We start from the raw sequence: 68,187 nt of genomic DNA on the forward strand, positions 1-68,187 counted from the left end.
GGCGCCGTACCGGATCCGTTACGGTCCGGTGGGAAAGGTGCGCGCGTGTGTGCTTATGTTTATCAGGGGTTTTCTTTTTTTCCCTGGCCCGATTAAGCCGCAGTTCGTCGGAATCGGAACCCCCGGGACACCCCTGCGAGACCGTGTTCCGAGTATCCCACGAGGTACGCGAATTTCGCTAAATGGCTTTTGATGATGCTCTTAATTGTTGCACAAACAATCGAACTTGTTTCCGTCGTCCGTGGATTATGGGAAGGGCACGTGCCACATCGCGCCGGTTGTTATGCTGCCCGCGCCGGTTTCCCCAGCGCCAACGGGTTTTAGATAAAAAAAGGTGCAATCGGTTTTTTTTCCCTGTCCCTGTGTACGTTTATTCGTTACTATCGGAGGCGAATCTGGCGGAAGCGGACGGTTATGCGCTTATGATAGCCACAAAATGATAGGATAGATTACGGTCCATCACACATCGCCGGTATTGAGGAAACCAAAGGTTAATCTGCATAGTTCGCAACCAACCGTTCCCACCAGGGGAAAAAGGGGCCAGTGCCAGCCAATTGCGGTTCCGTTGACGGACACCTTTCTGAGGCTGTTTGAGGCTGAGAAAAATAATGCCATTGACTGCTTTATTACATGGTATCGATTCACCCTAAAAACTCACCTAAATATAGGCTATAAATATAATGGGCTAAATATATAGTACAAAAAAGCTAGAGGACAATTTTGTGGGTACCGCAAACGAAATTATCGGAATATTAGTCGTCGGATTTACATTTGCTTCTAGATGAAGCAGAAGTTATATTAGTTATTATTAATTAATTTATTTATTTCAGTTTTTTTATTCGTTTTTAGTGGTTTGTTTATTTATTTATTAAAATGAATAATTAATAAAACAGCCCCGGCTACAAAAACTGTATTAAGTGGTCTAGACTAAATACGGAGTCTTTTCAACAAAGTAGACAATGTCCAAATTTAGATTGATTGAACTTACAATAAATACCAGACCATTCTTTTTCTCACATTGTTTTTTTCAAAACACAGGATTCGTGCACAAGTTAAACGAGAAAGTTTAGAAAAATTAAGTTAATCAATCAAAAATTAACAAACGTTTTACGTTGAAATGGTGTCATGTGGTGTATGCTTCCTATGAAGAAGATCATCCAAACATGTTTAGAGTTCGGACAAGGCAAGCCCCCCCTGACCTTCTTTGCGGTACGAATTCGTATCTCTCTCTATCTCTCCATCCTAGGCTATGTATCACCTGAGAATGCGTGACATTTGCGTTAACCAGCCCGCCGCTTGGTTAATTTGCATCGTTAAAAAAGTCTAGAAATTAAAACAATGCGATTCACAAATAAACCATCGGGCACTGTGGTGACATAAAAGTTCATTAAAACCCTCAAGAGCCGTCTGCAGAGCCACCGGTGTGCCGATCGGCCCCTCGTGGCTTTTCTACTAGAAAGCGGAGTTTGATTTACGACGCCTTAAATTCCCTTAATCGCTTGTTGTACAAGCCGTCGTAATAAAACACTTTTGATAACCCATCGCGGTCTGTGCCGGACCCTCAATCGGTCTCATTTCCATACCGTCGGCCACCGGTCCACGTCCTCCACTCTGGTCCGTTGGTCTGGTTGGTCATCGAAAATACATTAAACTCCCAACTCCAGCTCCTGTGGCTGCCGGGCAGGCACACGGAGCAAACAACAGAAACACGATGACAACATGGAGCAGAGATCAACGAAACAACGGTCGACTGTAAATAAAGAAACGAACAAATATCAAGACATTACACGATTAATTCCCCAGCCAGCCGGTGAGCTATCATCCCGTTCTTGGCGCTCCCAGAGCGAGAGACTCCGACTACACGGCCCCATCTTTTTGGCAAACCCGGTTTCCATTTTCCGATTTTTCTCACGCATCAGAAGCGTTTCATTTTTTTTTTTTTGTTATTTTTTGGAGGGATTTTTGGTATGATTTTTTTCTCCCAACATTCCCACCGATCATTTCAACCGGGCCAGCTCTGGGGCGATGCGCCAACAAACCGTTGGCCGGCGACCGGCGCGGCACCCAAAGCACCGAAAGCATCGAAAAATGTCAACCACTTGAAGAGGCGCACAGGGGACGTCTTGCGTCTTGCGAGCGAGCCCCCAACGAAACGGACAGAAAAAAAACAAATCGTACAACAAACCTGTAAAATTCAACCTCAACCGAGAAACCTCACCTGGATCCGGGAACCAGGCGCGGAGTGGAGACGAGCCACCGCCAACAGAACCAGTCTATGGAAGGCCTTCGCACCGACCGCGCGGACACTCGTCCGCGAGGCTCGTAAAAGTCGGCAGTTTGAAAAACTATCCACCTGTTTTACGATCGGTAATAAATATTAAAGCATTTACTCACGAGGACACGGACGCTGACGGAACGCCGGAGCTTCACGCTGAAGGTCCCCGCAGTCCGCAGTAATGGTAGTCGGAGTTTGCGGCGTAAGAAGGCTGGCCGTGGTGGGTAAAACGGTGCTCCAAGCATCGTCGGGCAATCATCTTCCGAAAACAGATTGCCTCCTCGTCTCGTCGGCAGGGATTTGGTTTTTGGAGACGCACTGCTCGACAAATGTTGGACAGTTGGGCTGGCCGTTTATTTTTTTTTTTCGAGTACAGAGGAATCGACGGGAAAACATAAGGATGGTCATCCTGCGTGTGTGGCGGTGGCTCTCCAGGAACCGCGGGGCAGAAGATGGCAGGGATGGCGAACATTCGTCCGTAGAAACATTAAACATTCTTATTGGCTACGCCATTTCTGGTTTTCATATTTAAAGTTTATCGATAGACTAATGGATACTTTTTAAAACCAAAGTGCTACTTCATACAAACCGGCAAAGGGTACCATAATAACCTGCACCATATTCGTAGTGTTCCTGTCAGTGTTCGTGTAAGCATAAATTGTGATGTAAGCTAAAATATATTGATGTAAGCAAAGCCAAAATATTGATTGATATAGAATTGTTCGATTTGATCATTTTCATACCTGCGATGGTTTTATAGAATACTTCGATTTGATAAATACCTAATTTTTTCATTCCAAAAAATGCATTGTCATTCTCCAAAAAACAAAATAGCTTGGGTCTTCTGAGTGTTAAAAATGCCGAGCTTCGTTTCGAATAGAGCCGTTGCGGTATTCACTACTTTTGCTTTTTAATTTGAAGAAAAATCATTCAAAGCTCTTCCTTTGCTTTTGATGGACAGCAGTTTTGAGCAGCATAACATGTGAGTTTTGGTTTCGACAATTCAAATTTGGTGATTTCGACCTACAGGATAATGGCTATCCTTATACAGCGAAAAGTTTTGAAGACGAGGAATTGCAGGAGTTGTAGGATGTGGACATCCAACCCAAGCGCGACAATATTATTTGGCAAAAAATTTGAATGTGTCCAGAAGGTCATCGTTCCATTGTTTAATAACCGTAACAAAGATTCAGAGGCCACAAACTTCTGGGCACTGGCCAGGAAGCCATACAAAGTGAAATAAAGCATCGCGAAACTGTTTGTGAAATACTTCTTAGACGGCATAGAGGAAGTCGGTTTTGCATCGGCGATTGTCAATGGCGATGAAAAATTATTTTATTTCGACAACCTTAAGCCCAATTAATTATGCCTCGTATCTGCTGAACGGTAACACTCTGCGTGTGGTGGGAACAGAAGGCTATGGTGTACCATGAGCTACTAATCCAGGTGAAACACAGATCGATGCTGGCAACAAATGATTGCATTGTTCAAACAATAATTACTATGAATAAAAATATGTTAAGATTCTCCTGAAAATTATGTCACTTCTTCATAGAAAACACCAACTGACCAACTGATCTGGTAAGTAACATTTAATGTTGATCCACTGGCTGGCAGTATCGGTTTCCCAAACGTTCGCCTTCCCTGACGTACGTTCGCCGAGTGGTCAAGTGCCGCAAATCATAAAATAACGACAACGAGAGGAAGTGGAAGCGTCTTCGGCCAGAGCGGAGCAATATAAACTGCATTATACAACCAAAATCATGTTCTTTGGCAACTTCCCGGAGCCGGCTGGCCTCGCGTTTGGCCTGCACCTTCCGCGCTCCATTTGAAGGTGGACAGTTGGAAGCTGTTCATCATCGCGGCAGGAAGTGTATGTGTGTATGTTGTTGGCCGGGTTATGCTTCCCTTCGAAAACCACCTTCGAAGGACTGGCCCGATGTGCCGGTAAATGTTGCGGCTCAGTGTCTGGGCAATTTACCCCGGCGGGTGCAGCGTGGAGCGTCTCAAAACGGTCGGTCGGTCGGTCAGAGCATATAGTCACCTAAAGATCGCGCTGGCAGCACGTGTTGGCAGATCGGGCAATTCATCTTCATCAGTCGGCCGTGTAGTTGTCAAAGCATCAAAACACTAGACAATTTATGCATCCTCTCGTCCGTTACCGTGCTGGTTGGCTTACTTGGCGCGCGCGCGCGCAACGCTTTAATTGCGAATTAAATATCTTCGCGATGAAATTGTCCCGCAACTCGCTTCAGTGGCGTCTCTCGCTCTCTCTCTCTCTCTCTCTCTAACGCACAGCTACCCTTCATCATCACCCCCAGAGGGTGCTAGAAAAGAAAGGACCTCCGATCGGTCCCGTTTAGTTGAAAGGAATGAACAGCGCGCCCTGCGATCGTATCCGAAATGAAACATTAAAATGAAAAATGACCAACGCCGGTCGACCAAACGGTGGCTCCCTCTGTTGGCTGGGCTATTACATTGCTACACGGCGAATAATAGACTCGTCTGCGGTCGGCCGGAAGCTGGCGATCGAGCACCAAGATCATGTGCGTGGTGTCATTCTATGTGTGCGTGCAGCACCATGGAGGTCTTGTGCTAGAGATTGGACTGCTTGTCGTCGCGGGTTCGGGTGACGATGACGACGAGTTGAACCTGCCCCGATGCTGGCCCCGTGCCAACTACTCATTAGTGCATATTCGCCCGAAATTCCATGAAAATGTCAAAATCCTCCCCGGGCCCGGGGAGTTGAAAGGGCGCATTACGTGAGAAGGCTTAAAGAGCCCTCCCTACCCTTCTGCCCCCGGGTCGGACCCGGAGGCACGACGTGACGTGAGATGTGATGTGACGTGTGCTTCTGTGCCTCGTTCGGGGCGAGTCAGTCGCCGTCACTCAAACTTCACGCACGTGCATTCGTGATGACGTACCGTCGCGCATCGTGAAGATGAGCGCAGCCGAGCGACCGGGGAAGGCAGGTGTCCGGGATTTCGGAGGGGTCGGATTTATTTAGGGCTTTTCCGCCCACAAACTGGCCCGCGGGATGGAACGAATGATAGACACAAGTCAAGGACCCAAACTAATCAACTCTCATGGCTCGCGGCACGCGATTGAAACCACGTTGAGAGGATTTGTTTCGAAAAGTCGCAAGTTACGAGCATCAGTTTGAGATGCACATTGCCCGAATAATAGCTACAATATTTCGACAAACAATGTCTTGGCACAGTGCATGAAAAATATGTGGGTAAAACGGAATCAACTACATGATTCAGGACTTACACAATTGCCGTTCCGTTCCGTATCGGTTCGTAATACTCCTAAGCACAGTAAAAAAAAATAAGATCAATTGTACCTGATAGTCCTGAAATCAGAAACAAGAAAAGTACCTTTGTGCCGCGTTTATCTCTTTGCTTATTGCAACTTAAGAAAAATAAATATAATAATTTTACTTACAGTGTGTATCCAGCGAAACGAAGTATATTTAAAAAACGAAAGATTTTATGAAAGACGAGGATAAAAAGATTCCTTTTTTCAATCTTAAAACACTGAAAAACACTATACAAGTTGTGCTATTCCAGGTCTAAAACTATGCGAGGAGCCTTTTAAACAGATGGCTCTAACTATATATGAGGTCCGCCTCTTGAAGCTCTTTTTGGCAACATTACCATGATGTCAAACATGCAAATGATTTCAGGACGAAAAAAAAATAATTTGATTTGCAACTTTGAAGAGATTGGATCTGTCGACTTTTGTGCCTGAAAATGACGTTTTGCGGGGATCATCGCTTTTCTACTAGCTGCTGAAGAAAACTGCTTCAGAGTCGCATCAAATGCTTGTCGAGTTTGGTTTTAGAAGATCGCAGTGCTTAAAGCAGTGCTCGCAGCAGTTTAAAAAATTTAACTAAATCCATTTTGACTTTGAGAAATGTCACTAACTTGCATGTTTCATGGAAACAATGTTTCCCTGCACCATAATGCCGTTAATTTGTTTTCTAATGATGATTTAGACCCATCGATTTGATTGTAGTGGAAAAGTTCGAATCCTCAAAACTATTGTTGATCTTTACCAACAATTCATCAGTCCGGAGCACTTTGAACCCGAAAAAAGGGGGTTTTTAAAGGATGCCGATTGTAAATCAACTTTTGTCCCGTTTTTGTCGAATATCATTGGTTTTTTCCCATTCAAACTCATATTTCTAACAATTTAACGTTCGTGTCCGGTTAGTTTACAATACTTCAAGGCTTCCAGGATGTATCCATTGAAATCCACATAAAAATGCCTGAAAGTAAATAACATCCTCAAAAACAGTCACACGCCGAGGTTCACTTCTGTCGTTGCCACTGTTCATTGAGTTTAATGATCAAAAAGGAACCATGCTTTCATCTAAGGGTCTTCGGATAGGATAAAGGATGGACAGATGTAGCTGAGGCTTCTTCATTATTACGACTACTGTGCTATTCGTGAAACTATGAACATAATTTTTATTACAACTCCAACCAGCATCTATTTTTTAATCATCCGCACGTTTTTGCTAGTTTTTAATTAGAAACAAATCTTAAAATCACAAAGAACAATACGCATAAGCAAGATGGGCATACTTTAACGTGTGGCCCCCAAGACCACCTTCCGCTTCATTCATGTTAAAATGCGTAACGAGCACGAAGGCTTCGCCGCCGAGATTGTGGGCCATAACTCAAAACCCCTGACGTTGAGCGTTTGTCGTTGGTGGATAATGCGGCCTTTCGACAACAGGAAACGTTTGACATCTTCATCTCCGTGTCTGCTTCAAACGCGAACGCTCTGCATCCCACGAAACGCACGCACGAACTAGCCCGCCACCACCCGAGGCTCCACTGGGGTCCGCCTTGGCCACCGGTTTGCACTAAATCCTGCCGTCCACATTTATTCGGTCGCCTTCGGTGGGTCCTTTGGTGGGCCTGCGACTGCAATTTAATGCATCGCCATGGCCGGGACTCCGAGCGCGGGGCGCTTCGAGCGCTTCATCAGCCCAGCGGCCCATCGCTGCATTCACGGTTGGTTTAGTTTTATGACGCTCGTTGCCCGTTTCATGTGCAATGTTTTTTCGGTTTAACGATCCGCCTCCCCCCGCATTAAGGAGCATAAAACGCTAGCCGTAACCGTCGTCCGATTGTTATGGTGGTTGTTGTCCACGAGTCGGGAGTTGCCACCGAATTGACTGTACGGACGGTGACCATTTGGTCGGAATGGACGCAGGAGAGCAAGAGATTTTTGCCCGTCCGCCGCCCCCCCTGGGGGCAGAAGGAGAAAGGATGCCACAGCCGGGGAACGGAATCGAACAGAAGTCGGGCGAAACGTGAACGCGAAAACGCTCGTCCGATGACGACCGAAGAAATATTAGCTACCGTCGCGTCGGCGAATGGCTCCACATTGGGGCCATCAAACCCTATGATGGGTCGCAAGGTAGCCAGCGGCTAAGGAAGCTCGGCCGGCGACACTGGAGTGTCCGGACCGAAAGGACAGCTTGGACCACGGAGTCGGTCCGTCGGTTTCTCGGGGGCACAGTAAATATGTAACGACAGTAGTTTGGTCGTCAACTATTGATTCGACGGCTGTGCGTGCTCGAAACGGTGGCCACACTTACAAGCCACACAATGGCCAGACAAAACTATGCAAATTTATGCGCCAAACGGTGGGGTGGCCAACGCAGGAATTTCTAGTACTTCCGGAGATTGTGTGGAAGCGCGTACTGTTCAATGGATGGAGCAAAATCAGTACAAAGTTACAGAAAAAGTTACTAGATAAATCCAAACAAAAAATCTCGCATCCCCAAGGATTAATGTACTGCATATGCGTTTTCTGATCCAAATCTGAATTATCGACACATTCAAAGTGTTGCAACAATGCACAGTGTTTAAAATAATCACTTTAATCACTTCCATCTCGCTGCCAGCATGTTGATTGGCCAAAGCAGCAATTTATATTCGTATAAGGGGATGCAAATCATGGCCGCTGATGGCCCCGCTCGGTGTGACATTCTCGCCACGCACCAGATTCAAATTTCCTATTTTAAGAGCGACATGCAAACTGTAACTGCTATCGCAACCAGTCACGCAATATGTGGCATGAAACAAATTAAAGCGTCGTTGCCAATGCCACTTGCCTTTCGAACCCCGTAAACTATTTGCTACAGTTCCGGGTGGCCATTGCGTGCAGGCTAATAACTTAATCATGTCTATGTCAACCTGGTTTGATAACACCCCGTTTGTTTCATTACTAACCGTTCGTTTATTGACAAAGCCACTTGGTCCTCTGGGATACAAATTTAGTCTAATTTCTTCCAACTAAAATCATACTAGTTGGTAAACCTGGTCAACGGTTTTACAATATCTCAAATGGCGTTTAAGTACTTCATTATTAGTCGTTCGGTACGCTTTCCAGCAATAAGGACACGCAAAACAATACATTTGCCGGGGTCAAACAACAAAAATCATCATCCGTGCTCCGTAATGATCGATTAACGACGCTGCGTTATTTACGATGTGTCAATTTGCGTTCTACCACCCAAATCATCTCTCCGGTCCTCTATTAAAACTGATAGCTGTGCCACGATCCGATGCATCATTAAACAACCCAATGCCTCTCACAGCCAGAAGTGAAGCATGTAAATTACTGCCGGCTTAGTGGCCGGGTCTGGTGCGAGCGCTGAAAGGGATAAAGGGCAAATCAATCCAGTCTCCGGTTCAGGGCCTTAATGTAGGTTAAGGTTTCCCTTTCCAGCTTCCAGGAGGCCGGCCAGTAATGATTGCCAACGGAGACCGAAGTGTCCGGTTGCTGCTGCTGCAATTTGCTGCATCGGAAGGCGATGCCACAATCAACTTCGGCAAAGGCCACTGGGCTAGTTACGACGTAAACATCGTTTTAGAACAACGAGCAACACGCAGCTTCATTACCGAAGCTGAATGGGAAAGAGAAAACCCTTTGAAAAGAATAAAGAATATTATCTTTTGCGCAAACAGCTCTGCTGGTAACGATTATCATGCAGCAATCGTTCAGCAGTCCACGAAGCACGTTTGAAGGAAGAGGAAAATCAGCGATGGAAAATCAAAAAGAAAGAGAAAGAAAACAAGCACGATGAAAAATCAGCGAAACGAAAGAGTGTAATGCAACTTGCATACCTTCAGGCGGCATCTACACACAGCCAAGAAACAAACCCATGAAACGTTCCAAAAATAAGAAGCATAATAAGAAGATGATGAAAACACCGGAAATCTCGGCTGTATTTTCAGATATTCTATTTAATTCGAAATTTCAATTAATTTTAACGGTTTAACCTATTTTTTAATCCTTTACATTCAAAATTACTGAATCTTGGGCCTTTGTAAATTAAATATGTTCATTCGGCTTGCAGTATCGCCTTAGTTTTTAAGGCTATTGGGATGCGACAGAAACAAGGAGGAAACATTTACCATGAAGACATGAAAGCAAAAACATAATGGCTCATAAAATTAAGCTTAGAATCTAAAACAACAACTAGATGACGCGTCAATTCTAGGGATAGAACAACAATTCATTTTATACGAAAATAGTAGTGAGATTTTTTTCGATTTAGATAGCGAGAATGATATCACATTACATTTGTTTACATTGACCGACATTCCATTGCAAATACACAAACGTTCAAAAATAACTATAAGGTCCTGAAGGATTTTGCAATCAGAAATGTTATCAATATGCAAAAGCAGTTTACGACCCTCAGCATTCAGCATTCAAAAGATAACAGTCAGGGAGCTGGGCACAACTAACATCATTTAGAAATATAGTAAAGAGTAACGGACCAAGACTTCCCTGACGCACATCGGACACGTTCGAAAAGACATCGGACACACAGTTGTCCGGTTTCATCCGAATTTCACGGAGAGAGACAAAGGACTCAAACCACCTAACGAAAGTAGAGCAAACACCGCCGATCAGTAACAGATGACTTCCCAACTTACGGCGGTCATTCAACTCTACGAGAGTGTCCTCTAAAGCTTTCAGCACTGCTGGGACCAGCGTGGTAGAGATGTAGATATCCAGAGAGCATTAAATGTGAGTTGAACTCTCAACCACACTTGTTCGAGGCAGTTCGAGGTGATCATGCAAGCTTGATGACAACTATCACACCACTCGACTTAGGGCCACGATCGCACCGATACACAGTATAGCGTCGTCACAGAAGAGTGCAGAGCAGGGACATCCTCGTCAAGCCAAGTCTCCGTCAAAACAACAATATCGCAATCCGCCTCGTGAAGAGCCATTCTTAGGTCGAGTGTCTTTGTGCATTAGTCCTCTAACATTTTGATAGTAAATCGACATGTACTGTTGAGGCAGGAACAGGGATGGTTTCGATTCCCCTACCCGGCGTATCAGAAGTATTTGTGGCGCGACCGGGCGCAGGACGAACAGTCAGATTATGACAACAATATTAACAGAATTTTTCGGCAGTAATTTTGTTTACGCAATGTTCGTGGCCAATGCCGACAGAAGAACAACCAAAAGTGCTGCGTGATGACGTCTACTCAATGATGGTCATCCACAAAGTCATAGTACATTTTCACTGTTCCAGCAGTTCACATTAAAATTGTAGTCGCGCCTGAAGGGCAAGGTGCGCAATCCCGATGACGAAAACAGGCCGAAAACGACGCCTGTGTGTGGCGCCGACGTCCCAGATCCTGGAAGGAGGGGATGTAACAACAATTACGATACTCATTGGCCTACGCTATTTGCCAGTGATCTCTTATTTTCAGACTTACCGGAGTGCGCAGGTTAACTAACCTGTACACACTGTCCACACTGCATCGTGAATGCACACGGATACCTGTCGTTTTGGTTCCTGATTGCTTCACGTCACAGGAGCATCTTCTTAATCTTGGGATTTTGTGAGCAATATGAGCGAAACACGTGTTTTCTATCATTCTTCGGATAACGAATCTGTTTTTGCACCGGGTTTTATCGGTAAATGCATCAAACACAAAAGTAAACTCTCAATATCACACCAAAATAGTCACACACTATTTTTCTTCGGACGATAATCGGTAAACGATAATCACTAAAATATGCGCACAGGAGTACTGAATTTGCAGTAATGTGCTTGCAGTAATTGCCAATGCTTAAGTAATTTTGGTAGTAATTTGTCTATGTGTTGGTGTACATATCGACAAGGATAACACATGGGTCGAAAAGTGCCGGCCCTTACACATAGTTGACGTTAATTGCCTTAACCGCTTTTTCAGTTAGTACTAACCTTCTAAAGAAAGCTGGTAAAATTTCATGATTTTCTACGTGGGAATTATTGTGCTAAGAGTGACACTGCTTTTGTTTTCCCCCTGCTACTTGATGGGAAAAAACCCCGTTCAAGTGAGAAAAAAATGCGCACCGGTAATAAATTTTGCTCGAAAAAAGAGTTTATCGTTGAAACTGAGGCATAATTTAGGACAAAAGATAAATCATTCTACAAAAGCATTGTTGAAATGTTAGAGGGACGCTGTATGTGGCCCTTGGATGAAAATTACGTTGATGAAAACAGTCGATTTTGAAAAGAAATAAACGCGTTTTCTCTCCTAGACCCGAGACATTTCAGCCCATATGTTAAGCCACAGGCGGGTAATTTGACTTCCACATAGTGGCATTTTCAACAAACAAATATTGCCACATTCCCAGGCAATATCGTAACACTAATAGGGCAATAGTAATAGTAATAGTGCGTAGTGCAGAATTGTCCCGGCTTACGCAAGAATCATGTAGTTGTTTCTCGTAGTTCATCTGACGTGTGTTTTGGTTCGTCCAACTTGACTCTCGACGATCAACAAGTCTCCGTATAAATCGAACATGCAGAGCATTCATCCCAGGACGATTCTCGTGATCCGATGTTACCCCTTCTCTTTCCAAAGCACGATTAGCTCAAATTGCGAGGGTTTGTTGCGTTAATTTGATTTCTTGCGCGCTTATAGTACGATACAAAAGTTGAACACCATGTTTTCTAATCAATGTTGTGTAAATAAATCAAACGAGCCCGAAGTTGATGAACCGTCAGTTAATAGTAAATAATGTTCTGTGTTAATACTAAAGAACATGCTTTCGTTACATTCGCATTCCTCTACAAGATCGTGTACTTCGTGCACAACTTTCCATCTGTTTTGATAAATAATTTTAAAACAGTCTTCAAATAAAAATACATACTATGGCCCTGGGTGTCAATACCAGGTGCCATATTCTACCATACTAGAACAATCCAGTTACGGGTGGATTAACGTAAATGCCACACCGTTATCCTGCCCCGATCAGCGGTGAACGACGTTGCGTTGGTGCCGAACGGTTTGCAACGTTTGAACTGGAGCGCCAAACAACGGTGGCAAAATCCGATGCTCCGGCAGTGTGAGCGCCGGTCCCAGCAGATGACGAGATTGAAAAGACGGCTCGTGACGCGGGATTGCGGCCCACCGAATCGCAGCACTTATGTTGGTACAAAGTGTTATCACATTCCCCGGTCCATAACCCTTTCCTGATACGCGTAGGTCTCGGTCTTCGGCCGGCTTCCAAGGGGGTCGTGTGTCTGAAAACCGCGAACCGAGCCAACCACAACTACACACTCGCTCGCTCGCTGTGGCTGTTGAATATAAAAATTATATCAGAAATCAGCCCATCAGCCAGTGCCGTTTTGCCGTCCGCGAGGTGCACAGTGTGTGGCGCGTTTGCTCGTTGCACTTACTGATCGCAGTGCCAGTGCGCCGGGCAATGTGGAACCATTGTGGCTGTGCATGGGATAATCATAAACGTTTTTAGTCTGGCTCCACGCGAGAGAAGAACGGAAACTCCATCCAGCAAAACAATAGCACGTGTGAGATCCGTCCCGGTGTGTTGAGCATGAGCATGTTCGCGTGCCAACGGTTTTGAAGGTTGGCAAGCAACGAAAGAGTGTCGAAATCTGCCCCAAAACAAAGGCACGGCCAAGTGTTTGAGAGTTATTTGGAAAGGAGGCCACGGTACGGCAGCATGACGACATACGTGGAAGTAAATATACACTCCGACCCTGAAGAGGAAGAAGAGACCCAACTGGAGCTACAATGCAGTAGTCAGCAGAATCTTTTGCCGAGCATCACCAACGTAAGTTCCCAGACGGAGTAACCACCACCGAATCGCCCCATCAGACACCTAATCAAGCCCACAATAGCGAGGACACTATCTAATCGAACACTGCTTTTGATGGCGTTGGGTTAATCTCTGGCGCACCTTTCGTAGTCCATCTTTGTTACGTGCCATCGCTGCAGGCGATGATTGTGGCGATGATTAGAAAATTGTTTCACAGCCCCAATGTGCCCATGATAACGGGCGTCCCTCAACACATCCACAAGCCCTTCGGAGCAATTTGTTTACGTGTTCGGCTGTAAACCATCGGCTTGTCTACACACCGCTGTTTGGGTGTCACCGTTATGTTGGCGCAAATTTCTAGGTCCCTTCCGCGACTTGGGGAATTCCTCTGTTCCTCGTTGGTTCACTGGTTGGTTGCGTGGCTCCAAGTGTTAAATTCCAAATTCTTTTGTGCGAACAAACAAACGGCAATTACAAACTCGACGACCGACAAGTCTGCAACCACTTGGCACGACTCATAAAACTTGATCGGTGAGCGACGAAGTGTTTCGTGTTTAGCTAAATCACCGACCGATGCTCTCGGCCATGTGCGGGCTTTCGGAACGCTAATCCATGAAGATGTTTACAAGAGGCGTTCGAGTGGCTCTCGGAGGATAAGAATCAAACATAATCAATCAAGGTGATAATGTGAGATGCGGAGTGCATCTTGAAAGCTAGTTTAAAAAAATGCGATCCCTTTCTATTTCGTGTTTCGTAGTTTACCTGTGAAATATCGTATCTACTATTCTGGGACTCCGAACGTTTGCTTCGTTCTCCAATAAGAGTCTTTCAATCTGCAATCGGGCCAGTCGACCGGGAAAAGTGTCAAAATTATCACCGGTCGAAAAGAAATAGGAAGTGAAAAAATATTTTTTGGCCATCAAAAACTCACTTGGAAACATTACGAAGACTTGCTTCCAACGGGTGAAACTTATTCCCACTCACCCGCATGATGGCTATTTACAACTATGCTCCAGTTGTAAAAGAACCGATCGACGGCGATCGTCGCAGATGCTCGTTCCCCGACAGGCAGGAAATTTAGCTTGATGTTTACCGACAGCTTGGACCATCGAGGACATCGATTAAACATGAGCGTAGCCTGAGGGTTGTGCGACGTAGTTGTGTTATCATTGATCATATGATTTCCGCTCGCATCCGGTTATTGGATAAACTTTTAACTTGTCGCCCTCCAGAAGATCAACAAACGGGCGCTTTCGAAACGCTCGCCGTCATTGCTACCCGTGGTGTTAATTGGTGTCCACGTCAAATTCTAGCGAGCGGGTCAGCCAATCAGAAACGTGTTGACGAAATCCCGCTTACAGATTCAACGTCGGACGATCGGATCAGCGGTTTAAAGTAAAACTTCAGACCCGAAGGCGCAATAGTGCATCGTTCAGTTTGGATTAAAAAAAACCCAAGATACAGAACATATTTGATTTCCATTCTAGCTGTCCAATCCTACCTGCCTTTTTACATCCGGTGCAACATCGGCTACGGAATCGTATGGCAAAGCCGAAAAGCGGAAGCTTATGTGGGCCACATTGTTCACTGTGGCCTTTATGGTAAGCAAAATCGCGTCAATCTCTTCTGGATTCCGAAAAACATAAGCCATTTGCAATGCTCATCCTGTGTAATGTGTCCTATTACGTCAGATAGCGGAGTTCGTCGGGGGATATCTTTCCGGCAGCCTCGCTATCATGACCGATGCGGCGCACCTGCTTTCCGATTGCATTAGCTTCATAATTGCCATCCTAAGCATCTGGATCTCAAACCGTCCTCCGGATGGGCGGATGTCCTTCGGCTACCGGAGGGTAGAGGTGCTCAGCGCGTTGCTATCCATCTTCGGCATTTGGGCGCTGACGGCGGTTCTTGTCGTCATGTCCGCTAATCGGCTCATCGAAGGCCACTACGAGATTGATGCAGACACCATGATCATTGTGGCCGTACTGGGTGTTGTCATGAATGTAGCGTGAGTGTACTACATGTATGTAGCGGAACACAATCTTAACACTAATGCTATAAACTCCCATCGACAGGACCGCCTTCATTCTGCACGGTTCATGTAGCGTTGTACACCATGGCCACAGTCATGGAGGGCTCGGACATAGTTATGGTGGTGGCCATTCCCACCACAGTCACTCGTCACCCGCACGGCCACGAGCAAAAGCTCAACAGCTGACGGTAGCAGGCCTTCCCTTATCGCGATCCTGTTCGCCGATACCAAAGCGCATACCCCGGACATACTCATGTGACGAGAAGAAGTGCGATAAGATGGAGCAACTCATCATTCAGAACTATCCTCCGAGTCCCCAAACGACCAGCCCTCGATCCTCAAGGCATAACTCCTTCGCACTCACGTCGGACAGCAGTCAACCGAATCTCGACACGATACTAAGCAGTGCACGGTTAAAGCTGAACAAGGAACACCTTCGCCACCGGATGAGTTTCGACGCGAACATCAACTCACCGGATCTCATTTGCTCGAGTAAGGTAGGCTATTCACGCATCAGTCTCGATCCGGGCTCTTCCCGCGGTCACAGTGACGAAGAAGCTGGTCACAGCGACACGGAACGATCATCTTCCGCCGGGGAGCACCATCACCAGTGTTCCGACTCTTCGGCAGAGGAAGACAGTAGTAATCTTAACGTCCGGGCGGCGATCATTCACGTGATTGGCGATTTCATACAAAGCATCGGTGTGCTGATAGCGGCAGTGGTCATAAAGTTAGCGGTAAGTATCCCTACGGTCCATTATGCTAGAAAAACATTTACTAAACCATGCCAACATCGCGTTCGTAGCCCAACCTGAAGGTGTTCGATCCGATATGTACCTTCGTGTTCTCGGTGATCGTTCTCGTGACGACGGTACGCATTTTCCGAGACTCAATGCGCATCCTGGTCGATGCCGTTCCTAGCGATGTTACGCTGGAAAAACTGTCTGAAGAGTTGGCGTTTATTGAGGGCGTTAAAACGGTACACGATCTGAAGGTGTGGAGTGTATCGACCGGCTGGAACGTCATGACGGTACATCTAATGATTGGTAAGCAACAGAATAGCGCCGGCTGAATGCTTTTAGTGGCTGTGATTTATCGCGTGATTTTGCACAGATCCACTCGCCAATCCGTCCGATATACTGGCAGCAGCTAACCACATAGCGAGGAAGGACTTCCACATCAAGCACAGTACGGTGCAGATAGAGAAGATGCACTTTTAAACCCGACTCGCTACGCGCTGGTGCCCTTGACACTGCTAGTTGCAACCCCGAAGGAAGGAAGATACCGGCTTTCTTCATCCTGTACATAGCCAAAAGTATTTCTATATTTTAGTAGCCAATGATTTCATCGAGCTAGAAGGTTGTAATAAAACGTCATCATAAAGTGGATCCGCTCGGGACAAGATGGTTCATGTTCCAACATTGTTAATTTTTGTTTTATTTCGACCAACTCCGGAGGCCGTGGGGATGTTTCTGACATCTGCCCACAAGAACCTTATCTTTTCTGAGCTCCGATGAACATGCGCAAGCATCAGTTATGATTTCTTCGTTGCTTAAACGGAACTTCTCTCAACCTTTGCCTTCTCATTTTCCATCGTTCATACAAATGCCGAGTCTATCGTGTGTTTAAACATCGTAGGAAAGAATAAAAGTGTTTGTGGTTATCCTTTGAATATTTATTGATTTATTCGTGTTGTAATGTTGGTGGTATTGTTGCCTCTCGTTGATCAATCTACAAGCTGTTGCTGCTGTTCGCTCCTTAGCCATTTGTTATACCTTAATAATCTTCTTCCACCCGACACAGTGCTGATTCCCCATCAAGGGTTGCACGTTACATCATTTAGTTTTGCATCTGCCAAACGCTGTAAAATTTTTGCTAAATCCTTTTTGTCGAAAAATAAGCCGCCAATCACAATGCTTGCGTTAGGCTCTACTACGTTTTGCTATCCGTAACAATGCCGTTCGATGGCGGATCTCGGTCTCGCGGTTTCGCGGGTTTGACCCCCGCGCGATAAGCACAAAGCAAGTAGCCTCGTCTTCTGCGCGTTCTTTCCTTTTTCTATAACTTTGCGAATATTCATTCTCACGAACACTGTCTTTTACGAAGGATTTATATGGTTCGCTCGTTTTGTGGTTACTAAAACCGAAAGGAAATCATTCCCCAGTACATCATTGGCGATAAGAAACAACTTTGAGAAAGGTTCTGCCACTAAGTTGCATGCAAAACAAAAAGGGCAAGAAAGCTGTAATTTGCTGCATAGCGGAAATAATAAGACATACGCGAACAAAGACGAATAAAATGTGAGCCCAAAAAATCTATTATACTTTGTACTCATATGCACCTTGTTTCTTGAACGACAGATAAGGCACTAGCTCATAAATACTTGTTCTAAATGGTCGTATTCTCTTCGACATGATACTTCCATTTACTCATCGACTTCCCTCATCTTACGTTCTTGTACGTTCGAACGACACAAAAATGCAAGCTACAAAATATAGAATGAGCCATCTAACTACATAAACCTTCCTTCAAATAGCATTTTCCAATGAAACGTAAACGACGAGCAAACAGCAACCGCGTTGCAATCATCATTTTGCGTTGAAATGCAAACGACGTTTCAGAATCCGCTACAATCTTAAAGAAATTTCGCCAATCGCCACCGAAACCGGGACACTGTTTGCAACATGATTTCTCTTCTGGTACGACCCGGAAAGTCATCAACGAGATGGATAAAAATTACATAGACCCTCGAAATAAACGAAGATTACAAAGCCGCCACGGCGAGTAAAGCGCGCCCAACAGTAAGCTAAACTAAACACATTGATAAAGGATAGTTATGAGGTTTTCATTTTTGTTAATAAATAGAGATTCGTCTTTCCATTCTCCTTTCAGTGTGTACAATTCAGAATTAATTATATGCAGTTCGTTGCAGTCAACACGCGTACGTTTCAGGCAGAGGGGTTGGTTGTAAGTTTGATCATTTGATCGTGACATGTGTACTGAGCTTGTCTTTGTTGCTGGCTTGTTTGCATAGTCCACAACCAAGAGCATATTGGCTTTGAGCGTGTGCCATTGGAAGATAAACGAAGGTGAGCTAACAGAGAAATGCTTTCCTCTGCTTCGTCCCTCGTTATCACACACTAATCAGCGATCGCATTCCAATGTGTCTAACTACTTTTTGTTTGCCTAGATACGCTCTGTTTTTCGCTTCAGCTATCCGTTCCTTGCACTATTTATGTTTTCGCTACGTGTTGCTTGCATTTATTTGCTTTCTTCGTGTTGTTTGAATACCGTTAAAATGTCAGAACACATAGTTTTACAATAAAAAAGTGAATAATTATAGCAATACGATAATCGATAATAGTAGATTTTTAATATTCGACCATAAAAATGTATAAAACAATCACAATTTGTGTACGTTTTCTTCGCCTTCTCCTTGGCTTTCTCTTCTCCTGGTAAACTTCATCACTCTGTCTTGGCCTTTCCAATCCTTTATATCTTCTTGCAACAACATTTTCGCTATCGATCGTTTTATCTTTCTCTCGATCTTCGCTATCTATTTCGCTATTTCTACAACGATTTCTATATCTTTCACTTATATCCTTTCTTTCGATTTCATTTTCCCCTATACGGTACACGCAAAAGAAACTTCACAAACAGATTTTAAGAGCAAGGATTCAACGTTGTGCACAGCACAGAGAGCCAGCGGTAAGCGGCAACGTTTCGCATTGGACTTGTGACAAAATAGAAGCGTGAGCCTTAAGTGACGGAAAATCTATCAGTCCAGTGTCATCAAATGTGTTTGTGTGAACTACTGTACAATATATACTCTTCCAGCAGTGGAATTTCGGAGTGCCAAATTACAAATTATTTTCTTCCGATTATTCTCTATCAATATTTCGACGGTAAAGCGAGCTGGTGATGTTTATAATGGTGCGATCTTAACGCATCTTGAAGCACGATGCACGAAATCAACTCGTATCGACCAGCGTCGAAGCATTTGCAGCAGGAGACAGTGGAGCGGTTCCGTCGGAGGAGCTCGCAACGGAGGAGGTTTGTGTGAAAATTTCAAGTGGTTGCTGGCCGTTCGCTGCCAACTTCTGTTTCCGTTTCATTTCCATGAGCTGCTTGCGTTGCGCTTCCCGCTTCGCGGCAGCCAACGCCGCGGAAGCCTTTTTCGTTTCACCGTCGGTAACGTTGCTACTGCTGCTGGTGGCACCATTTGTCGTAGCCGTTTTGTATGGACGTTTGATAAGCTTTGTAGTACGAGTAGCGCCGTTGCGTGCTGCAGGTAGCGGGCTTTTAATGACAGGTTTCTAAAACAGACGAGCATGAAATCAACCAATTTAATTTCAAAAACAATCCGATTGTATAAATTTCAGTTCGTACCTTCCAACCGTTCTTACGGAACGTATCGATTTCAGCGAAAGTTGCATCGACGTCATTCACTTGCAGCATCACCATATCCCAGAACCCTCGCAGATCTTCGCCAGTTGTTTGGAACTTTTCGCCGGGCGTTTGGTTCAGGTTAGTGTAGCACAGTCCTGAAATCAGTAGGATAGTTTGACGCCCAACTAGGCTTAATTCTTCTTTCTCTACCCGAAAGAGCCTAAAAATTAACCTTAAGTCTCTATGATGACGAAATCCGCTACAAACAATATGAGTTGGTAATATGAGAACAATTCCTCGAAGCGGTGGTAAGTGGTACTAAAAGACAAAGGCTAGGTCATATAACCTTTTCTTGCGATTGGCGCAGAAAACCAACATACAGAATCAAAACAATACAAGCCTCGAAAACAAACGGAACTTGGTTTTATTGTTTACTGTCGAATTTGTTGGCACAGCGATGCGCCAACAAATTCGGCCAACCCCTTTCATTGCCGCCTTTCACTATGGGTCGTTGGAACGTTTTCATTTTGGTTTACTCAACCCCGGAATTTCCGGACAAGCTTCGTGACGAACATGTTCAAAGCCGTGGCAGTCTAGCCGTGAATCATGTGACTCAGCGATAAGTCTCTTTTATTGTGAAACATATTCTGAAAAATCGCAAAAGATCGCGAGACCGATCCTACCGATATTGTTATAAAAAAAAATGTGCAAAAAATTGTGGAACATCCAAACGCCATTGAAGCATTTTTTTGCGGAATTTGTTTATAAACTCTAGAAGAGTTTTGAAAACAAAATCAGTTTCCAACAAACCGTTTATAACAATAAATGCCAATTAAATCAAACAGCATTTAAACCGAACCGTGCATAATAAACGATGGCACTCACCCACTCACTAATTCTGAGCAAGAAAAGTAAACACTGCTAGAACCACATACACCGCGAAATTCACTCGAAAAACTACGTATCATACGCACGTCACTGACAGATAACGTTATCAGCTGTTAGAAGGTGACACATGTGCGGGAGATAATAAATAAGCTTAATTGATAAGCAAGTATTATGTGACCGAACATTTTCGCCAATCAGTTGTACGATCGGGCGCCCGAGGCCGACGATCTTTAAAACGGCGACAAAAATATGATCACGCGCGACGGCAGCATCTCATCTCACAACAACCCTTTGCCAGCACACCACACCACTACTAACAGCGGTCCAATAAATGACCCGGTACTAACCTTCAAATTGTTTCATCTTCTGTGAGCAAAGTAGACGGGCTTTGCCAACGGCAACCAGCGTGTAGCCATCGATTTCCTCACACAGGACGACGCCGTTGGCCTAAAATTAAAACCAGACTATCAGCAACCCGATCCCTAGTAGTCTGCGCACGCAATTTTCTTCCGTGCACACCGCGTGCCTCGACACATACACACACCTTAAGCTTTTGAATCTCCTTCTCCACCGAGGTGGCCATCGTTTGCAGGCGGTTCTGCTCGTTCCGCAGTATCTGCAGAAAATAGTTTCCATCGAGCTCATGGTTGTTGTTATTGTTGAGACTGTGTGCACTGCTATTGCCGTTGGTAGTTGCCACTGGTGGCGGCACCGGTTTCACTGCACTGGCCTCTTCCGACGCGCCCGTTGTTGCTCCGGTACCGGCCGGATCCTGTGCCACGACCGCTCTCATCTCGGCCGAAGGATTATCACAATTTAAAACGTCACCACCGTTCACCACGAGCTGGCTGCAGCGGTTTTCGACGTCCGCTACTTTCGCGCTGTCTGCCGCCGACTCGTCGACACCGTTGTGAACTTTGTTCTCGGGCACCGTGCTAGTGCTATCGAATGAACCACTCGCCGCCGTCGCCGGTTGCTGATGTCGTACGGCGGCAATGTCGACAGGTACGGTGGCGCGACTCGCGGTATTTGCTGATACTACAATCGTCTCCGGTGCGTTGTCAACGGCAACGACGGACGCTGGCGGGGACGGTATCGTGTGCTCCTCCGATTTCGTCGCCCTATCAGTGTGCCGTTCGACAACGTGCATCGTGCGTGCAGCGTTGCTATGGTGACTGCTGGTCTCGTGGTAGTGATGTCCATTGCTGGTCGCGGTCGTGGTGCTCGCCATTCGAGACAAATCTTCGTCCTGCCGCAAGCTGTCGTAGCTGGTATCGATTGACGAGTAATGCTGTTCGTCTGTCGCGTGGTGACGTTGCGTTCGCGAATATAGACTCTCTTCGACAGCGCTGCCGTGACTCATCGCCGTACCGTTGGTGTGATGCACATTACCGTTGGTTGCTGCGGTGGCTCCCAGGGAACGGCTCGGAGAGGGTTTGGGAATTTTCTTGGGCGAGAAGATCTGCAACTGAGCGCGAAACTCGGGCCGCAAGTGTCGCAACACCGGGAGCGCCTCGACGTCCGGATCATCGCCTGGCTGGTGCTCATCGCTGCCAATCAGTTTATTGTTTTCTTCCACCACAACCGAGTGGGCGCCGTTCGCCAGATGAGCGGATCCGTTCTTCAACAGCGATCCACCGCCACTTGCCGCCAACAGATGCCCTTTACTGTGTCCTAGCGTGGCCGGTGTCGTGCCGTTCACTACCACACCGTTGGTTTCGTTTGCAATGTTGTTTAGGTACTTCCGCTCGCTATTGCTGTAGATTTGTTTGTTGATGACCACTCCTTCGCTCGCCCCGTACAGCTTCTCAACGCGCTGCTGGATGAAGCTCTTCTTCGGCGTCATCTTAGACGGATCGTCCCGCGAGAGGCTGCTTATTTGGGACTGTGACGAAATCACCTTCGAGCGCAGCGTGCCGTTGCCGTTGAACAACGCGCAAGCCGCATTATCGGTAACGTCCACCGGCCCTCCCGCTGATGTTCCGTTCATGGCGCGAACGCGTCCTAGGCCGCCACCTCCGCCGTTTATCTTGAACATTCTGCTCCCGACGAACCCGAGCTGACCACCGGCTCCCGTCGTCCCGCCGTAGTTGTTGTTGATCGTATTGTTCATGCTGACGTAACTGAGGGTGGGCGCCGCTAGCAGATGATTGCCAGCACCGGTACCGGTCGAATCGGTGCGGTTGTAGTGAAGCGTCGCGATGATCGGACGGCTCGGGGACACTTCACGCGATTTGTTTATGTCCTGGCGGAGCTTCGAATCGTATGTCGTCAGGTTCGAGTAGCCATTCACGCAGCAGGCGAGATTCAGATAGCTGGGTTTTTTGTTCACCTGCGAAGCCGCAATGCTGTCGCCGTTGCTTAGCAGCGGTTGCTGCTGTTGAGCGCCCACGGGCGAAGCTGCCGCCGCCGTCGTCGTGAGAACGGTGCTGATGTGACCGGTTACCGGATCCAGTACGCTCGTTACTGCCTGACAGTTGATCACCGGCACCATGCAACGCTCCTTAATCCCGGCCGTGAACTCCCGGGTGATGTCCTTACCGGAGATGGGTGTTAGAAAGTTTAGCTCTCCTGACGTGTCTGTTGAAGGAAAAAAGAAAATGTCGGTTGCGGTTAGAGTACTTTTCATAGAACAGGAAAGTAGAGAATTAGTATAATCAATAGAATTTACATTAATCCACATTCCACGTTCGATACACCTGTATCCAAACACCTAACTCTCATTTTCCAAATGTTCAATGTCCTTCATTGAATAGAATTGCCTATTTGCATTATTGATTTAGTTTTGTCCTTTCCCAGGTGACCTCGAGACCCTGAACATTGGAGCACACCATAACCTTCCCTAAAGGCCTTCACCACTTTACCAGGCTGGTCGTAGCGTTTAATTAGCATACGCCAAGAACAACCTTCTGCGTGGCACACGAACGCCCAACAGAAGTCAATCGATTTGTTTCTCCAACAATGGCAAAACCAGACAACTTCTACTACGTAAAAGGACTACAGTTGTATTTTTGCCACATGCGCCGCTCCTCGGATTACGAGTGGGTGTGTGCAGGAAACGACGGTTCACAGGATTTGCGGGCGGATTACCTCGCTTAAAAACTCCCACGCGGCGAAGAAGGATTTATGTTAAGCTGTTAATGAACGGGAGCGGAAGGACAGGGTCAAGGATTTTCCGGTTTGTGATCGATTTTGATGAGTCAACCTGATTTATTGCCCAACCCCACCCAATTACACTGAGTAGTGTGCCAATAGTCATCATCATCATCAGTAGCGATGCCAGAGAAAGATGATACCTATAAAAGCGAGAATCTGACAAATGAGTTCTTTTGATGGACACATCGAACGACACACTTCAGCCGAGCTCAACACTGTAATTGCATCCGTCAAGGTTGGGCCGTCTTCGAAACGGGTGAGTGTCAAACACATCCTGCAACAACGAAACTGTTGACCTTTTCGGATATTGCGCCATGTTTTTTGAGCTTTTGTAGGCTATTAAATCAACACAAAGTTGCCCCGGTACCTCGGGCAGCGTGTGGCAAGAGCAGCTTCGTGGACATGGCACACATCGCTATGTTTGCCCAGAGCTCTTTCGAGATAAGGTCACCCTCGGTGTGGCTGACATAATCTTGGTGTATAAACATTATTTTTCAATAAGTTTATCATGCAATAACACAACAGGTAAACTATTTTGAAAACCGTCGCAGCACCGTCAAATTTAACTGGTTCTTGGGCAGTATGTAAAAGCAATGTTCTGCACTCGGTCCAAATGCGCTGTGGCGTTCTTATCATGGTGTCGCTCCATGCTCCAGTGTATGAAAAGTGAAATGAACCCGTGAAACCAAGACGTTTGCGCGGCCAAGTGATAGCGAAGTGCGGACCCTTGAACGGCCGGGACACGGTATCGGTCTCGTAGGGAGAGCCGTAGAGTCAATGATTGCACATAGGGTCTAACCTTCAGCGTACGCGCACGTACAAAGTGTTTGGTCGCGCGATAAGGCTGACCGCGTGGACAGCGCAGTGCAATGGCCCTCACACTGAGTTGCTTGCGCTGTGCTTTTTCCTTTAATCTCAACCTTACTTTGCTGCCACAAAACATAACGAAACGCAACGCAACGCCATTCGAAAGTGCACTCGGTTCTCGCTCTGCCAATCAATAAATCTTGCGTCCCACATGTACAGCTCGTTTAATGACTTCATTTACTGGCTAGGAGGGCACCGTGTCACCCGCCGTCTGAGGGTCACATTTTTACGCCCAAAGCCATTCCAAAGCGGAGGTGGAAATTATCGTGAAGGGTTCACTAATCGACATTCGCTATCACTGGGGGTGGGTTTTGGGTCGCAATTACTGCAAATGTCGGCAGCAACCCTAGCCACACGCCCTGAGGTTGGCCACGCTCGACCTACGTCTCCGGGCACGTCCGTTTCAAAGCAAACCCCAACACGTGGGTGACCTGAAAGTCTGTAAAACACCATTCGCCTCCATTGGTTCGCTTGGGCAACGGAACGAAACGACTTCTGAAAACACCGCGGCTTCGTGCGGCTTTTTGGCCTCCCGGCACAGTAATTACACGTGAAAGATGCTGATCGAACTTACGATTAGTGGTCTATTTTATGGCATGAATCGCCCCCGGGCCGGTACGGCCTAAACACCTGAATCGGCCATATGCGACCCCATGCTGTGTGTTACCTTCACTTGGCCACCTGGCGACGGCAGGAGCATACCACACAAGGCTGAGATTACCGGCGAAATTTCACAATAAAACGAATCGAACTCTTTCACGAATATTTCTCACACTTTTAGGATCCTCAAAAACTGTCACAAAGACACGGTTACAGACTACTCGGGGACCAGAATCTGTCAGCGCTAGGATTCCCCGGGTTGCGCACAACGTGGAGTTGCGTCACCGCTCAGCTATGCGCGACAAACGCACGCATTTCCCCCCACGATAACTGGTTTGTGGGTCGCCAATAAACTCTGACTAATGGTGGAGGCGATTCACTGGCGATTTGCGTATCACGTAAATGGCGGATGGGAATTCACATATGGTTCAAGCGTTTTTTAATCAATTCACGTTCGCGTACAGAGCACACGCGTTTCGTTCCGGGTGTCCCACTTTAGAGCCACGGGCGGTCACTAGTGCACCGGAGTGCAACGGCGAAAGCATAAAAGTTAATAACTGACGACGACCACACCACTTCTTGCCATCGCTCCGACCGACTGCCAAACGCACACTGGAGAGCAGGAAGCGCTCCCGATGGCGGCGGGCTCCACAGTGTGTCCGAGCACGCACGCGATCGCGTCACTGTGTGCGACACGCACGGCGCTAGTAGTGGTAATCGTGAAGCGGTCGCGGTCCCCCCCGCCGTCACAAGCCAGCCCACACGGGCGCGGAACCTTCAAAACACTTTTCGAACTCATTTCGCCTTTTTCTGTGACGCAACGTGACGATGCCGGTGACGCGTCTCCAGTGCGACGACAACATGCGAAGGCGTTCGTGAGGCAGACAGAGAAAGGGACAGAGGAGGCCACAGCATCCGAATGCAACTCACGCGCCGACTTCAAATGCAGCGCTCCGAAAGTGCGTCGGTGGCGCAGCTTTAGTGTAACGCCAACACAGACGGGGCCCCGGGGCTAGACGCCAGTGACACTCACGCACCACCGAGCACGCATTGTGTTAGGGGATTGGATGCTGGAAGTGGACGTAGGAGTCTCAGAGTTTAGTATGAATGCACAGAGAAATTGTTCCTGGGTGAGGAATTTCAGCTTTTCACCTTGAGCTACGTCTGAAGGCGTGTTATAGGACTAGGAAACTTACCACAAACAACCACACTAAATAACTTGTACTGCTTCAACAATTACGACTCCGATGTGAAACGCATCAGTAGAAGATACTAGGCTGTTCAATAAATTTTTTGCCTCGATAAGGAAAATACATTTTTATGGTTCGAAATTCACTTTGTTGCCACAGTATTGCCTCTCCCTGAAGAGAGAAAAGGCAGGGAGCTGGAAAGGCTTCAAAATACGTATTTTTTACGTATAATACGTATTTCCTGTATTTTGTCTACGATTTCGGGTGTTGTGTCTGTTTTTTTGACGTTTTGGACGTGGATCGCCTTGAAGGCTAGTACGACCACGTTTAAACTCGGAAACCCTCCTTTTAACCCCCTCATTGACGGCGAAGAGTTTTTATACACTTTCAACATTCGTTAATGAATTTTATTTTGCTTTCGAACCTTCCGAAAATAAAAAAAATCAATCACTGCGAGATACTTGATTTTTTCCGTCGCAAAAAAATGCTGACATGTCGATACTAAATGGCTTGTAAAAAAACGACAGATTGAAATGAAACTTCACATACGTTCGTATGAAGAGTGTGCCAATACAACAACAAAAAATTGGATTCGTAGCATCGCCCTCTGTTATCGAGGCAAAGAACATATTGAACAGCCCAGTAGAAAACAAGTCTCTTGAAATAGATCGGCTGTATTAGCCAAGGAGCCTATTCCCATCTACAAAAGGGATTACTACACCCGTTAGGTCCACGCAGAATTACGGCCACTAATGACCGGACCGGTGGCCGGACTAAATTCCATTACGCTTTCTAAGTAGACGGCGTAAACGTGAGTCGTTTGCGAAACAAGAAATGGACGCGATCGTTCGTAACCGCGAAAAGGGATTATCGATGACGAAGATGGTGAAGACACAACGCCGCGGCGACTTCATTGATTTTTGTTGTCACTGTCCGGCGGTTCGGAACTGGTTTAAAAAACGAAGACCTACAAACCTGCCCCCTCACTTAAGCACCTTCCGCGCCTTACGCGTTCGATTTAAATATTTAACGCCACGAAGGTAAACAGTGTTTGAAGCGGCGGCGTCATTTCTCAAATGTCAAGGTGGAACCATCCCCGTTCCTTGAGTCCGGTTCGCGGATTCCACGGGATCAATGTGACCCACCCACAGGCTTCCGGTTTCCACCTGCCACACCGGCGGGGACAGACAATCATCGAATCGAATCCGGTAAAACGCAACCTCTCAAAGAGAAGCCCGAAGAACTTCCTCATCTAATTTGGGAGCAGAACTGGCGGAACTTGTTGCAGACAAGTGGTTCAATCGAACGTAACAAACGCGTGGAGGCGTTCGGTGTCATTTCATTTCCCTCCACACACGCACTCGACCCACACGTTTGCAGCTTTCAAGGCAATCCGAATCTCCAGCCAGTGACATTGACCTTCACTCGGGCCCCCAAAAAACATCCGAAACATCAAGACAATGGCAAAAAAACCAGCCACCGACCAGACCAGAAAGTGTTTCTTCTCGCGGATCAATTCTTCAGCTCCTCGACACGCGTTGGGCATCTAACTAAAACCAATTAAAGTGCGGGACGATTCGGGAAATTTGGTGGCGCACGCCGAAAGAGTCACGCAGTCATCCGTTTGCGCACGCGACAAACGCGTTTGGATCGTTCCTTTTTTGCTGCGTTTGCGTTCGCCTTTTGCAGAGAAGCGATATTGCCGTCCATTAAAAACGAGCCCAAACATTCGCGGCCGAGCTCGTGGAAGGATTACCAAGCACCGATTTTATTTACGCGGTTACGGGCCATCCATTTCTCGCCATGTTTATGATTTGTTTTGTACGTCTTGGGATCTCTCTCTGTCCTGTGTGCGGCCAGTTTTCAATGTCACCACCAACACGCTCGTCGCTCACTGTCGGGGTTGGCCAAAAAAAGAAACGTCAGCGCCTTATCGGGAATGTCGTCGTTCCCCGCCGGGCATTAAATTCAACCGCGGCTGGCCACCGTAGACGTTTCCGGCTTGTCGTGGCCGCCCACACCGGAACCGAATGACCGCTGAGGTAGAACGCACGTCCACGCTTCTGTCGGAAGATACAAGTGAATCTGGAGGGTTTTCGCAACCAATCTGTTTTTATGATCAAACTCTTGTTATGTTCACCATCGTAACTAGACTTCGGGGAGACCTACTTCCGGCAGTTCCGTCGTACTCACCAGAGAAATCGGTTGAATCAGCATCTACATCGAGCGAGCAACTACCGATGGAATCTACACTTCTATCCATATTCCAACCGCGCGGACAGAAGGGTAGATCGCCCCGAACGCCTTCCTTCTCACGGTAGCAGCTCACGGTCTGTCCCGTGGTCTGGGGTTCAGACTATCCCACGCTGTCCAACGATCACACGGCAATCGGTCCGGCGAAAGTCTGCGGGTCCGGAGTCTCCGAGCCCAAGAACCGAGCGCGGACCAACGGACTTACGTTACATAAAACACTCCCGCTGGCCCCATTCACTCCCGCGTCAAATCTGTTCCAAACACACACTCACTTCTACAAACGATTGTTGGTTGTTTCTTCCGTTTTGTTTTCACAAACCAATGGAAAACACTTTTCACACTGGTAAGCGGAGGTCTCTTGACCGGCCTCCCTTACTTTGCTGCACACGCAAACACTCGAGGAATCTTCTTTCAGGTCGCAACACTATGCTGCCTGCTTTTTAGTTGCACCACACCTGGAGAAATGATTCATATATCTAAAACAGGGACACACGAGGGCACAAAATTATTGGGGGAATTAAAATGGCTTCCGAAATCAGCAAGCAATTAGAGAAGGCGGAACACTGAAAAAGAGGGACCCACTTTGGGAATATTAGGTTTCACCCTACTGCAGCTCGGGGGGATCCACAACAACCAGGCGCCATCCGTGCGCTGGAGGGCATTTAATTTCCTGTCCAATTTTCTTCTGCACAAAAACTGACCGAAAACCGCCAGGCAGTGTTCCTGCTGTGTGCACGACCGAAATAAGGTTCTTCTTCCCTACGGGGCGAAAAAGGATACCGAGGCACGAAATTGGAGCCGGAAACGAGACTACGGTTGGCGCAGTGCCCCGGTTCTTGTCTGGAGCACACCGACCGGCAACTCCAACTAACTGGCGCACATGTCGTGGGGTTCAACAACGTCGTCGCCGCCGCAGTTCCAGATTTTTTTGATTCGTCTATTCGTTGCTCTCGTTGCTGTCCGGGCGTTCGTGGTAACGTGTTCTCCGTCGTCAATCGCCAGCTCTCGTGCCCCTGACAGACCTGGAAGTGGGAATAAAAACAAACGGAACCAACCATTAACATCGTTTTGAAACGGGGACCCGCGCCGACTAACTAGGTAGGGAAAAGCTGGCATTCCAAGCCGCCGTTGCCGCTGCCGCAGAATAGGGGAGTCGTTGGAAAAACCATTCTATTTAAACCGGGAAAATGTCACGACACTCTCAGGCGTGCCACACACAGTAGGAGAGACTAACGATAGAGGAGGCCGCATTGCGACCGCCCTGTCGCGTGCCCCGCAAATGATTCTCGCGAGCCCCAAGGAATCTAACGAACGCGTCGGAACAAGTCGGTCTACAACACGGCTGCTACCAAGGGTGATTTTATTTTAGAGTCATCTTCTTACAGAGAGCCACGGACACACGGAATACGACACCCCGCCGGAGTGGGTCTTTTAATCGACGAACGCAAACTAGCGCATCTCCAATGACTTCGCTTCTTCGGCGGATTCGACCTTTGAAATCGGATCGTTGCGATGCAGAATAGAGCCACCGTCTGCCGGAGTGACTGTAATTCGTGTCTACCACGGCAAAGATTCTTGAGCTGACATCTTCGAAGCCACAACGCACGGCGCTCATGATGTCGTGTTACTTAACCGCTCACCCCGCTTGGCCCGAAAGAACTTCAGTTTGACACAAACACACCGTCTAAATCTGGCCAGAACACCGCCACCAACGCCGTAAAATCTAAATCCCAAAACGAACGACCCACCAGCACTAAAGAGCCGAAAGGTATTCTAAAATAGATTAAGCTATTTTCGTCCCACGGATGCAACGCTGCGCTGGGGATGCAGTTTTCGGGGGGATTTCGAGCTGCCACAGGCTGCCTTAGTTGGGGCCGACAATGATGGCGCGATGATGGGCGCTCGAGAGCAGAGGATGGAAATGGGAAAGAAAAAACTGTCCACCAGGGGGAGGCCCCTACGCTCTTGAGGTCCGTCAATATGAGCGCCGCACCACCCAGTGAACATTTTCTCTCTTCTCACCAAAAAATCCAATCCTCATCCGGTCCTCATTCGGTTCCGAACGGCTGTCTCGAATACCTTCCCCCATATAGCGTTATATGAAAGAATCGCTGTGAGGAGCCGAAAGGTCCATGGAGTGAGGAGCCGTTTAAATTCTCTCACCGAGCGGCCCCCTGTCTCTCACGTGTGTGTTCTCTCGCTTTTTTCGTTTTCTTTCTCCCATATTCCCCCTAACCAAAATGAAACAGTTCGTATTTGGGCGGTACATTTCGATATATTTTCTCTCTCTTTTTTGGCATACACTCTTCACTCTGCACTAGCGGTTCACAATTTGGTGCGTAGCTGCCTTCGTTGTAAAACGCATTGCATCGAATCCTTTGCATCCCATCTGGACATCTGATTGGACATCTGAAACGAGCAAAGCGAAAACATTTCAACATTATTTGGTTGTCACTGAATACTGTCCAATAAACTTACCTGGATTATTTCTATCAGGATCACCCGACAGAGAAGCACAAGCACTTGGTACTTTACACTTGGCACTTAGAAAAAACAGAGGCAGAGTTTTCGTCCCGATTCACCAAAACTTAAAGAGAGACTGTCGGACCCTCGGTACTTCGGGAGTTTGCCACGATCTCGCTGTCTCTGTTATTTCTATTCCTTTTTCTTTCTCTCCAACGTTCGTCTTCCACCAGCAAACTCACGGCGATTTCAAACTCACGGGGATTCCTTCCGTTCTTTCCCCGGCAACCAACGAACGCGTCTCATTCTCACTTCGTGCGCTGCGAGATCGCCCTTCCTCGGCCTCGTCGCAGGCAGAGGGGCGTTCGATCTCACTCGTCTCAGCCTTCCTCCGCCGCGTCGCAGGCAGAGGGGCAGCCTCGGGCTCTCAAAATTGTTCACTGGGCATGTTCTGATGCAATCGGGTGTTTCGTGTGGGCACCCGCGTCAAGGGATTGGATAGCGGACTCGTAGACAGTCTCTCTAGTGACTGGGAAACGAGCCGTCGAATATTGCTAAACTTATGGTCTGGTGGGATTTAAAGTTTTAATAAACCCAACACACTGTGGGCTATAAATTAAACTCGTGTAAGTGTGTTGAAATGCTAACGTCACTCACGGAATGTTAATTTTCTGCCAGTTCCGCCTAAAGCATCAATCAAGATAAATATGGTAGAGTTTAAATTCTATTACAATTTCACTATTAAGCACCACGCCCAATTGCCCAGTAGTCGGTTGAGTCATGCAGAATTGGCCAACAGATTAGATTCCGTCCCCAAAAAAGGCGTACCCCATTTATCAATTCTGCAACCGTCGGTGTCCAGCGGACTCGTGACACCATTCGCCAAGAACCAGGTGATGCGCGATGATCTCACAACAGACCATTGCATCAGCCGTGGACGGAACCAGAGTTGCGTTAGTCATGCGGAGGACAGTTTCTACACGCCTTCCCAAGTGCTCTACTTGCGTCTGAAAAGACGTGGGTTTGGACTGTGACTCGGTCCTTTCTTGTCGAAAAATCATAACCAATACTTGGGTGGACTTCACCGGTGATGGACGCGACTGCTCATGTTTTCACTTTCTAAACCCTCCCACCAACACCAACGCTGATCGGTCATTCACTCCTCTCATTCATGCTGCCACGCGGATCGCGGTACTGGGGGTACTCGTTAGCTAGTTTCTCCAAACAAATCCGAGGCTTCCGAAGGCGCAGCCAGCCAGGCGAGGGTGTCGAGATCGTTCTTCGCCCTTGCTTTCAATTGCGTAGGCCTCTCAATGTGGCCGCTCCTGTGAAACGGATTGCGGACATAATGGACATTTCACTTCATTGACGTCCACACGGAATGACCATTTCGGGAGAGTGCGAAGCCCACTGTTGCGCCCGTTGTTTATTGCCACTACTTATCGGCCAAACCCACACTTGCATCCGCCCTACCAACTGGTTGTCTGTTCCTGGACTGTCCCTGGACGTTGGAGCGGCCACCTTCTAAGGATAACGACTTTCACCAGTGTTCCATACAACATAACATTTTTGGGACGTCCTTTTAAAACCGACAATGAATTGTGTAAAACAAATTGGGAAACGCTCGGAGTGAAAGTGTTTTATTATGCTGCGCCCTCGGTGCGGCGCACGTCGGTCATTCGAATCGTGGGGTCCTTGTAGAGACTTGAATAACTGATTGAACACATGCTAACTCTGAATTGCAGATGGAGATATGGTAATGTTCGCATGTGACTCGCAGAAATCAATTGCAATAAACTTAATGAAGCAACATAGCCGGTATCAAGCAATCAATCAACCTGGGTTACCGTGGACATCAACTTACCGGGTAGTTACGACTCGTTTTACCTAAACGATTGTAAAGACAACTTCAAGTGACGGAACGTAAGTGATTGGAGAATGTTTAACTCGCTTCGTTCAGTGAACAGGGAAACCAACTTTATTTTTACAAACAAACAAAGATTTTCAGTTAATCAAAAGTCAGTCAAAACATCCTTATACTTGAAAGTTCATCATTGGCCACATGCTCTCAATGGATGGCTGGTCGTGGGAATTATCAAAACCCTGTTGAATACTGCTGTGGGGCGAAATGTTGAGCAATGAGAAGTTTTCTTCGTGAATTGTTTTTCATTCAACCAGTTTTGATAAGTTTTCGAGTAGACACGACTCAGAAAAGTCAACAATGAACAAGTTAACAGGGCCCCAAGTTTAATGGAAACAATGTATTCCTGGACCATAATACCGCTGTAATTTGTAGCCTATCTAGGAGAAAAGTTCAACTCCTCATAACAAGCATGAGAAAGAAAAATAAGAAAATATAGAAGATAATAATTTCTTGTTAATTGTTTGTAGGTTTAGATTGTAATCTCACGGTTAATTCCTTATTTTGAATATCAACAGATGTAAAAAATCACATTTTTACTACTTATATAAATACAAAAAAAAATACAAATACAATACAAATATAAATCTACTCTACATGATGTAGCATCGAGCAAACCGAAGTAATTTAGAGGTTCAAACTTCAAGAACCTTAAAACTATCGTTCAAGAATGAACAATTCAAAATGAGAATGTACAAATATTTCATTATTATTCAAAATTTCAGATGATAAACTTTTTTCGTTAGCCCCTCTAGATCCTCTTATTCCTCAGGTTGAAGAATCTTCAAATTAATCTAAATAATGGCGCAGTTAGCTTACGGGTCAAACCGTATACCGAGTCGGCATAATGATTTTTGAAAATCCTATGTACTGAAGCAATTAAGAAAATATTTCTCTTGTTTCCCCTACAATACAATTTATTTCACACCACAACATTAAAGTCGGAGTGTCTCTATTAAACCTATAGGCCGACCCCGCCGGGATCGCTGAAGCGGAAGTCATCTAATTTTTTTAATTTATTCGCATCCAAACGACACACAACGGTGCAGCACCTCGTAGCTGGGGGCCCCCAAGCTAACAAAGTTTATTGGACGTATTTTTTTGCTTTTAATTTGTACCTATGCCACGGAAAGCAAGAAAATTCCCTCCGGAAAACGAACGCCACCCCACGAACCAGCGACAACGGACGGGCGGGCGTGTGTGCGTGAGCGAGTGAAAGTTGAGGAAAATGCTGTCGAAACTTCGTTGCAGTACGCGGAACGAACCGAAATCCGGGCCAGCAATGGCAAATAAAAGCGTTAGCCGCTACTGCTCGCCACGAACCAAATGAGCCACGAAATTACGGGCAATGACGCAAAAAAGGCGCTGGAGGCTTTATTCGGCGTACACCTTCTTGCCATGCCGTCCGTTCTGCACTAAATCAACCGGCCCAAAAAAGCTCTGAACGGGTCGTCGATCGGAAGGCCCCCTTGGCGGAGATTGTTGAATGGCCAGTTGTGCAACTTCCAACTTGGTTACAAAATGTTCCGATATCAACTAAGCGCACCACGCGTGTATGCAAAATATGCTACGCACTGGCACTGGTAGTGAGTGAAAAAGAAAGGCTCCGAGTGTTGTTGGATCCAAATTCGATGGTCATTGAAATCAGTGCGCCCCTGGAATTGGATCGTGATGCTTTTACTTCAGCGGCTCAGCGGCAAGTGATCTTGCGGTGTTATTAGACTGTCAAGAGGGCAAGAGACAGAGAGAGAAAAAGAGAGTGCAACACAATCCGGGCAGCTTCCTCAATAATTTATAATAAATTAATTTAAAATCATGCTGCTGCCAATCATCATTACCTCAAGAAGGGGCGCTAACGAAGGCGATTCTCGCGTTCGTTTGTTGATTTAAAGAGAGGGGAAAAAAAGCTGTGACCTCCATCGACGAACATCATTTCGGTGGTTTCAAGAGCCAAGCCGTTGACACAGATTTCAACACGGGTTCAAAACGTTACCCATCACCTTTTAACTGTTCCTTGAGGAAGAAACATCTCCCAGGCGCTTGACTCATCAACTTGTGATTGGAAACTTATGTTGCTCCACGCGATCGGCAGAGTATATCTAGGGGTCGGCATTCCCGGCAAACGATCGCGTTGCGAATGCAGAATGCAGGAGATGGCTCGAGCAACCCCTCTTGGCGCGTGTTCCAATTTTTATGTTAATTTCCCCCGATTCTTTGCGCTCCCAAAGCACGACATTCTCGTCTAATTTAAGAGTTCGCGACGCTACTGCAGCATTTAGACGTCTCGTCTTGGGTCGTCCCTTTTGTCGTATGCTGCGCTTGAGTGTCAGCAGAAAACGGGTTTATGGAAATCAGGAGTCGCCTCTCTATTTCTTAAACATTTTCTAACAAATGGAACGGCGACTCGTCAAACTTTCTGCTCGAAGAAGAAATCCCGACTGAATGCCAACAAGTAGACGCGAGTAGAAAAACATGACCAACGTCTGGCCAAATATGCTCATCGTAGAGTTCCTGCTGCAGAAGAGTGAGAAGAAAAATTTGTGATCTTTGGCGCTCGCTTCCTTTGCCCGAGATTCGGCTCGACGAGTGAGGTTCCGCATTGCACAAATGCACTCCGCAGTGCAATTTTCCCTTGTACACAAGCGCCCCAGACCCAGAAACAGCTTCGTGATGATAGCCGGAAGGTCTGGAAAGCCGATACCCTGACGGCCGTGTACCATCACTCATCGATCTAATCTGCTAATATACGAACCCGAAACGATTCGTTCCACTTTCTCGTTTCCTGAGCTGCCTGTGCGGAGATTTTGCGCAAAGATTTTGGCACTACAGGTACACTCCACAGGAACCTAACACTTCCCTCAGATACACTGCAAGCTTTCCAATTTAGTGTGTTTTTGAATACCTTCTGCAGACGGTTCTCTGCGGCTTTGTCTTGAGTTCAGTTGCCAATAAAAAACAGAAAACATGTGTAAATAACTGTTTCACTCTTACCAGACTCGTTCCATCTTCCTGCAGAAGAGTCTTGGCAATAACTTCTCGAAACCGCTGATCGTCAGTAAGCTCCAAAAATAAACCTCAGCTCATGTCGGCAACTCCCATTGCGCGCCAAACTACACCTGCCGATGAGGTCTCGACAGCGATAGTGTGGTACCGAATGGTCGCAGTTGACGGTCACACTTCCGGCGAAAGTTGACACAAGCGCGCACTGGCTCCGTCTCCATCCTTCCCCGGCGCAATCGGTACGCCACGACGGGCGCGAGTTCAATGACTTCAAAGTGGACACTTCAAATGTCACAAGAAGCGTGTGTCCCGTCGCATATGGTGGAAAAACGAAAAACCAACCAACGGAAACAACGGTACTCTACTTTCCCCGGCGACAACGATCATTTCAACGACGACATCGCCATAAAATACGGTAAAAACCACGCGACGCATTGGCTTTGGCTGTCTCCGGGGATACAAAGGTCGTCATCGGCGGCGGTATGCGAAAAGTGACATCAAAATTGGATTTAGTAACGCACCGGCCGGCCTTACGCAGCCCCGGGGTTCGTTAATCAAATTAGTCTACCTTTCCGAACGGAACACACTGACGAAGCCATTTTACGACGGCACCCTGGCGACTTACAGGAGTTTTAAATTGCATAAAAACTAAGGCGCTTGTAAGTTGGTTGTAAAACTGTTTGCCAGGATTAATATATCCTTTGCACAGAAAACTGCAATAAATTCCCTGCGCAAGAGAGTGTGCTCCTATTTTCAATTAAAAATCCAGCCGAAAGCGGATTACGCGGTACCAGACCGGCATCTCACTTCGGTTATGACACTGCGCCGATTCTCGCATACTTTTTGCTTTCAATTGCCACGAATGACGCACGATCAACTAAAGCATAGGTTTCACGTGACCAACGGGGCCAGCTAATGGTCAAGCAGCAACCGGTGTCCACTCTTTGGTCGAACAATGAGTAATGCTGTGAAAAGCACTCCCATGGGCACACGGATGACACCTTTCTCAACGTATTTTCCCACCCATGGGAAACGCTGACGAACGCGGCAAGAAAAGCTCCATTTCCTGCCTGTGCAAAGTGTGCCTGCGACGCAGCGAGCGGTGGCCAAAATCCACGGCCAGAAAAGTGGTTAAAGTGGCCCCAAATTAATTTTACAAACATTTAAACCCTTCGACGAAATAAAGTGCGTCGGAGTGCGACGTAAAACTTTTAAAACGTTTTCCTGGTTGCTGATGCGAATGGTTTTTAGGCCCCTTTTCGGTGGGGCAACCTCGGGACAACCAATTACTACTAGTCCGCGGATTATCCAGTTCCCGAGAGAGAGAGCTCCCACCACTGTTCCAAACCATTTACTGTTCCGTTGTAATTCACAATCGTTGAATCTAAAGTTGCGTGTCACTGTTTCACCAGCCAGCAGTGGCCGCGCTTTTCGATAAATTGAAACAAAATATAATTCCTATAGCTAACCGTACGCCCTGAGCCGATTACCGAGAGGGTGTGGTTGGTGCGAAAGCGCTATGCTGCCCGTGCCACTAGCCGTAGCCCCCCACCTGCATAATAAGGTCAACACCTAACCACGACCGGAAACGAGCGTGGCGGACATATGTTGGTCAGTGCTCTACGGGCGAAAGGTATTTGCACCGCTAGTGAAGTGGTGCAGCTATAAATACGACCTTCGACCCATCGGAGCATAAATCTGTGCCACTTTCATGTGCGTTTTTTTTCTTAAATTTAAGTTCACTTGTTAAGTGTCTCGCCATGTTGTGAAACAACGGCAATAAATAAATTCAACAAAAAACAAGCCATCGAATTGCGCCATTGGACATTTGTGGAACGAAAACGTTGGCCCGAGGCCTCGGAAAGCATATCTCATTGATCGACGATGTTGACTGAGTCTTTCTCCGATTTTGGAAACAAAAACCAATCCAAAAGATGAATTTACATCCGGTGCATGGATCTGGTGATTCCGGTGGGTGATGTAATACGTTAAAGTAAATAATTTTGCCAGGCAAATAACAGACGGATGTAAGATATGGTCCTGGAGTCAACTTGACTGTTAAAATCGCGACGGAAATAAACATCATCGGTAAAGGTCGATTGTGCCAACTACAGGGTGTGTATTCACGACAGGGGATATTTAAATGTTGGGTAACTCCGCCACCTTTCAGTCGGTTTTGACATGTCAACCAGATTCTGAAACGTCAGTCTATGCCGTTGCAGTCGTGGATCAATTTACGGCAAGACAGTTGACTGAATTTGTTGCACTGTATATTAAAAATAATCGTTCAACTGTTAAAACTGTGCGTGCTTATTGTTGCCGAATTTCTTTTGGCTTCTTTATGTGGGGCTATTTGAAGAGTAAAGTTTACGCTCGCCAACCGAAGATCATTCAAGAACTGAAAGCTAACACCACAGCGGAAATTGCTGCTATTATATGCCCGAAATGTTGTCAAATACAATGCAAAATACCAAAAAGACAACGGAGCTTTAATGGAGGCGGTCATTTTGATCAATATTGTATTTTGAGTGAATTGTTAATAAACGGCATTCTATACCCTAAAAATCTTGTTGTTTGGCCAAAATCGACTGACAGGTGGTGGAGTTATCCAACTTTTAAATATCCCATGTCGTGAATACACACCCGATATTTCGATGCCAATCTGTAAGATAGTGTAAAATGAGCCAATGTATTTATGTTCACTGTTTTTTGTTTGACTGTTTGACTTTTGATTTATTTTTTTGCGAATTGCATGTTGATGGGCAAGGTACGGTGAATTTTTAACAGCTCAAATCTCCGGAGCCCTTGAGAGCTAGCCGACCAATAGGCGCCAATACTAGAAGACAAAATCCAAAAGAAAGAAGTTCTTACGAAAGCATCCTCCACGCGGCGGCACGCGACAATTTATGCAATCACTTATGCATCTTCTTACGCCCCGACGGTTCGTGACCGATGCCGGGATGCCCATCTTAGGAGAGGGCGACCGCCAGTTGCATCACGACGACGATGACGACCCCCTCCTAAGGCGCTCGGAACCCGTTCTCCGTCAATTGTGGCTCGACCGCTACTCTAATCCCTCACGGTGGGTGCTGCTACCTCTGTAGCGACTGATGATCTGACAGCGTCACTTCGGGGGTCGCTTGTCGCTGCATGACACTAATTGTGCAATTTGTTACAAACCCCTAATTGATCGTCTCTATCGCAGTCTATCAATCTTGCCACCGGCAGCAAGTGCGAAGCAGCTTGTAGTTCTCTTAGTTTGCGGCCGATCCCGCCGAGATGGGTTCGTCAGAAGATCACGCGGAACCAATCATAAAATTGTTTTAGGCAAATTTCGAATTAATCCAGCAACTCGGGAACTCGAAAAACTCGGGAAACAGTGGCGTAATTTCCACCACTACATCGAGCATGCGAAAATTGAATTAGCGCAAAACTGGTGCTAGCCCATTTCCGCCCAGTAACACCACACCAATCAAGTGGAACGACCTCTATGAACCAATAGAAAGGCACAATTAGACAGGCGGAAGAGGTCCCACTTCAGTGCTTCCCACACGGCAAAACTCCAGAGTTCACTAGAGCATAATTCGCTCACTGCCTCCCTCCCTGTCTCTTTCTGCCGGCCGGCTTTCCAACGCAGGTCGCGACCCGCTAATCACGACAATAAAACGAAAGCAATTATGCTTACGACAAGTGAGTTCGCTGCGCAGCACAGTGGGGTAGCAATTTGCGGTTTTGGGTGGAACACTTTCCTACGGTTGACTAGCTGCGGCGTTCGTGCACTTGGCTGTGACCGGCGGCCCCTGCCATGTCGCACGGTTATGCTGCTCTTCGCGATCACGGAAGGAGATCGTTTCGGTTGCACGAAACATGCGATGCACGATGATCACCACACGAAAACCGGTCATTAACCGCACGTAACAGCGACCCGGCAACAAAACTTTTCAGAATTGAAACTGCGCTCGCGAAAGATAAATGATAAGAATTGATGCAGCCTGAGGAAAAAAACGGTCTACACTCATCTCATCTAGTGCTGCGCAAACGCAACTCGCAACAGTGTAGCAACGCAAACAGGTTCAGTCTTTGGAACACAGGCCGGAAGGAATGGGGGTGCCTCGACGACACCACACCACGGCCAGTTCTCTGCGTGAACACCAGAGTTTTATGCTCAACAAGCGTAACAGCATCAGCTCGAGAAACCATTGCACCAACGACTATTTGCGGTAGAAATTCACAATCCTCAGCGAATCAAGAGCTCGCGGTTCGACGATGCCTTAGTGGCGTTATGTCCACGCACCTTGTGGTGTAACGCAAATACTAGAGTGACTAGAGATAAATACTAGAGTCCACTAGAGATAAATACAAATATGTTCACCAATAGATAAAATTACCGGAAACTTACTTACATCTCAAAAAATCATTATTTACTCTTTAACTTTTTCAATCCCAAAAAAAACTTCAATTTGAAGTTCTTATTTCATATAGCCGCTTCGTTTCAGCTATGGCCTTCCCTATGGTGTCTAAACAATGTCCACTGAACGGTCTCTTGAGTTTAGCTAGCCAGAAGTCATATGGTTACACTAATACGGTGATTGCGGATCAAGTTTGTGGCAAAACGATCATGAAATGTGATTCAATAACTTCCTACTAATACAAAAAAAACCTAGAAAAGTCTCTCCACGAAGAATTTTTTTCCCTTTTTCCCTTTTTTTTGTCTGCAGTAGTATGTACGATCACCTATTAGTGTCGTCCGTCGGGTTGTCACTTTTTGTCAGAATAGAGTCTTTTTTTTTTTGGGAGCCCTAGACCCATAGTTGCCGACTCCCTCAGAGTCGGGGCTCTTGTTACTTCAAAACCCCATACCAGTTTACGTGTCTCGGAAAGGCCATAGTTTTAAACGCCCTGGTACCCTGATTGGCAACTGGTATTAGAATTAAAATTAGAATTAGACAGAGCCGAATGTTAGGCGATTACAGCTCAAAGTCTCTATAATACAAAAGAAAACAAAACCATATTAGTGTGATCGACTTCAAAAGCCAAAAGCAATAATTGTTTTGAAATTATTAACACTATTTGTAAAGAGAAGCACATTCTGTCAATTCCAATTAAATTCTCATCAAACACACAATTAATCGATTTTTGAGATCCTCTGCTCATCTTCCCAAACTGGAAGTGCGCATTATCATGAAAAATCGAGTTACAAAGCTTCAACACAATACTCTACTAAATCTTCCGTCGCGGGTTAATGAGTCACCACACCGCCTGAGGGGTTCATCAATGCCGGGGCCACGGCAAAGCAAGCAGCACTCAAACCACCATTACTATGACCAATCAACCGGATAACGTAAATCTCTCTCGGCACTACAAATCGGTGGGGTCCCAACAACGAATAAAAACAAAATCAACCGAACCTCGACGACACAGATGACTCATTAACCCATGAGTCCGTCTCGGCCCGAGACGAGACGACGTCATCCACCGAAAACGAACATGAAAATGGAAGCCAGTTCCAGTTGCATTTAAAACATACCGAGCGGAGCAAGCGATAAAGAGAGCAAGCAGGAAGGAAATACGTGGACAGATTAAGGTTTTACCCTCTGGTGGACATTTTCACAGTATCCACGACGACCGCCCAGTTCGATTGCATTTTCCCACTTATTCCCCGCTCCGGGCAGATCATTGCCTAATTTAACCCCACCCGAACCGATTATCAACCAGGTCTAAGCTCCGAAGATATAGAAAATAGGTGGCTTTTGCCAGGCTGATGCTCCGCCATGCCATGTCGGTGAAGTGGATTAGCAGAGGTCGTTGGCTTTTACGGTAGCGATGCTCTCGGTCTGTCATCGATAGATTAAATCACAGTTTACCGCAGATCGCATCGCTGTGTTTGGCAAGTAATCGAAAAGGATGGTCAATCAATTATGTTGTGTGATCAATGTCTAGATTATCCCCTAAATAATGCATAATCCGAATTTCGGTTTGCGCTTAACGGTTCTGATCAGTCAGTCACGGCAAACTTATCGATGGTCAAATGGTCCATCGACAATATTGCTCGGAATCAAATCGAAAACTCAAACTCTCGTACATGTTACAGTCCCGTGGATCAGCTCAGCTTCCCACAGCGAACCACGATCGAGATCTGATGATGCGCCCAAAAGTAAAAGTGACGATGCGCCACGTTTTGCCACCCGTCCAAAGTTCACTCGGAAGGCATGCGATCTTGATGTGTCTGCCGATAGACACCCGTGCGTGATATCAAGATCGAAACGATCGCGGGCTGAACACACTGATGCCAGCGAAAGTGTTTTCTCTGAACCCCAAAAAGGCCCCTTTCCCACCGGCAGCACACCGGCCTCGGGAAAAGTCCTCCGCACGCCGATGTTCTTTTTTCCCACCAATCAGCCAAACATGTCTCGCGGGGCCGAGTTTTCTATCGACACCTTTTCCGTCTCAAGACGGCTCAAGCCTGCGCCACAATGAGCTGGACGAGAAGCTGAGCTCAACCTCACGGTCTCACACATTCGAAAGCGCAGCCAGGCGCCATGCAACAACACCCAATCGGGCGGCGCTCGTCGACGTTGTTCGTTGTTTGTAGCAATTTTGATTGGTGTACGAAAAAATTAGATTACCGACCGAATGAAAGCGCAACGGAAGCTGGGCGGCCACCTGCCGCCCAGCCATCGGAGAAAAGCATTAGCAGGTGTTGTAAGTTTTTCCCATGACTCTCCGTGGCGCAGCTCTGTAATTTCACTTTATTTAAATGGGAAAAAGCATAACCAAGCCAGGGAGCATGATGAAAGCATTTAGCACAGGCTCGAGTTGCTCGCTCATTGTCGGATTAGGAACACAAACTTGATGTGTGGGTCGAATGGTATGGACTTGACACGGACTCGAAATGCTGCACAGTGGCATTATGTTCACTCATAAAACGTAAGCATAATTTTATACTCACTGCACAAGAATATTTACTCGTTTTGCTCGATCGACTTCTAGGGCGGCATTTTATTACAATAACTGCGCCACATTGAATCTTCTCGTGTGGCCCCCAAAATTGCAGCTATTAAGATTACTCATTCAAAGCATGTTCCATAAATCGTCGTTCATTACAGTAATCATCGTTAAAGCTAAATTACGATCCGTGAGGATCACACGCCAAAGATATAAACGCGCCACGCGGCAATGTGATAGAAATTACATTTTTCATCTTTCGCTATCATCATCATGCGCTCCGAAATGATCCCAAAGTTAGCATTCTGACTCGGGGCTCGATGATGCATGGCTCTGCTCTATTTTTACAACACTTTTTCCCCAAATTTCCACCCTCCAATGCGGCATCTGATATTAAGTTGAGCATTCCCGTAAACGGTCTATCGTAGCCCGATTCGGAAGAGATTAGAAGAACCGTGGTGGTCTGTTTTTATCGGTCTTCCTTCTCGCCTCTATCGAGCCGCCCACTTAAGAGCGCCGATCAGATGGCCGGTGGCTTAAGAGATTTCAACAGAAGAAATACGATACCGAGAATTAATGGTGAGCTTTATGGTACGGCCTGCGCGGATCATCACCGATTCCGATGGACTGACTGTTAACCGAGTTTCTGGAGACTCTCCGACCACATCCAGACGTAAGTGCGGCTCCGGATGTCCAAATACGACGAGAGCCCCACGACCAAGACGTACGTGATAATATTTCTGTGCTGGCCTTTTAAGGAACCCGACCCGGGTCTGACCGAGTCCGGCGAGTTTTGGGAACGTTGGTGGATGATAAAGTGTGTGGACACTCTACGATCGCTTTCCGTCTTTAGCGCCGTCATGGGGAAGGTCTTCGAAGGCGGTCCCACAGTAAAACTAATCCCACCAGCTAGTTGCACTCGATGCAGACCCGGCCCAGCGCTGATTGCAACCATAAATGGCGTCGGGAACAATTGAACGTGATACACGCTGCGACCAGAACGGAATTCTGGTCCGCCGCTCGGGTGTTGACAAGATTTTATTGCTGAATTTGCATCTCGCCGAGATTTTACGACCCGAGAGCAGACGCAGCACACACAAGTGGATTTAATCGCTTTCAGCACATCCTGCCTCCAGGGGACACGCGAAGCGTAACTCAGTAGCTCGGCCGTATTTATTCATCCATGCGAACATGTCGTTTGCAAAAAATAAAATGTGCGCTGGACGCCTTATAAATTTTGTTCACTCGTTTGACTCTCGCGAGCTGTTCCATTCGAAACAACGATGACATTTCAAGGGTGCATTTCTATTGTCGCTTTCCATACACGCCACGTCGTCGATCCGCAAACCGTTGGGACAGTTGAAGGTGAAACTTATATTCACATTATTCACGTCAACCTCATTTCACGGCGCGGGCACGGCGCAATGCACACTGACACCGGCGGCCGGAGGTATGCACCGCACACGCATAAAAATCATCAATTGTGCCTCGACCCACCTCGGAATGTGGGTCATAACCTTCGGCCCGTCTTTCTCTTGGGTCGCTGGCTGGTCAACGACTTCGCACCGACACCGAAGGTGATGATTGTTGGGTGCCGCCACACACCCTCCCAAAAACAGGCCACCCTTCAATGGGCAGCTGAGTATATTAGCGTGCAAATCATTTTAAATAAATAATCTTAGCTGTTGTGGATTAACATATCGGAATGATGGCCATGAATTCAAATCGACTATAACCAACACTGAGGGCGAGACGAATCGGTAAATGCATTCAGTGAGATCCAATCCCACCGGAAGATGATGGCACGCAACAGAACTCTGTGGCCTTCGAAGAAATGGGCCTCGAACACGCCTCAATCGAAGGCGCGCGTTTTCTAATGTCATTTTACACGATGGATCCTCCGATTTCTCTGCACCAGCTCTTAATTGATAATCGATAGCAGATTATCAGACTCGACGGGCATACCTTCGTGTCGTAGCCACCCACCGCATGCGTGCGTAGCATAAATTAACCGACCCGCTGAATGCATTTATATACTGGGTTGTTCATTAAGTTTTGCGATTCGATACCAGAGGGCGCTGCTACGAGCCTAACTTTATTTTTGTTATTTGGTACACTCTTTATATGAACGTACGTAAAATTTCATTTCAATCGGTAGCCTATTTTTTTTACAAGCCATTTAGTATCGACATGTCACAGTGTTTTGGCAATGGAAAAAATCAAGCATCGTGCAGTGATTGAATTTTTATTTGGATGGTGCAAAGCAAAATAAAATTCATGAACGAATGTAGAATGTGTAAAAGGACTCTTCACCTTCAATTAGAAAATAAAAAGAGATGTTTCTGAGTTTATACGTGGTCGTACTAGCCTTCAAGACGATCCATGTCAAAAACGTCAAAAAACATACACAACACCTGAAATTGTAGAAAAAATACAGGATATCGCATTGGTAAATCATCGAATCACTTACAGAGATTTAGTATAAGGCCTAGCCATCTCATTGAGCAGTATAACCAATATTTTGATTGGAGTATTGGATTTCAGAAAGCTGTTTCCAAAATGGGTGCCGCATTCGCTAAAAACGCATTCTTTCTTGACAACATTTAATGCGTTTTCGATAGGGTAAAGTGGATTTTGTGCATCGAATTATCACTACCAACGATCTACCACCATTATCCTGAATCAAAACAAGAGGCTAAGGAGTGGTGTCAAGCTTTTTCTTCGGTTCCGAAAAAAGTTCGTCCAAAAATTGCCTAAAAAAATGTTAGCATCAGTTTTGTGGAATGCGAATGAAATTTTGTTAGCGGATTATTTGCTAAGAAAGCATTCTCTTGCATCAGGGCAATGCACCCTGTCACAAAAGCATTTTGACAATGGCAAAAATCCATGAATTAAAGTTCGAAGTGTTGCAGTACCCACCGTATTCACCAGATTTGGCCCCTAGCAACTTCCATCTATTTTCAGACCCAAAAAAATCATGCGTGGAAAGCGTGTTTCATCAAATGATGACGTTATAACAGCTATGGAAGCGTATTTTGAAGCCCTTCCAGTTTTTCATTTCAGGAATGGAATTCTTAAATTGGAGTCTCGTAGGATCAAGTGCATTGATGTTCAGGGAGACCATACTGAATAATAAAGTGTGTTTCAAACCATAAAAATGTGTTTTCTTATCGACCCGCAAAACTTAATGAACAACCCAGTAAATACTCGATTTGAACGATGCATCATTGGGGCGTAAATGCAGTCAAAGTCTCTAATTGCAATCAAAGCTATAGGTTAACGACTACCGCACCAGCAGCAGCCATATTTGCATATCACAAGCTATGCCTCAACAGACAACCTTCTCTCAGCAGGGAAACAACTAAGGATTTAAGCGGCCTCCAAGCGTTGCTATCGTACTGCCAATCGTACGGAGGTCTGTAATTTTCTCTGGTATCCGGCTATGCTCACGTTGCGTCACCACCGTACACTAATAACTTCATCGTGGCACCAGCCCCGTTGCCTGTGTCCGTTGCGTGTGCCGTGATTAACGAAACGGTACACCGCCATCGTCAGGCTGGACGGATGCAAAACTCGCGAGCGCCAGGAATGTTCCATCACTGATACCAACCCGCCACACAATACTACGCCCCGCCGTCGATGTTTGATGAAGTAATTGGGCAACAATCATCCGCCACACAGTGCGCGAGTGGCGACGCGATGCAGGAAGCATAAAACACCGGTCAGCATAAAAGTTTCGCCATGCCATTGTCATTGTGGGGAGATGGTCATGGGACTATGGCAGTGGGACCCCTTTTTTAACACCGAATTCTAACACGTACACGCACGCACTGTGGAATTGTTTTGTTGGTGACACCATTCCATAGCGAATGCCATGCGCAAACAATTGCCGCGCCGGGGTTTGTTTAGTAAATTTAAAGTTTCATACCAAAATGGCTGCGGTGAAGTCGCGGTGCCGTTGAGATTGTCACCGGAATTGGCAGTATCAGTAAATCCACTTCTCGTGTTGGGAAAGTAGTAATACATTTTGTAGCTGAAAACTGTTCAGATACGTGGTCTGTTCAAAAATTTTCGCGACTTTTCGGCTTTAAAAAAAACTATTGGTTTATTCAGGAATTTCTATTTTGTTTCCTTCAAAGTAACCCCCATCAGATATTGTATACTTGAGCGTTTTTGTCCTCGTTTTTTGCCAATTTTCGAAGCTTAAGAAAATCATGTTTGTGATCTTGTTCAGTTCCTTCGTCGATACCGTCTATATCTTTTCAATCGTTCCATCAATTCAACTCATAAAGAAAGCAAACGCCCCAACAATCGAAGAAAACTGTTAGCAAAACCGTCACATTCGACCACAATTGGCTCTCTTCGTCGTTCACATTCTTTCGTCCCCCGGAAAAAATTTGAACCACCGATAAACGCTGCTTTGGGTCATAATAGCTTCACCATAAGCCACAATCAACATTTTACAATGCGTCCGCGCTACTAATTTCATATTATACATAAAATTTGATAAAGATTCTTTGCCATCCATTGTTTGGAGCAGAAATCGACGAAAGACCCCAAGATGTCCAAGCAAATCAGCTGTTCAAAATTAACTGAGCATTCAAAATGGCCGAACTTTTCGGCATAAGTGAGCGTAGCAACATAACGCTAAATAAAAATTGAATACGTAGCCCGCGGAAATTCAAATGTCGCGAAAATGTTTTTAACCCACCACGTAAGTAACAATCGAGCTTATCCATGTAGAAATCTGAATTGAAAGCATTACTTAAACATATCGCTCTACTCTACGATTGCTTTCGATTACAAGAAGATCGTCGACACGCTCAGTGAGCTCAAAAGTCCCAAGCGTGCTAATCGTTTCCATCGTTAACGCTCGTTAATTCATGGACACATACGCTGCACACTAATTTCCCATCGCCTGGCCATAAAATACCGTCTTGCATAATGATGGCTGAACGGAAAAACCCTCTAAATATGGGTGCGTCAACGATCCGCGCCGCCAAAGATAGCGAGAGACTAGGCCAACAAAATTTAGCTTTCTGAAAAATTGTCAGCCACGCCGTCGTAGTCGCATACCGATCCGATTGGCAAGAAGTGGTGTTAAAAATTAACAGTACATTGTTTTCTTTTTTACAACCACCAATCGCTGTAAATCAAATCCGAACACCGCAAACGCAGTCGGTGTGGCCCCTTTTTGGGCGAGGCCGATTCCTTCAGCCTATGTTTCGGCTGCCTGGATCGGGGACCAATAAGGTTTACGGTCGGTAGGAAAACTTTCAAGCGAATCCAAAATTTGTTCAATAATTAGAGTTCGTCGAAAGTATCGCTCGCATCCGAGCGCGGCGACGCCACAAACGAAACGGCCCGTTAATGCTTATGCTGCCAAAAATAACATACCGCACCGCACGGCGCAGGGACGATGATCATGTGTAAATGGGCCGGCAGCCTTCCCGAAGCACATTAAGATCGCATCATACGCCACGACGATGCACAGCTCGGTGAATGACAGTTTGTGCGCGCTCGTCGGCTGGATTTCGCCCATCCCAGCCCATCCGGAACCGGAGCTCGTCGTGATGCCGCCACCCACCGGTTGGACCACGGAAATGTCAATAAACTCCTCAAAACGATCTCGTAAGTCGCTTTAATGTTGGTGTTCGTGGTGGGCCGAACAGGCATCCGAAAAGCGTTACCAAAACAAACAAACCAACCGGACGAACGGACACAGCAAGGAGTGTCATTGATCTGCGGAATCACCTCGAAAGAAAAACCGTAAGCCACGAAGAAGGACCAGAAGACGGTAAAGAAAATGACCCCAGCGCTTTTTTTTTGGGTGCGAAAATGGATGGATCGGAAGAGATATTATTAGTCTCACACGGGCAGCTTCATTTGCCATCTTGGAGACTGATAGACGACAACAGTTGGGCCTTCCTTGTATTGGAGTCCGTCTGGCACGTGCCAACCAGGGCAGTGGAGGTTTGATAATTAAGGCTATCAACGATTAGGCAAAGATCGCCCAAGAGTTTAAGAAACGGACGACAGTAGAAAAATGAAGGAAAAATGGTTTTTGCATTACCTCCTTCTGGGCGTAAATTAAGTTTTACCCCTTTGTTACCATTAAGAATCAAAGAGATGAAATTAAAAGCAAAATAAAGATGTCAACATTTCTGGCAGTTCAAGCTGTCCAATAAAACAGAATGGATCACATTGTTAAGCAAAAACTTTCGTCGGAGCTATGTCTCAGAGCCAGCCAAAGGAACTGTCTGTCACATACATCATCAAATCCGCTGGTTCCCCGCTTCCGGAGAGAAAGAGAGGCCGCCTTCAGCTGAGCGGCACCACAAAACACACGGCATGTTGCAGCCGCGCCAAACAACGCAGAACCATCGGCGGAGTGCAGAATCCGGAACCAAGTTCCGCCTTGCTAGGCAGGCATGGCTGCAAAAAAAATTAAACAAAAACACAGCAAATAAATAAGCAAGGAACCCCTTTGGTTCCACGGTGCTTTACACGTTGGTTCGCTTCGTGCGATGAACTAATAGGAACTAACGGTTCGCGCGGGCGCCGGTGTGTGGGGTTACACGCCGCACGACGAAGAGCGGCGCGTTAATGTAGATACAATCATAAATTTATTACGAGTAGAGTCCAGGGAAGAAGAACAGGGAAGGGGCCATAGAATTGCACACAGCATGGCGATCGTGTGCTGGTGGCTTATGGAAAAGATGTTTGCTCTCTATGGTTGCGATCATTTTCTATGCTTCGCCGCACGTCAAGCGAAATGATGATCTAGCTTCAGCGTCTAGTGCCCGACTCCACGCTTAGAAGGGTTGCTCCTCTGCCAACCGATGGCCCAATTGTGGAGGGCAGCCCCCAAGCAGGAACCGATTACCAGTAATCGAAGACAATGGCTTGGGTCTTGGGCAAGGTTTGCTTTAATAAAGCTCCACGTTTGCCGATCCCAGCATACGGTCCACGGTGCTGGAGAGAATGTATCACACAGTGCGAGTTAAAAGTATTCGGACGATACGAGTTTCTAGTGTGGAATTCAATGTGGAATGATGAAGTCCAGGTTGAGGAATTGATTGGAAGTAATCAGTATCGACAGAAAGACGCTACAAAACTACACCATTCTATTTTTTTGAAGTCTCAGTCAGTCTCTAGGACAGGAGTTAAATGATCAATACATTCTCTAATGTTAAAAAATATGCGTCACTTTCAACCACCAGCTGAACATCCCAGAAGAACATAACCTTTTTTATGTCGATAAAGTCTGGACCGACGTTGGCCGCTCGGTTTGGGAAACCACGGATCGGATCGTTACGCGATCGTTCCGCTCGTGAAGATCGTCTCACCTGGGCGATCACCTCGATAGCGAGAATGACGTCTCACGACCAACTACTTCCACCGTAAGTAGCTACTACTTCCAACCCGGCCGTATGCCCCCTCCCAGAAACAATCAAATTGCAAACGGGCCCCACCGTAATCTCGTTCCGCCCTCTTCGAGAAACAATTCCGACCGTACACAATATTCCAAATTTAATCAAATAAACTTCCATCCTTCTGAGAGCGGCTCCAATTCAGTGGGCCGCAAATCAGCAACAGCCCCCGGCACCCTCCTTTTTGACCGTGAATTCCGTGACCGCGAAATTTCCAGTCGCGCCGTCGGAGATGCCCACATAAATCGGGAGGTAGGAGCAGTTTGAAATAAGATTGTTGCCCCCCCCCCCCCCCCCCCAGCCCAAGCTATTGTTTTACTGTAGCATCATTATTGTGCGTCACGGTTGGATGCTGCTCCTGAACCAACAGCAGCCAAGTAATGGTACTTCTCGCTGGCGCCGTCGTATTGTTGGCACCGAGGTTCTGCCGTACCTAGATCACAGCTGGGGCAAGTTTTCACAACGCAATCGTATTTGGGCGCAGCGTTTCCACGGTAAAATATGATTTAGTTTTTGGCATAAACTTACAGCATCTCAGCAATTTTTTTCCCGTCTTAAAAACGACCAACTACGAGCGAGTGATTCACTCTCGATGGCCAAGGCTTGGTGTGTTTTATTCCGCGTGAACATATTTTTACACAAAAGAAAATATTGTGTTATGGCATTCGGCCAGAACACGTAATATACTGGCCTCCTGCGCAGTGCAGAGAGCGCGAGGCGAGTCTGCTTCTCATTTTGGGGAAATTTATTACGGCGAATGGTGCTCGTTTGCGCTGGTGCTGGATATTGTGGGTGCATAACAAGCTTTTGTTTATTTTAAAACAAACAATCGTGGGAATTCGACGTGCATGTCGATATGAATTCTCATTCAATGCGGTAAGCCACAGTGAACATATCAAATTGCTATCTGACGTAACGTAGAACTTACTGTAAAACTATAACCAGGGGCAAGATCAGCGAACGAATCACCTTACCACGATCATGCACCCCAAAATCCCCGACGATGCCCCGACAGCATGATCCTCCGACCATTCGATCTTAATTTCTGCAAAACTTCACTTGACCCCACATCTTCCTCTGCTTCTTCACGCCGTCCATCGAGCTCCATCGGGCCAAAGACCCTCGGACACGAACCGTCTTCCCATGGATTTGTCCGCAAGATCCAGCCGCCCGCAAGCGCCGCTCGAAGCAGCGCTTTCGGGCTCGGTCACGGACAAATGGAGCTACCCATGGACTCCCCGACTGACGCCGCCCGGCAGGAGTCAACGGTGCAACGGCGAACGAGAGACCGAGAGGGGTTCCGCCAAATGAGCTGAGCAGGGAACGCGGAACGGGAACAAACCGGCAAATCGAGAAATCGAGGAATGCAAACGCTAACGGAAGTTTTCTCTAATGTTAATGTGTACGCTCTTCCTACCGGGTGTTGTGTGCCTGCTCTTGCTTCTCTCCCGGTGCCACCCACCGGAACACCAGCCTCTGGCTCGGTCCACCCTCGGATGGGGGGCCGCCCATCGCTACTCCCGTAATGGATGCTTTTTCTACCATTCTCCACTGACCGTCGGTTTGCTGGGCCACTGACTGGGTTTGCTTGCTGGCGTTTTGAGGATTTCCTTGGCTTCCATCCAGCGAGCCGGTTCCCGACGAGGCATCCCATCAACTTATTTTTTGTGTTTTCAACAAACTCTCTTCAGGGAATTACCCCCAACAACCCACCGAGAGGAAACAAATCCCGCACGCGCGACGGCGCTACGAGTACGCGCAAAAACCTTCAAGAACATCGCAAAACGGATTCCGCCGGGGAAAGTGTCAGCAATCCTGCTCAGGACTAACTCAGGATATGGCAACCCTTATTCGGAACCGATACGCAGGTGCAAAAAAGCTCCAACCTTGACCCGCAGAACGGTGCAGCTAGCAGCGACGTAAGGATGATGCAACGCAGTCAAAGTTCTTTTGCTGCAACTTATCGTATAGTTATCATTAGTATTGCACAAACGGTTACGCTTTTTGACCACGAGCGAGGAACTAATCGCCTATCAAGAGTCGGATATGACCCTTATGTAAGTAAAAGTTCCCTTATCTAGATTCGAGCTCTAACTGCTTGACGTTCGAATATTTACTGTTTATCAACCAAGCAGTCACGTAATAATTAACATTTAACATCAACAAAATAGAAAAAAAATGCAATATACTGTTACAGAAACAGTTAAGTTTTCCATTTCCCGAGGGATTTATCGGTCGTTCGGGATACGGTCATGCATGAATCATAGCTCCTCACCGGGCATTAGGTGTGTCTTAAAAAGTTTCTCGTATCTACGCGGGTTGTCTGGCAAATAGAGCGGTTCTTTTGTAACGTTGAATCAAAACTCTGCCACTGGTAACGAAAAGAAGTTGCAACTAATTGGTCCGAAAAAGCCCGAGGCACCACACACCGACCAGGCCCACAGGTTTATCTTTCGGCCACGGAACATGGATCGTCCTCAGCACGCAGCATAAAACGTACTCCGCTACGCACGATTTCGGGGTCGTCGATTCAGCACCGGGCAAGGTAAACAGCCCAGGAGTTTTTATGTTGACCGAACCTGTTATACTTTCGAAACATTGGTACTCGCCCGCGTTGTTGGGTGAAGTAAACAACAAAAACGGAACGGCTTCGCACCCATCGATAAACAAACTAATCGCCATTAGCGCGCAGAGGTTCTTCTGTCTTTTCATTTTCGTCGTGTGTTCCATTCTTTTACCGTCTGGCTCAAGTTATGCTCCTCGCCCATTTCGAAAGGGGCAATGTTGTGAGAAGTAAACGGTCGGTCTCTCCGGGTTACCGACAGTAATTTCAGAATCACGCGAACGTCCGAAAGGAAGAAGGGAAAGCAGAATCGAGAACCGGAAAAGGATACTTACCACACGCACGGCTGGCTGCCCAGGCCTCTCGGGAATCGTCCTTTTCTTTGTTATGTTGTCTGGATTTGCACTGCTCCGGGACGTACACACACAAACACACACCCTCTTTTCTGTTGAGCCGTTCCCGACTCCGCCACAAGCCTCAAACAAGGTCACCGCGATATGGTCTTATGCTGCACGGCGGGGTGGTTTCACCGAAAGGAAAAGAAAGGCTTCGTACGGTCCGCGTTCCACGCCTCCCTCTGCCGTAACCTACTTTCGCACGTCGAATATTTGGAACTCTTCCCTTTCACCTGCAGCGAATTCCGCCGTGAGCGTCGTGAATCCCAGGCGCTGGGAACTCTACGAAAATGATGGGTACCCGAAAATTCCACAACATCCGAATGCACCGAAAACGTCCCCTTCTTGTGGTGCTATGCGTGGCACCATGAGGGGTGGCACATCAAAATGCCTTTTCTGCGCACTCACTGATTCTCGACGCGTTGTTTGCTCACCATTTCGAAGCAACGTGTCTCGTGCAAAATGTTTTATGCTGTTCTGCACAACAAATCAGTTTACGAGTTGAACAGTGTATAGAAAACAATGCACGGACGCACGATTCGAATAACTTACCAACTGCGTTCGACTACGTTGTTGTTATTATCTTGATTACAGAGATTTTGAGCCTGAAGCTTCTTTCGTCTCTTTGCACGTTTGCAGGTTTATTGTTTTTTGATATTTTGTTGGTTTGTTGGTTTGAAAATGAGGCAGGAAATTTCTTTTGACGTTTTGACGTTTGCCAACAGAGACTAGGAACGCAGAGAGAGAGAGAGAGAAAAGTTTCTCTCTCTCTCGTTTCGTGTTCGGGATTTTCTGCGAATTTACAACTTGGATACAACTGTCATCGTCAACGATGCGTTTATATTGCTTCTTCCAGGAGATTGAACATGTCTTTCAATGGAAAATTTAATTTTATAAAACGGGAATAGCAGCAACCACCAAACAAAACTAGGTATTGATTTAATAAAAAATAAAAATAAGGTTATGTACATCTGAGCAATAAATAAGCCGTAACAAAAATGGAGAAAGAGTTCAACCTGCACATTACAACATTCAGTTACAGGGTGTATCAGCGGTCGAATGCTGAAACATTACACCATTTCAAAATTTGTAAAATACATCCCAAAACCTTTCAATTATGTATTTATCGGTTATCCACAACCAATATATCATTATCAAACAAACAAAAACTGTTCAATTACGAGAAGAACACACAAAAACTAAAAGCGACTAAAACGGCGTGAAGTGCTCGTTGTTAGTGCTTATTTGATTCACAATACCTTCTACTAAAAAGCTGCACTTCAATCTAACTTAAAATTTCTTGATTCTAAATATTGTACGTAATTTTTTTACATATTCGGAATAAACGTACATTGACAGTCAGAAAAGCCATTTCATAACTAAATTGGACACACGATATTATTGAAGACAAACATTTGACGTGTAGCAGGGTTTTAGCTGTGTTAAAAATTTGTTCAACCACCATGTAAAATTATACCGAAGCGAAATATTGATATTGATTGAATTTATTAAATGGAAAACAATCAGCTTTTGTGGCTTTCTGTGAAATTAAATAACGCCCTACTGCCTACTGACGGCCATTGCAAAATTAAAACTCAAGAGCCCCGCTTCGTGGTGGCGGCGAATTCTAGCTTCGGTTGTACCGATTGCCTTCCCCACGACGGTGCTCGTCCTTAAACTCATCCTTTGCACGCTGCCGCGCCAGATACTCCTCGTCATCGTTTTCGACCAACGTTTCCTTTTCCTCCTCCTCGCGGTCCAGTTCTGCTGCGTTGTCCTGAAACACTCGGTTCATCAGCGAATTTTTGTTTACCTCCTTCATTTTCTCCGGATCAGGAAAAATTCCGTCCGCAACACGTTGCTCGTAAAACTCGGCCACCGTCATCGTGGGTAAGCTCGGGTAACCTCTACCATACACCGCCTTCTGCACTGCATCGCGCGTAATAATGATCGGTTTAAGCGGCTTCGTGGGAAACTTCTTCCTTGGTGGGCGGACGAGCCCTGAACTCTCACCCTCCGGGGGATCACGTTTCGGTAGCGCGTCGCTGTGTTTGATCATTTCTTTTTCGCGTTCGAGAAAGACGAGCTCCTCCTGTGCCTCGATAATGCAGGATCGAAGTAATTTTACGTAGAATTCGCGGGTCTTTTCGTCATCCACCACTGCGTCTGAGACTTCGACGAGCTGGCGCAAGGCTTCCACCTGCTCCTCTAGTTCCTTCTTTTGCTGATATCTACGAATTTTCTCTTGCCGCTCGTACCCCATGCGATTCAGTTCACGAAGCTTATCGCTCATCGCACCTGGCACGATAGCGGCAGATTCAACGGCTTGCGTAAGGGAATCCGTGTCTTTGTCCGGTTTGTTGTGTAATCCGTAGGACTCACAGCGGTTCAGAAAATCGCTACAAATAAAACAAAGGTATTATGGCCGGCAGACACAGCAGTCATTGCTTTCTTACTTGAAATACACATCGGCTACTTGCACCACTTCCTTACGATCTTCGTTACACAGCTTCTTGGCCAGCTGGCCAAGGTAAAACGGTAAAAGCAGATAGCGAAGGTTCTCCGTCGGTATCTCTTCAAGCGACTCGTTGCTGCTGAACATCCCGACGATGCTAACGAGGCGGGTGGCGTCTTCAAATATCCGCATTGTTTTCTTCACTTCCAGCTGTTAAAGTATAACATTTTTGTTACCATCGTTAGCATCGAAACAACTCTCTCTTTGCTCACCTGAATCTCCGTCATTGTACCGGACACATTGCCGGCGGAACTGTCTCTTATAAACTTGTATCCCTCCGCAAATATTTCCGAAAGCTTACGATCTAGCGGAATTTCCTTTTGTTCCTCAACCATTTTGCTGGTCTGTTTCTATCCTTCGTTGGAGTTCGCTTCCGATACCAGATGATGCATAAACGCGGCGATCCGAATAAAAATGTACGGTTTTGTTTATTATTTTTACGAAAGGAAGGTTGTCAAAATATAACAAGATTGCTACATGCTGTAGGGTTGACGTTGTTTCGAAAATGTTTCGAAAATGAGTTTCCTTCTGCACCTTGCTAATTCCGTCCGGCAATTGTGTTGTTGTTTAGGTTTTGTTTGTTGTGTTGTTGGTGCGCGATGAATTCCACAACGGATGGTAAGAACGTTTTGTGGCCACACATGCAACTGAAACTTGAATGATTCTATTACTTTTTCTCATTAATCTCAAAAGGACCAGTCTTTGCAGAGACCTCAACATCAAAGTCCCTTCCCACGCCGTTGGAGAAAGCTTTGCTGCAACGCTTCTGCCGATTGTGTATGCGCGAGTTTCCCTTTCTGCTGCCCTTCAACTCATCCTTGAACAGTAGCGTAACCATAGGCAACATGCTAGAGCGCCTGCTCGGCGGATTCAACATTCAGCAAACGCTCTACCTGCCCAACGCCATCTGTTCCCGTTGTTTGACAAAGCTGGATTTTGCGTACCATGCGCAGCGGGACTTTGTACGGAATGAGCACCGCTTGCGACACTATTTGCAGCAGGGCGAGATGGTGCAAAAATTGTTTGAATTTCAGAATCACTGCACGGTCGAACGAGAAAGTTACGCGGAGGTGCTGCTGAAAGCGCATGGCGCCGGATTGCTGGGCGAGCGGGTTGGAGTCACAGCCGAGCACGAAGTACCGGGAATGCAGGACGCAGAATTGGAGGCGGAAAAACTGTCCAAAGCCGTGCTACCACCGAGTGACTGGGCGGTAGTGGCGTGCGACTGCAGTTCAAAGCCGAAAGCGGCCAGTCATGGCTTTCCTCGGTCCATGGCTTTGCGTCCACCGAAGCGTGCACTGCGCAACAGGCAGCTGTTACGCCAAGCAATCACAGCCGGTAGCTCTCCATCTGGTACCAAAACTATGCCAGTTGATATGACTCGATGCTACATTTGCAACACGCCCACGGAAAGTGAGACAGCGCTTCGGGACCACATTGCACTGCACGTGGAAATGTTGCCCCATAGCTGCCCAGAGTGTAGTCTAGAGGGGCCAGTGAAGCCAATCATTTCGGTGGTAATGTTGCTCCGTCATTACCGGATGCACTCGTATCCTCTCAAATGTCCACAGTGTCCACAGCGCTTCACACGGTACGCCAGCGTTTACGCACACGTTCGATACCGCCACGAAATGTTCGACAATCCCGAGGGATTTACGTGCGAAATATGTGGTTTAACGATAAAATACCGACCCACGTTTACGTTCCATATGCGAAACCATCACCACGAGCAGATGGGCACTTTTCGTTGCACCTTTTGTGAACGCACTTTCGGCACTCGAGCTCGCCTCGAACGCCACGAACGCTCCCACACGGGGGAACGACCATTCACTTGTCACTTGTGCCCAAAGACCTTCGCCAACGCCACTCAACTAGCGGCACACAGATCGAGGCATATCAACGAACGTGGTCACCGGTGCGCAGTGTGCGGCAAGGCATTCTTCAGCAAAGCAATACTTCGCCAACATCAGCTAACTCATGATCGGACTGCGGGAACGGAGAACCATACTGCGGCAGCTGGTAAAACGAAAATCCGCCTTTGTACTTTTCCCGGTTGTCAGTTTGTGGCGGCCACTTATCAGATGTATTATACGCACCGCTTACGGCACGAAATGGCTTACCGGTGCGACGAGTGCGGACGACGATTCGCACGCCAATCAGAATTGCAGCGTCATCGAAGGATCTACCACACGACGGACCATCCTTATCGATGCGAACCATGCAATAAGATATTCCTGAGTCGCCAAAGCTACCGGGAGCACATGGATTCGCACGAAAACGTAAGGCGGTTCGAGTGTGAAACTTGTGATAGGAAGTTTGTGAGACGACGAAATCTGATCAACCATCGGATGTCCCACTCAAACCAACGCCCACACAAGTGCACGTTTTGTGAAACTTCGTTCAAATACAAAAGTGACTATAATCGGCACCAGAAGGAGAAACACAACCTACCCGAAGGACCGAGCGCCGAGGGAGAGCAACCGATTGATGCGGAAGACATGAACGGGATTGTACTGATGATGGACAACTCGATGGTTGAGGAAGCGTCGTTACAAGAGGAGGTTGAGGAGCGAGTACTAGTGGAAGAAGATATCGTACTCGGCACAACGTACGAGGAAGAGATTGTTACGAAATATGAAACAATTGAAACGGTAGAGGAATCGGTTGTAATTGGTCAGTCTCTAGTGGACGAAGCCATGAAGCATGACCAGAACGAGTATGTTGTTGAATATTTGGACTAGATTTTTTCGTAAAATACACAAAGCATTGAAAAATGTACTTGTCCAATTGTATCATTAGCTTTAATGCTTTAAATGCTTAAAATAAAATACTTGACAACAATGGAGCATAGAAAACCGTTAAACGAAATTCAAACAATGTCAAATTGGTGGGTGCAGTCAATGCCGGTTTCCTATTTTTCAGCATAGTGCAGTTGATCTTAGCAGCCTATTCTTCTCCCGTAGCATTGCAACCGTCGGCGTCAAAGAACCAAACTTTTCTTTCTTTTCTGGAAGTGTTCATCAGTGCTTAGCAGGTTTCGCCTCAAATCCATCACCTGGAAACCATCGTCACATTACCAGCGTCTTTCTCGAAGCCTTAAATAGTTTGCAGCATGTCGGAAGCACCGCAGAGTAATGGAAACAACACCGTTGCAGAGCGCGGCAAAACGGAAGGCTCAACACTGTATTGCAATGTAATCGGTCAACTGCTCAACGACAGCATTTGTTTGTTGATTAGAAATAGTGTGACCGAGGCAGGTCGGAACTCGTCCAACTCGATGGTAGATTTCCACATCGGGGATAGCAAATTCGTTTCCCGCAAACATCTTATCATCGAATACTGCGCGGAAGGTAACTTTAAGTTGCGCATTACCGGCAAGAATGGTATCTTCATTGACAATTTGCTCCACCGGAAAAGAGACCAACCATATATCCTTCCAAAACAATGCACCTTCCGCATACCTTCAACAAATATTACTTTCCAATTCGAGAATTCCCATGACGGATTGATTGATCTAAACAAATTCACGCCGGTAGAAACCATGGGAAACCAAGGCTTTGGTGAAAATGTGAAATTACAAGCGCTTTCGTTGCCGGAACAGAGGCCCCCTTACACCTACTCCCAAATGATCGTGCAAGCCATTTCAGTGGCGCCGGGTAACAACGCAAGCTTGGCTGCGATCTACTCCTTCGTAACCGAAAAGTATCCGTACTACCGGCACCAACTGGGCAACGGCTGGCAGCGATCCATCCGGCATAACTTAAGTGTCCACTCTTATTTCATCAACATACCGCGCCCAACGGCGCATCAAGGAAAAGGTGGTTATTGGACGGTAGAACCGTCTCGGAAACAAGAGCTCTTCGATCGGTGCTTCAAGCGCCGTGGCCAACATCATATTCTTCCGGAATCCCATCCAACTATTGACTCAATGAGTGTCCTTGCCAACCAACTTATCAACTTCGCAAACGGGCACAATAGTTCCCAGGCGATTACATTGGAAGAAAAGCAAAAGGAAGATCAAAGCGCGGCAGTGTCAATGTGACTCGTGTTCAACTCGTCAGATCCTTCCTGCGAAGATTATTAATTCATCCGTTATGTACTCATTTACGTGGTTTTTGTAAATAATAAGACGATGTAATAGAAGTGCCGTCTTAAAGTAGTCTTAACCACTTATATTTAAGGTAAACCCAAACAGCAGTTAAAAAATATTCACTCATTCATTTTCCTGTATCTACAACGGCCAAACCGCCGTGGCCAGCAATACGGGTTAAAATGTTTCTTCCTCAGTTACTAGTTCGGTCATAGTTTATTCGAATGTCTATCTGTTGCTTGGGGCCATAACCTAGGGCGCTTTGGAGATAGTGAAGATCCTGCGATGTAGTCAGCTGCTTGAAAACAACCAGGCAGACGCGCATTCCTCCAGAAGAGTTTGGCGCTCTAGCGCCGAAGTATTTAGACAGCGTCCGGTTTAAAGCAACTTGCTCCTTAGTTGTAGAAAACAAGGTCAAAAGTAAAGTAATTATAAGCATTTGCACAATAATTCTCGATAGACCAGTGTCGGTGTGAAGGATATGCAACCGTAGCAAAAATCCAGAAAATACAGTTGATAGCGAAAAGAAGTGTAGTTCAACAACACAAAACGACGTTTTACGAAATACGAGGATGAAACATTAACTTTAGTCAATCAAAAACCGTATAAGGCGTGTTATTTGATAGTTTTGCTGTATTAGGGATGATACAAATAAAAATTGTTAATCATACCAAACGGCGAGTATTGTCATTTGTCGTGCAGTACTTCTTACAATCCTCTGTTGGACCAGGCCTCTTGATTGTTGTTCGCTAATTCCGTCAAAGCTTCGTGGCCAGATTTTCTTGCCTCTTTTAGCCTACGTCGGATACAACAACAACGACGCCGCGTCGACGACGCCCAACAGCTTTGATATGTTGGACACGACCTTCCGTTTCATATACCTTGATTATTTTGCCAATTGATTGCTCGCTTTTGCCGACAGTTTTTGCAAAATATGCATATGACCAGTTTTAATTTGAAAGGCAATTTGAATTGGCAGCGGAACAAAAATATAAATACGCTGGCAACACTGGCAGCAACGATGACAGCAACGTCAAAGTCAACTTTTTCTGGCTTGATTCTTTTAGCAAGCTTGGGTTAAAAGTTAAAAGTGTACTTGGTTTGTCTAATCTTGATTTTCTGAACCGTGGAAGGACCGTTTTTGAGCTATGAATTCAGTCAAGAAGGAGGCAGACGATGTCGTCGTTGGAATCGATTCAGCTGACGAAACGGGGCCTTCGAGCAACGAGCGTTCGTGTTGAAGCACAGCGGTGTGAACGGTACAATCGATAAAGTCGTTTTCCAATTTCTTGATGTTGTTTTGCAGCGCTCGTAGACGATTTCTGCCGCGTTTGTTTGCTGAAGCAGCCGAACTTAACTAATCTGGTGGGCCGGATCGATGGTGTGATGATTCCGGAGATGCTGTACAAGCTGTGCGGGACGCAGATTGATGTTGACGATCGATACCCGCGCCGTATTTGTGAGCGATGCCTCGCCATGGTGGACTGCGCGTTCAACTTCGTGAGTGAGTTCCGGCAGCAGGACGAACGGCTGCGAAGTTTCTACTGGAATGGGCCGATTTCCAAGCAACTACAAAACTACCAACCGCAAGGTGAAATAGAACGGAAAAATCGCATGGAAGCGCTGCAAGCTAGAAACCCTCTCCTGCTCGTCGGAAATGCAAAAGAGTGCTCAACGAAGGCAACGTACACAGATGCTCCGACAGTGCAGTGTGTAGACGCGGGTGTAAACACCGACGAGATATTGGAATATTTAACGTTGGAAAGCGTAAAGCAGGAAGAGGACGGGATGTCCGAAATTGAGTTGGACGACTTGGAGGATGATGAGACAAGTCGAGACATGACTTGCGATTCCGTAGGTGCCCGAAAAGAGCTGGTATCGATGCGAATTGACCTGTTAACAGCGGCTGAAGACCAGGATCAAGAGGTGACCGATGAGGAAAGCAAGCGTAAACAAACGAGGCGCTCGTTGCGTCCGAGAAAGCTGGACAACAGCTTGGAGAAGGCAATCGATTTGAGCGAGGCCGAAGAAGAGCAGTGGGAAGTTGAGAGCCAGAGCAGTGCTGACGGCGAAATGTTACCGATCTACGACGATCGGTTACGTTGCTACATTTGTGACTATACAGCGCGGGTTGCTGATCAGCTCGACCGGCACGTCGAAACGCATCTTCCCATGCTTCCGCACGAATGTACTGTTTGCAAGGACGCAGGGTGGTGTCCACGACCACTGAAATCCCTCTTGCAGTTACGTAGCCATTATCGGTCACATGGTTTCCCGCACGGATGTAACGTTTGCGGCAAACGTTTTTCGACCGATACGGGCTTTCTCAAGCATCGCGGCACACATCACTCAGGCGAGCTGGTATGCGAAGAGTGTGGTCGACAGTTTCACAATCGTAAAAGCTTGGTCAATCACATGAATCGCCACGAGGCGTTGCGGAAGGAGAGCTACAAGTGCGATATATGTGAAAAAGTGTTCGGTAACCGACCACGGTTGGTCCGCCATTTGCGCGTTCATACGGGCGAAAAGCCGTACCCGTGTCGGTTCTGCGACCGGCGCTTCAATGACTCGCACCAGCAGCAGCGTCATGAACGATTTCACCGAACAGAGAAGAATGGGCACCAGTGCGAAAGCTGTGGCGAAAGATTCGAATCTGAGCGGAAGCTTGGGGCACACAATATGAACGTACACATGACGGCGGAGGAACAGGAAGTGTATGTCACGGAGCGCCGAAAGCGATATGAGCGACGGATGGGCAAACTGAAGGATAACCGATGTCCCTACGAAGGCTGCGACTACCAAGCCAAAACGTACGGTGCAATGTACGTACACAAGCGCAGCAAACACATTTTGCGGATCAAGTGCGACTTTTGTAACAAATATTTCGCCTTCCAAAACCAACTGGAACTGCATCTGAAGCTGCACACGGGAGAAAAACCGTACAAGTGTGACATCTGCGGCCGTTCATTCCGCCGACCGTTCAGCTACCGGGAGCATATGGAGCAGCACGAGTCGGACAAGAAGTACGAATGTGAAACATGCGGGAAAAGCTTCGGCAGGCCACGTTACCTGCAAGCGCACAGACAAACCCACACGACGGAAAAGCCGTTCGCCTGCGAGACGTGTGGCAATATGTACAAAACGAAGGGCGAGAGGAAAAAGCACAGTAGGATGAAGCATGGAATAGAATTCCTGCCGGAGAAGAACGAGCAGGTCGAAGAGATGTACATTGTTGAGTATGTGTAGGAACGAAAATGGCTCCGTTCGTCGTTCTCGAGTGTTGCCGTTTGAGAAGGATTTTTCCTCTGAAGCCCCAAGCACAATATTTTAGTTGCGTACGTTTGAAGGTTTTTTCTGTAGCATGCTAAAATAATTGGTATTTGTATTATTACAATGACGCAAATGGAAATTAATAAATGCTTTCAATACATTTGGCAGTCGATGAAACTTTGGTCTTACTGTTCGTACAGTTACTGATTTCGCCCATGAATATTGGGGTTTTCGGAAAGCTCTGCGGAGCTACTTCGATGACCGGGCATGGCTTTACGGCAGGAACATCTACTCGGAAGCATGGGCATAACAACTCCAAATCCATCTTATCATTGTGCACCCCAGAGTAGATGCCTTCTGGATCCTGATCCTTGTCTGCTAGGGCGATTCAAACAGCCTGGGTACACTTTTCAGACCCTAGACTCATCCTTTTCATAGGGCACTCCTGAAACCCGATGAAAACGTTAATTCAAATCGCTACTGACAACAAATGATTAATTTGAACCATGCATTGATCGAAAAACAACCAAAATACAGTTTCTAGTATTCCGAATGGAGACGCCTGGTGGGGCACAATGGCAAAAAAGTTGGCGTCTCCATGCCCTCCCCGTGCAAAACTGTTTCAGAATACTAGTGATTTCACTTGAATGGGAGCTGCTATTCCCACCCCCTGTTAAAAACAGTTCACTTCTCAATAAAAACAAATGAAAAAAAATACTAAAAATAAACTTTGCATTTGATCAAAGATTCATACGAACAATTAACTTGCGTTTACAAATTGCGAAAAGAGAAACATGCAATTCGTTCGTATGATTTGATTCGAATCAAATCTGTTGCTTTGTGAAGTTATTGCTTTTGTGAAGTTGTTCCAAAATTCTTTTAGTTAGTTCTTTTCCAAAGGAATCATGGAGAAACGTTTTTCCTCCGTTCGACGGCCTTTTTCGAGTACTTCGATCGCTTTGGCCGCTAATGCCGATAAAATTAAGATACACTTAAGATCTATCTCAGATCTTAGAGCTCTTACAGCTCTCGTAATTCAGGATTTACTTCCACTTTATAAAGAAAATACTGCACATACAGAACAGAACAGGTCTAATAAGAACGATTATTGAAGCTTGATTAAATGCTTTTGGTCATTTACCTTTGATCAAAAATCCCAAATGCAGAAGCTCAACGAAAAATATGCGCAGTGTACTATTGAACTTTGCCCAGCGAAGATGATCTCGTACCGAGAAAAGAGAGAATAAGTGTTCAAATAGATCAAATACTTTTCGGTGCATTCCTTAAGCCATCGAAATTGATTGTAGCAATGTACAGCGTTACAATTTATTTATTTATTCAATATTAATTATAAATACCGAAATTTGCGGTATTCAATGAAGTTGAAATGACGATCAGTATGCGCAAAATCGCCATCGCTCGCCATCGGCCATTTAATTGATTTATAGCGATTATATGTACATATGATTATAATAATAATAATATAATAATAATAATATAATAATAATAATATAATAATCATAGCCTATAGATATAGGTATGGTATATGTATACACCATAATCACTATCTTTTATTTAGACGTTTATTTCACATTACAAAAACGTGGGAATGTCCGTCGTGCACACGTTCACTCGCTGGGACTATCGCCGGAGGAAGATGCGACGCTTCCGAGCACTGAGCAACTGTAACTCGGCAGTGTTGCCGGGTCGTCTGTTTTGCTCGCACAATTATATACACGGGGAGGTCGAGTAGTTGTGTTAGGTCAACATTTTCTTACATATCACGCACACTCCCAACAAGGCAAGATCCGCCCACTTTGCTGTCGTACAGTATGTATAAAAAGTGTGAGTGTGTGAGTGATTATGTAATGATAAACCACCATTTTAAATAAACCAGAAACCACCAACCAGCACAAGTCAGGTTTGCAAGTCAGGTTGGAGAGAGATTTAAACGAGTGCGTTTTCAACCAGAAAGTCGAATTCGCAGTTAATCATTAATTTGCAGTGAAAAGTTCCCGAACATTTGCGAAGGTTTAGTTGGAAAACAGAGACGGAGACTCCGAAGGTTAAAGGTCAAAAATTCAAGTGCACGGCTGCGTGTCCTTGAGGATTTCTACGGACTTCTTTCTCACGTTCTGGTCGCCCAACTAATCGCTGAATCGCCGTATCGTGTCCAGTTCGTGTGTCGTTTTTCGCATTAGATCGGTTGTTGACTAGCACACAAAAAGGATGTTCCCAAACGATAATTTCAATCGCAACATTTTGTACTTTTATGAAAAAACTCAGGTGAGTTAAACAATGTGATTTCGCAAAGTACGCCCGGTTTCAATGTTTTTTTTCTTTTTATTCCCTGTCTATTTCAACGTGGTTAAACCACGCCATCCGCTGTGTAGAGTTCAACGACGGCCCGATAGAGGGTCAAATTACCCAACCTGAGTACTTCCGTTGGCACATTCTTATTACGTTCATCAAATCTTTCGATAAGCAGGATTACCTGAGATAATACTATGCGAGGTGCGTGAGATCTAATAAAAGCTGCGTGTGAATTGCTATTGGTTTATTACCAACAATGAAACCGTGTAACCAACAATGTCACACTCAAGCAATGGCTATGTAAAAAAATTATAATATAAAAAAATGATATGACTCGGGTTTGGTAAATACAGCAACAGATTCCTTCGTCAGGTAGTCATCGGGTTAGAAGAAACTAGCCCAGCTTAAGCGTTTTTGGAACGAACGACGACGAGTAAAAAAATTAAAATGGAAGGACATAAATCAGATGTTAATAACAGTAACTCAGTTTCGAACTTTGCCAAACAATCATGATTCATTAATCAATCATTAATAGTTCGATGGCAATTTTTAGTTTTCCAATAAACGGTCAAACTTAGCCTTGAAAAAACAGTATTTAGATTCGAACTTAACAGCCGATAAATCCATCGAAGAGAAATAGAAAGAACAGGCAAAAAGGGATCACGAAAGTCGAGCGTGGCGGATGTGATTTTACGACACAACCGAGCGCATGAAACTTCGCGCATCTTGCGATCTGAGTCCCTTGCTATCATTCTTCGTCTCCGCAAGTCACGTAAACTGTCTGGAGGCTCCCGATTTCTAGACATCGAAATGACCCCATTCCGGAATCCTGGGAATAATTGGTTTTGCATTATCCAGGCCCTTTGCATTAAAGCCAACACATACATCTCCGTTCGGGCTTCCGTGGGTTCAAAGATCATCATGTTGCGTGTGTCGATCGCGAAAGCAGAGCAAAGTTGAAGTTTTTCTCCTTTTCAGCCTTTCACACATCTTTCAAGGCTTAAGCTGCTAACGCATAAATCATATTGCTCTTGGGTGGTGGTTTCCATTCGGACCGCGGCATTCTTTTGTGAGCAAAACATGGTGGCGGGCCCAGTTTTATTGCTCTTCTCGCGCAAAACGCATCATCGAACGGTTTTCATTCGAAGCACTTTGCGTGCATAATTCTGCGGATTGGAAACGCATTGGCTACAACCACTGATCGTTGGATGTGAGTTCTTGTGGAGTGATATCCACCAGCAAAGCATCAGTTGGCCAGTGGCAATATTGACGTTTATTGTTCATTTTTATGTCTCCACAAGTTTATCGAACCCTTTGCATTCATGGTGCAGGGTGCGTGCAGACCTGTCTGGATTCCAGAGACCATGTAAAAGGAAGCTTCAACATTCTCTAGGTGAAAACGAAAAGCTGAATCATGCTGAAGTCTGCAAGTTGGAAGCCAAGGGCCTGTGTAATGCAAAACCCATTATTCCCAGGACAATCCCATCGCCAGCAACAGTTGTGGAAAGGCAGAGGAGAAACCGGGAGCACTGACGGCAAGCAGGCCCACAATCAGCGCGGCCACCGACGCTGATATGACCGGGGACCACGGGGCACATGATCGCCAATGCTGACGAACGGAGATGGCGGGAGTTGGGTAGGATGAATAGGTTCTTATTCTTCTGGCCAATAATTTAATGAATTGAAAATGAACCACAATTAATAAAATGGAATGAACATGAATTGAAGTGAAAATGATTGGTCCTAAAGCCGACATAGATGCGACGACCAACTGGGACGAAAGCTGCGTCACGATCGGCAGCCAGTAAGAGAATGCATGTGCATTGCGAAAGTCTGACTGATTGAAGCGATGATCAATGCGGTGTGCGTTCGATCTGCATCATGTGCAGCGTCTCATATTGACGATCGTCACGAATGCTTCCTGTCTCCGGTTGCATTCGTGTTAGCTAATGTTTAGTTAGTGCACTCTCCACGTGAAAAAAGAAAGAAGACATAATTTAATTGAATCTTGGCTCTCAATTGAATAATAGATAAAATAGTTTGTACAATTTTATCATTTCTTACAGTTTCAAATAATATATTACCGATGTTCAAGGTGAAGAATTTCGCAACATTGTTTCTGGAATGCCTAATAAGTAAGTAAGAAAGAAAGAACTCGAGAGTGGAATGAACCCCATTGAGGAATAATTCGAGACAAACATGCTGCGTGTGTCTATCGTGCCACTGATTCGGATTGAGTTTTCATTTCTCATTTTTATTTGAGCCATTCGCGCATCTTTACAATTCAAAGCTTCAGAAAAGCATGGGTAATAAATCATATTGGTTGTTGTCCGTCATCTTGTGAAACTTTAATGTAGGATGCAAAACATGGTTCGACCTATCGATCTGTTGTTGGAGAATGGGGCTACCGGGCAATGGGTGTCAAGAAATCTTTTTCTGTTTCTCTTTGTGCATGTTTCTTGGGAGCTAATTGTACACGGTGAGTTTCCGTGGCAGACGCAGTTTTATTGCACTATTCACGCAAAG

The 68,187-nt window shown here is 46.2% G+C and overlaps 5 protein-coding genes across 5 annotated transcripts; 3 read left to right on the plus strand and 2 right to left on the minus strand.

Moving 5' to 3' along the window:
• The first annotated feature begins 12,970 nt into the window (after positions 1–12,970).
• On the plus strand, positions 12,971–16,743 carry LOC131210445 (proton-coupled zinc antiporter SLC30A2-like). Its single transcript, XM_058203695.1, has 6 exons — positions 12,971–13,393; positions 14,866–14,979; positions 15,070–15,386; positions 15,454–16,147; positions 16,216–16,456; positions 16,524–16,743. The coding sequence occupies exons 1-6, from the start codon at positions 13,283–13,285 to the stop codon at positions 16,628–16,630; spliced, it is 1,584 nt and encodes a 527-aa protein (XP_058059678.1). The 5' UTR covers positions 12,971–13,282; the 3' UTR covers positions 16,631–16,743.
• Positions 16,744–17,049: 306 nt separating this feature from the next.
• Positions 17,050–28,813, minus strand: LOC131212251 (uncharacterized). Its single transcript, XM_058206044.1, has 5 exons — positions 28,694–28,813; positions 21,232–23,267; positions 21,035–21,134; positions 19,800–19,954; positions 17,050–19,726 (listed from the first exon to the last, which is right to left on the minus strand). Exons 1-5 carry the CDS (start codon positions 28,761–28,763, stop codon positions 19,382–19,384), a joined length of 2,706 nt encoding a protein of 901 aa, XP_058062027.1. The 5' UTR covers positions 28,764–28,813; the 3' UTR covers positions 17,050–19,381.
• A 25,933-nt stretch (positions 28,814–54,746) lies between these two features.
• LOC131209885 (immunoglobulin-binding protein 1) lies at positions 54,747–56,397 on the minus strand. The gene is made up of 3 exons (XM_058203036.1): positions 56,201–56,397; positions 55,930–56,138; positions 54,747–55,872 (listed from the first exon to the last, which is right to left on the minus strand). Exons 1-3 carry the CDS (start codon positions 56,321–56,323, stop codon positions 55,101–55,103), a joined length of 1,104 nt encoding a protein of 367 aa, XP_058059019.1. The 5' UTR covers positions 56,324–56,397; the 3' UTR covers positions 54,747–55,100.
• A 149-nt stretch (positions 56,398–56,546) lies between these two features.
• LOC131209553 (oocyte zinc finger protein XlCOF6-like) lies at positions 56,547–58,742 on the plus strand. The gene is made up of 2 exons (XM_058202646.1): positions 56,547–56,606; positions 56,682–58,742. Exons 1-2 carry the CDS (start codon positions 56,588–56,590, stop codon positions 58,727–58,729), a joined length of 2,067 nt encoding a protein of 688 aa, XP_058058629.1. The 5' UTR covers positions 56,547–56,587; the 3' UTR covers positions 58,730–58,742.
• A 2,434-nt stretch (positions 58,743–61,176) lies between these two features.
• On the plus strand, positions 61,177–63,394 carry LOC131209149 (zinc finger protein 34-like). The gene is made up of 2 exons (XM_058202146.1): positions 61,177–61,308; positions 61,385–63,394. The coding sequence occupies exons 1-2, from the start codon at positions 61,227–61,229 to the stop codon at positions 63,322–63,324; spliced, it is 2,022 nt and encodes a 673-aa protein (XP_058058129.1). The 5' UTR covers positions 61,177–61,226; the 3' UTR covers positions 63,325–63,394.
• The last annotated feature ends 4,793 nt before the right edge of the window (positions 63,395–68,187 follow it).

The sequence above is a fragment of the Anopheles bellator genome, chromosome 2, assembly GCF_943735745.2.
Source record: "Anopheles bellator chromosome 2, idAnoBellAS_SP24_06.2, whole genome shotgun sequence".
NCBI lineage: Eukaryota > Metazoa > Arthropoda > Insecta > Diptera > Culicidae > Anopheles > Anopheles bellator.

Coding starts and splice junctions, on each gene's coding strand:
- LOC131209885 (XM_058203036.1), bottom strand. CDS start 56,323: ATGGTTGAGGAACAAAAGGAAATTCCGCTAGATCGTAAGCTTTCGGAA. Junction 56,139..56,200: donor GTACAATGACGGAGATTCAG/GTGAGCAAAGAG, acceptor ATACTTTAACAG/CTGGAAGTGAAGAAAACAAT. Junction 55,873..55,929: donor GTAGCCGATGTGTATTTCAA/GTAAGAAAGCAA, acceptor TTTTATTTGTAG/CGATTTTCTGAACCGCTGTG.
- LOC131212251 (XM_058206044.1), bottom strand. CDS start 28,763: ATGGATAGAAGTGTAGATTCCATCGGTAGTTGCTCGCTCGATGTAGAT. Junction 21,135..21,231: donor AGGAGATTCAAAAGCTTAAG/GTGTGTGTATGT, acceptor TTTTAATTTTAG/GCCAACGGCGTCGTCCTGTG. Junction 19,955..21,034: donor GAAGATGAAACAATTTGAAG/GTTAGTACCGGG, acceptor TACTGATTTCAG/GACTGTGCTACACTAACCTG.
- LOC131210445 (XM_058203695.1), top strand. CDS start 13,283: ATGACGACATACGTGGAAGTAAATATACACTCCGACCCTGAAGAGGAA. Junction 13,394..14,865: donor TTTTGCCGAGCATCACCAAC/GTAAGTTCCCAG, acceptor TTTCCATTCTAG/CTGTCCAATCCTACCTGCCT. Junction 16,148..16,215: donor CAGTGGTCATAAAGTTAGCG/GTAAGTATCCCT, acceptor TCGCGTTCGTAG/CCCAACCTGAAGGTGTTCGA.
- LOC131209149 (XM_058202146.1), top strand. CDS start 61,227: ATGAATTCAGTCAAGAAGGAGGCAGACGATGTCGTCGTTGGAATCGAT. Junction 61,309..61,384: donor GGGGCCTTCGAGCAACGAGC/GTTCGTGTTGAA, acceptor GTTGTTTTGCAG/CGCTCGTAGACGATTTCTGC.